Here is a 72,089-nt window from a genome sequence, read left to right on the forward strand (position 1 = left end):
CTTCAAGGGGACATCATCAGCCTGACTTCTTGTAGGTCACGGATTCCTTTTATAATCAACATCACACCTTACATACAATATCATTATCTAATCCATCGAGTTTGTTGATTCACAAATGAATCTCACTCATTGATGATTTAAATCAATGTACAATGCACGTAAGTGCCCATTATTGTATCAAGATTAAGAGGACAAGCATCCATAATAACAAAGGTGTTTGTTATCTTATATAGTCAGTATAAAGAGAAACAACCTCACTTGGTCATGTTCAATACACACAAAGTGTACTAGTGTAATCCTGTAGTCAAGATAGACTAATACCAGATTATACTACAACCGTACCAATGGTTTGTCCAAATCCATCTAGGTTGTGAACGTTTACTTATACTTTATAAGGTACTGATGATATGATCTTTTGTGTGTCACCACACACCATATTATCTACAACATAAAGTATTAGACGCATGCATATAACTAATAACATATATAATATGCATAACATTTGCCCATATGATTCTCATTCAAAATATAAAGAATAAGAGTTAATACAAAGGTAATGCTTTTAGTATATAACCCTATCACGAGTGATGCAGATGACGTGGGTAAAACTAATCCCAACGAGACTGTTGTTATCCCACCTTTCGATCTTGCAACATTTCAACTTGATTCCTCTACCTTAGAGGGAATCAATATGATTTCTGGTATCGACTTAGATCTTGAATCCAAATGCAACCTTAGTCAAAACGACAATTCCACCCCGAGATGAAATTTGGCTCTACTTGTAATATTGATACAATGATCTATCTTCTTTTCTTAAACTTGCTTCAATATATGAAATAGATCTCTTTTGCTCCTTTTGGCTTGTTTAATATATACAATATATCTGTTAGTAACTTTTATTTTTTGCACTAAAATTTGATTTTTAATACCACTCCAACTAAAATCAGTATCAATTGATACTTAGTGATATTTTGAAATTAAAAATTCCACTTTTGATACCACTCCAACAAAAGGCAGTATCAATTGATACTTAGTGATATTTTGAAATTAAAAATTCGACTTTCGATACCACTCCAACTAAAAGCAGTATCAATTGATACTTAGTGATATTTTAAAATTAAAAATTCGACTTTCGATAACACTCCAACTAAAAGCAGTATCAATTGATACTTAGTGATATTTTGAAATTAAAAATTCAACTTTCGATACCACTCCAACTAAAAGCAGTATCAATTGATACTTAGTGGTATTTTGAAATTAAAAATTCGACTTTTGATACCACTCCAACTAAAAGCAGTATCAATTGATACTTAAGGATATTTTGAAATTAAAAATTCGACTTTCGATACCACTCCAACTAAAAGCATCATCAATTGATACTTAGTAATATTTTGAAAATTTAACTTTCGATACCACTCTAACTAAAAGCAGTATCAATTGATGCTTAGTAATATTTTGAAATTAAAAATTCAATTTTCGATACCACTTCAACTAAAAGCAGTATCAATTAATACTTAGTAATATTTTGAAATTAAAATTTTGACTTTCGATACCACTCCAACTAAAAGCAATATCAATTGATACTTAGTAATATTTTGAAAAGAAAATTTAACTTTCGATGCCTTTGTTTTCAAACCTTAATTTTTAACCAAGTATCAAGATGAGAATCTACAGATCACCAGGATTTTTTGTTTGACCTAGAACAGAGACCATGATTCGAACTCGACATCTTACTTGAATTCAACTTTGGTAATGAACCTTGTATAATTTACTCAATGTAAACATTCATATTAACAATAAATAAATCCAACCAACTAGATCACAGCCCAACATGCATTTAAGCTTTATTATCATTTAAATCTAAAACTTTCCTGCTCCCAAGAACTACTTTTTCATTAACTTTTCTTGTTTTATGAATAATCATCATTAAATTCCCTCATTTTCTTGCTAATGAACATTAAATTACCTCATTTTCTTACTAATGAACATAAAATTCCCTTGTTTTTATAATTTTTACTACTATAAAAAGACCACCATTTGCATAATTCTAAACCATATTCTGCCAATTTTTTACTAAAAAAACTTAAAATAAAAAACAAAAAATGTCTCCCATCTCAAACATCCTAACTATTCTTGCTTTCTTTATGGTTCTCCCTAACTGGCCTCACTGGTCAGACTGTCCTACAATCGAACACTTAGACAATGAAGATGATAAAGAAGAAGAAAAATAAGAAAAATAAGAAGAAAAAGAGGAAAAGAAAAAAGAAAAAGAACGAGGAAGAAGATGAATATGAGGACGAATGGCTTCGAGACCCCTACTATTATGAAATAAATAAACACGGGTATTCTACTGATGGTAATGACGAGGATGATGGTGATGATGAAAATGAAGATGAAGATGACAATGAGGATGACAATGAAGATGAAGACTAATGCTTTCTCTATGTTTTTTAGTTTTATATCTGATGTGTAACAACCCTGTGCTGCTTATATTGTCTTTTTTTAAGAAATCATTATTGTCCTACTCTTGCTTTAATACCAAATTTTCCGTACAATTCTATGAAATGACATTCTCAATTATTCAAAAAGAACAAAATTGAATTTCAATACTATTCCCCTGATATATTTGGAACTGAAAAAATAAGAAAGAAAAGCATTTCTTAATATGACATACCTTAGGCGTCTGCCTCCTTTTACTTTGACCTGGTATCGAGCATACGATACCACATATGCAAAGATTTTCATCACGATCTTGACCTGATATCGACATCTTTGCCAACACCAGGATTTTCATCACGATTTTGACCTGATATTGACATCTCTGCCAATACTAGGAATTTTTTATCCGAACTTGACATTGTTGCCAAGAACTGGATTTTTTGACATGAACTTGACATTGCTACCAAGAGCTGGATTTTTTTACCCGAACTCAACATTTATGTCCAAGAACTTGATTTTTTTACCTGAACTCGACATTTCTACCAAGAACTAGATTTTTTTATCCGAACTCGATATTTCTACTAAGAACTTGATTTTTTTACCCGAACTTGACATTTCTGCCAAGAACTAGATGTTTTTAACCTGGTATCGAGATGAGGATCTACAGATCACCAAGGTTTAGGTTTTACTTGGTATCGAGATGAAGACCTACAGATCACCAGGGTTTTTGATTTACATCTTATCAATATATAATTCTAGAGATACCAGGATCTGTGATATTTGGATAGGTATTGCTTTTGAAAATAACAATCTCTTTATCGAATGTATAACTTCGAGAAAAAATACATGAAGATCCTCAGAATATTCTTTATTGATAAAATGCTTTTAAATTGATTATATTTTGAGGCTTTGGTAATATTACACCTTCAGCCATTTTTAAGTAATAAGCTCTATTGATTCCTACTTTGTGAATGATGTAAGGCCCATCCCAGCTTGCTGCTAGTTTGCCAGCCCCTTTCTCATTAGTTGCTTGAGTAACCACTTTCAAGACCAAATCACCTTCTTAAAAATGTCTCTCTCTCACTTTCTTGTTGGAAAGCTTTTCTGAGCTGCCAATGGTATGTGTCGAGCCTTAATCTTGCTTGATCTCTTGTTTCCTCGAGATTGAGGACTTCTGCTGCCATTACATCATTATTTTGGCCAGTCGTTAAGACTTTTGTTCTAGATGTCGATACCACCATTTCTGATAAGGTTACTGCTTCCATGCCATAAGCTAATGTAAAAGGAGATTCACCCGTGGTAGTTCGAGGTGTCGTACTATAAGCCCATAGAACGTTGTTTAATTCCTCCACCCAGAGACCTTTCTTGTCTTCTAGCTTTTTCTTGATATTATCCATAATGGTTTTATTTGTTGCTTCTGCTTGCCCGTTACCCTGAGCATAATATGGCACAGATGTGAAGTGTTTCACCTTGTATGATTCCAAAATAGCTTTTACCTTTCCTCCCTCGAACTGTGGCCCGTTATCCGATATAATGGCATATGGCAACCCATATCGACATATTACTCTTTTGAAAAGAAAATTTATCACGTCTTACTCCTTTATGTGCTTTAAGGCTATGGCCTCTACCCACTTGGTGAAATAGTCTGTGACGGTGAGCATGAATTGCCTTTTTCCTCTTCCAGGTGCTAGAGGTCCGACAATGTCCATTCCCCATACTACAAAAGGCCATGGGTTTGATATACAGTGCAACTCTTCAGCTGGAACGTGTATAAACTTTCCATGTATTTGGCATTACATACATTTTTTAGCATAACGAAGACAATCCCTTCGCATTTGAGGCCAAAAATATCCTTGCCTTGTGATTTTATTTGCCAATGACTTTCCAGCTGAATGATTCCCATACTCTCTTTCGTGTAATTCTGCAATGATTAAATGTGCCTCTTCAGGTGATATACATTTTAGATGTGGACCTCCAGGATTCTTTCGTTATAGCTTATTATCAATCAATACATATCTTTGTGCTCCAGATTTGATTCTTCTTGCCTCATTTTTGTCTTCAGGCACTTTTCCCTCAAATAAGTATGATAAATATGCTTCCATCCATGACGCCCCTAGTGTATCGATTTGCATAACCTTTGGTTTGTCGACATCGATGCTTGGCCTTTTCTGGACACTGATGTGCAAAGTGCGACCCTTGGTGTTTTCTAGCATCGCTACCACATAAGCTAGGGCGTCTGCATGCCTGTTTTCATTTCTATTGAGGTGCTAAAGCCTTATTTTTCCGAAGTCTTTCAACTTAGTTTTTATAAAACTCGAAGTAATCCACCATGTTATCACATTTTGACAAATATCCTCCATTAATCTGACTGACCACGAGCATCGAGTCACTAAAAATTGATAATTCTTTCACCTTAAGAGATTTGGCCATCTCCATTTGAAAAAGCATGCAACACATGTCATTGTTTGTGTTACGTATCTTTTGCAAATCTCACTTAGCCTATTAAATATTGATTAGTATAGTAGCTAGCAATGTATCAATCCTACTCTAAATAACTAGTTGATGATAATAGAAATTCCTAATCTAAATTACTCTAATGGATACAAGTAAAAGATGTAACTAAGTAATAATGACTATATGGTTGATTTGGTTTGAGATTTAAACTATGCATAAAATAAACTAAATTAAATATATGAATATGAATCAAGAGAGAGAATATCTTGGGAGAGATGAATCCACCAAAATCTTAGAATTAGTCTAATAGATCTACCTATCATGCTTAATATAAATCACCAATAGAAACTTACCATACCTACAAACCTTATGCTCATAACCATGATGATAATATGTGGCTTTCAACATGCTTTCTATCTTTCTATCAAATACTTCTTCAATCTCCAATGATATCTTCTATCTAACCAAATTGTGCTTTAAGTGGCATTCAATATACAACTCTAGGTGCCATGGAAAATCCACATGTGGAATTAACCATACAACTAATTGAGGTGCCATAAAGAATCTAATCATCACACTATAATACTAAAAACTAGAAGAAAAGAATCTAGGGTTTGTGGTATTTGGCTCTACACAATCATGAATTACACCTAAGACCTCCTAACCTCCACAAGAGCATTAGATCAATGGATGAATAAGAAGAAAATCAATGAGGGATTTAAACTAAAACATGATAGAAGAAGAACTGAACTAAAACATAAGAAAAAGGCTTCATCTCCCCTCCTAAGAGAAGGAGATTAGCTCCTCATACTATGCTATGAACACAATATGAAAAGGAATAATCTTTATAGATGGTAATGGTGAAAAAGGTCTGAACTTTCTTCTCTCTTAATTCTAGATCTAAGATGCAAACACTAAATTTCCTAGATGATGTAAACTGAGGTTTTTGTGCCTTATATATTGGCTTACATGCTCGTCTGGATAGAGATCCGAATCCTATGTTTATTTGGTGTCAAACCCTCTGGAATCTTTCTAGAAGAAATCCTGGAAAAGTTATATTCGGTTGGGCCAAAGTTACACGTGGCCCACTTTGCCCTGTAGGTTATTTCCCAAGCTGCAGCTTATGACAGCTTTCAGTTTCCTAATTCTTGTGAAACTCTGACTTCTTTTCCATGTTGATCTCATCTTCCTATGAAGTCGAATTTAAGGCTTTGAGATCAGATTGAAGACTCTTCTAACTCAATTATTATCCTCTTTTAGAGTCCCATTAGGTTTGCCACTTATGGAGACAAATATGACATTTTTGCCCTAGGCCTTTAGTTGTAATTCCCAATGACTCCTTTTTGACTTGTTTGACTTCTTTTCCCTCCATATTTCACATTTAGGTTCTTTGACCTGCAAAAACTCAAATTGCATCATATTAGAATATTTAAATATAAAATAGAGACTAACATACACATAATTGGGGTTATAAATCATTACTTTTGAGCACTTATCACCAGTATGGCAATTAAAGCTTCATACTCAGCCTCGTTGTTTGATGCATGGAAGCCTAACGTTACTTCTGTTTTGAGCCTTTGATTTTTGGGTGTAACTAATACAACCCCGATGCCAAATCCCTTACTCCCAGATGATCCATCTACAAACAATCTCCAACCATTTGTCCCAGCCCATGGATCGTCTGAATCGATAATATCCTCACGCTCTTGCAGCGTTGAGAACTCCTCCTTTTCCATGCCCCAACTAGCATCCTCACATGGAAAATCTGCCAAGAAATCAGCCAGTATCTGACTTTTCTCCAATACTCGATTTCGGTATTTGACACCAAATTCGTTTATTAGTATTGACCATTTTGACATTCTTCCTGATTTGGCTGTTTTCGCCAGAGTTTGCTTTAATGGGAGGTTCGTCATAATTATCATAGAATGTGACTGAAAATATGGCTTCAGCCTCTCAGATGAGAATAAAAGTGCCAAAGCATATTTCTCCAGTGTTGAATACCGTGTTTCCGGCTTGAGCATAGTTTTGCTTTGAAAATACACTGGCCTTTCAACCCCTTTTTCTACTTTCACCAAAACTGAACTTATAGCAAATTCTGACACAGCCAAATAGAGAAGCAAACTTTCCCCTTCATCTGGCTTGGTAAACGTCAGCATTTCTTGTAGATACTTCTTTAATTCAGAAAATACTTCTTCACATTCTTCATTCCAGCAAAATTTAGTATTCTTTTTAAGCAACTTAAAAAGTGGCTTACATCGATCTGAAGTTCTGGATATGAATCTGTTGAGCGCCGCTATTCTTCTCGTCAGTCTTTGTATCTGCTTTCTAGTCGTCAGTGATGGCATTTGCTGAAGCTCTCGTATCTGATCAGGATTAGCATCAATGCCTCTCTTTGTAACATTGTACCCCAAAAATTTGCCAAAGCTAACCCCGAAGGTACATTTTTCTGGGTTAAGCTTCATATTAAACTATCATAATATTCCGAATACAGTGTCGAGGTCCTTCATATGATCTTCAGCTTTCATAAACTTTATGACCATATCGTCGATATAGACCTCGACAATTCACTTGATGAGCTTTTTAAATATCTTTTCTACTAGCCTTTGATAAGTGGCTCAAGCATTTTTCAATCCAAACGGCATTCTGATGAAACAGTATATACCTCAATTAACGACGAACGCTATTTTTAGTTGGTCTATAATAACCAATAGAATATGAAAATCCCCCGAATATCCATCGCAAAAATTGATCAACTCGAAACTAGCTGTTTGATCCACCAACTCACCGATTCTTGGCATAGGATAATGATCTTTAGAACACTTCTTATTCACATCTGTAAAGTTGACACATAATCTGCTTTGGTTTTCCATGTTCTTTCAAGCATCTTTTTAACCACCGGAAAAGGGAGCCTTTGGTCAACAAAGAATCCAACTAACCTATCTGTCCACAATTCAATACTCTCTTCCAGTATATCATTTGGTACATTCACCACATCTACCGATGTGTCACTTTCAATCCATTCCAAGCTACCATCATCACTATCCGTAACATGGTTCCTAAACAAGGAGCTCCAAGTCATTGGAGTAACGGTACTCTCCCCCACATGAGTGGAGCGAATCGCCATCATAAACTGAAGAAGATTGATTACACTAAAGAACTTTCACTGTAGGCAGTGAAGGATTTTACCTTTAGTGGATCAAAAGGAGCAAAGCTTTGCTTACACTAACGAACTCCCACTGTGAACAGTGGAGGATTTTACTTATAGTGGAACAAACGGAGCGAATCTTTGCTTTCTCTAAAGAACTCCCACTGTGAACAGTGGAGGATTTTACCCAAAGAAGAAAGAAAAGATGCAGGATTAGGATAAGAAAACTATTCTATTTGGATATTTTCGTATATTAGGTAAGAAGAAAGGCACTAGATCAGGAAACACATTAAGTTATCTTACTCCCATTCTCCCCTAAGATTGTCCCCATATACTTTCTAGTATTAATATTTAAAGCTTTCTAGTATTAATATTAAAGCTTTTACAAGAGGTATTTTTCTAGTTCTCTTAAAATTTAATGCCATCAACTCCTATTAAAATGGGAATTCCTCTCCTATTGGAGAAAAAATTAATAAATCTAGCACTTCTAACTAAAACGGAAATCTTTATCCTATTAAAAAAGGAAATCACACTTCTAAATTAAAATGGTACCCCTCTCAAAATAAAAAAATAGGTTTTCAAAACTTAATTAAAACAATTTGTTGAGAAATTAAAATGGGTTTTTAAGACTTAATTATTAAAACAATTTGTTAGAAATTTAAAACGGGTTAGCGACAAAAACATGAATCATGATTTGTTAGAAAATTTATATATGTATAGTTATGATTGTTGAGATATTTTTTAAAAGAACTGGTGCATATGCACGTGTCTACTTTCTAGTTAATATTTGTAAAAGGGATTTCCCGTCAATAACTAAATGACATGTGGGTGGAAAATTACCTAGAGCTATAGATACCCAGAATGAGACGAGGACCATCGGATTAGTTCTGGAATAAGTAATATAATCTCGTGTTTATCACAAGTGTTTCATAAACATGTGCTAGTCAGGTGACAAGTCGCCTCTGAATATAACAGTTCTCTAAGTTGTTAGGAACTGATATGGACAATTCCTGAACAAAAGGAAACTGAAGAGGGCGGCCCTTGGTGATAAGGAAGGAATCAGAACGACATATCTTTAGGAGTTACCTTTTTAGCCTAATCTTCCCATATTCGATGGGATATTATAACCTAAAAGGAAGCTTACTTCTGATAAGATATGGTTTAGATTCAGACTTCCAAGAAGAGAGGATTCCTAATAGGAAAGTATAGTCCAAAGATGGAAGGGAACTCACAAGCGGTGAGGTTAACCCTAACCCTAGGATTCCCAAATCTCCTCCTATATAAGCAGTAGGAATTCGCTCTTAGGAACTATGTGAATAGGGTTTGATTCTTCTAAACAGACAAGGAGATACATAGGCAGCCATATAGCAGTTCAACCCTGATCATTAAATCATCTCATCCTTTCTCCATCATCATCCCAAAAGTTTTTCATCACAAGGCACAGAGGAGGATCGGAGGATACTCAAAATTGAAAATCCCCTACATCTTTTGGCGCCATTTGTGGGGACGCGAAGAAGGTAACATTCGGTTGGTCGACCAAGTTAATTTAAAAGGCTCTTAACGTTGTGATGGCAGGAACTAAGAAAACAAAAGGTGGCGCTACCACTCACAACATCACTGTCAGAGAAGAGGAACACAAGCTACCTAATGAAGGAGAGAATATCGAGCATTACGATGTGAATATTCCCCTTCAAGGGAAGGTAACTAGCACCGATGGACTAGTTGCCCCGGGTGTAGGCACTGAAAATGACACTCAAGGAGAACATCAGAATGGTGAGAATGCTACTCTTACCAATCTAGTATCTACTCAGGCAAGCCAGGCAGTATAGACTCTGGAACAGCAAAGACGAAACCTTGAGCGAGAAGTACAGCTGTTGAGGCAGTTGTATCAATCTGACACAGGGAAGGAACCGCACATCAATCTCGATGGTGACGGCCTTTCAAAGGACGGTAGAGTTAGGAACCCAAGAAGAAGGGATCCAGTTTGGCGTGAGCCATCAGAATCAGAGTACAGTAGTTCGGATGAACAATCAGACTCAGCTGAAAAGTCAGAGTCAACTGATCAGGAGCGCAACGTCAACCCTCAACACCAAAAAAGAACTCATAACAAAAGAGTTTCTAGCAAAGAAAGCGAATGGGAAACTGAGAAAAACAACCTTATCCATCAGATGCATAGGATGACAGGTAAAGGAAGAAAAATGCAAGACTCCCTTATTCAATCTGCTCTAATGGGGGTAAGCCAATCTCCATTCTTATCACGAGTGATGAGAAAGCCCTATCCCCGCGGTTACAGACAACCAAAGTTCAGTATCTTCAGTGGCAAGTCAGATCTTGTGGATCATGTGTTCAGGTATAGAGCCACCATGGGACAGTACGAAAGGTATGACCACGTCATGTGTTAAGAGTTCAAAGCTTCCCTATCTGGATCCACACTCCAGCAGTACGATAGATTGCTAGAGCGGTAGATCATGTCCTCAGAAGAGTTGTTTAGAACCTTCATTGATAGATACTCGTGCAACAACCACGAATTGAAACAGATCGATACCTTATTCAACATTGAGATCCTATATGTAGCGTTTTATGGAAATTTCAATACAAATAGAGTCCTGTGATGAACAGACTGCTATAATAGCTTTTAAACAAGGGTTGGATGAAAACAACTCCTTATTCAGGTCCCTCTCTAAAAAACCACTCCGTAATTTGGAGGAACTCCTAGACAGAGTTGAAGCTCATGCTGGGTAGGAGTAGGATGTTTTGAACAGGCTTCAGGAAGCAAAGAAGACCAATCGAACAACCCCCTCAGTCCCACGAGAGGGGCAGGGAAACTTTTTGCTTCTAAAACATAAGAAAGACCACCATCAGGGTCTCCAAAGGTCAGATTCACCATCAAAAGGGCGAATGCCAAGAGGGCAATACCATAATTTACCCAACAATGAAGATGGAAAACCACAGAAGAAACCATGGGTGAAAGGAGTTGAAGAAACTCTTTCCTTGATGGACATAATCTTTGCTCCACTAAACAAAATGTCGGACGAGATCTTGGACTCAATCAAGAACCAGAGCTACCTCAAATGGCCAGCTCCACTCAAGCTAGGTTCCTTGGGTACCAGAGATCAACGAATTTACTGCAAGTTCCACAAGAGTAAAGGCTACAACACCAGAGCCTGTAGGACCCTGAAAAATGAACTCCAGGATCTAATTGAGAGGGGGTACTTGAAACAATTTGTAGCACATGAACAGGCGAATGCAATGCAACCCGAGGAGATTAGCATATCCATTCAAGATCCCCCAAGAACTGGACCACTCAATGGTCATGTTCAGATCAACATGATCTCAGGAAAGGCAAGCAAATGAAGTGGACAGGTCACAAAGAAAGGTGTGAGATACCAAATGCGCATCGCAAAGCGAATGAGAATCATGAACAGTGTATTGATTCCAGATTCTCATTAGGTCAACACGTTGCCCCACAAAGATCCACCTATCTTATTCACTGAAGCCGACTGTCTCAGCATCCAGAGCCCACATGAAGAAGCATTGGTTTTCACACTCCCTTTTGGTGATTACGATTTGCATCGCATATTGGTTGATCCAGGAAGTTTGGCAGATGTGTTATACTATGACGCATTCAAGAAACTATAGATTCTTGACTCAGAGATGGTCACCACTCAATCAAACCTGTATGGGTTCAGCGGAGACAAAACCCTAACAGTTGGAGAGGTCCAGCTACCCGTAGTTACCGGTCCAGTAACCCTCATCATAAATGTTATTGTGGTAAAAGCTAATACACCTTATCACATGATCCTGGGCAGGACCTGGCTCTATAGACTCCACGCTGTCCCCAACAACTATCACTAATGTATAAAATTCCCACATAACGGAAAAATTGAGACAATCAGAGGAGATCAGGTGGCTGCCAAAACATGTTATGCCCTTGAGACAAAATAGTCCCTACTCCCTTCCAAACTAATGGATGTGGGGAAACCTATCAAATAGCAATTACAGTTGGATCCCCTATCCCAGACCTGGTCCCAAGAGAGAGGGAGGACCTCCCCTCACTGGAGCCCTTAAAGGAAGTGGAGATCATGGGAGGAATCACATCTAGAACCACTTTCATTGGCACCTTGTTGAGTTCTGAAGAGTGCCAGGCTCTAATACACTTCCTCCAAGAACACAAGGACATATTTGCATGGTCAATTGATTAAATGTCAAGAATTGACCCCCATGTGGCATGCCACCAGCTGAATGTCTGCAGTGATGCAATAATAACCGAGAAGAAGCCAAGAAAAATAGGTGCTGACAGATCTAAAGTAGTGAAAGCCAAGGTCGAAAAGCTGAAGGTAGCTAATTTTATCAGGGAAATCAACTTCCCCACATGGATTTCTAACATTGCCCCCATACGGAAGAAGAAAGGGTCATGGAGAATCTATATCGACTTTACAGACTTGAATCGTGTGTGTCCAAAAGACAGTTACCCTCTGCCATAAATTGACAAATTAGTGGACGCAACGGCTGGGCATGAATTGTTATCTTTCACAGATGGGTCATTCGGTTACAACCAGATCCCATTGTATGAAGAAGACCACATGCATATATACTAGTTTGACAACCAAGGATGGTATGTTCTGTTATCAGGTCATGCCATTCGGACTGAAAAATGCGGGCGCCACATACCAACATTTAGTGAACAAGATGTTCGAAGGACTGATAGGTGACATTGTGGAGGTGTATGTCGACGACCTCTTAATCAAGAGTCTAAGACGTGGAGACCATCTCTCCCATATGAAACAAGCATTTGATGTTCAACGAGAGTATCGTATGAAACTCAACCCAGCTAAATACGCTTTTGTTGTCTCATCAGGGAAGTTTTTAGGATATCTGGTTACTAAGCAAGGAATAGAGGCAAACCCAGATCAGATCCAAGCACTTATAGAAATTCCTTCGCCTAAAAACATGAAAGAGGTCCAGAAACTTACAGGCAGGTTGGCAGTTTTGAACAGGTTCATTTCTAAGAGTTTAGATAAGTGCAGGCTATTGCTCCAATTACTGCGAAAGAGCATCACGTTTGCTTGGGCGGAAGACTACCAAAAAGAATTCGACCAACTTAAGATCCACCTATGGTCAGCACCAATCATTTCCAAACCAGCAGATGGAGAGGTTTGGGTCTTTATCTCTCCTCCTCTGACCACGGTATCAGTTCTATATTTATACACATGGATGAAAAAAAGGTTGAAAAATCTATCTATTTCTTGAGTCGAACGCTTCTATTAGCAAAAACAAGGTATCCTAAACTCGAAAGAGTTGCGTTAGCTCTCGTTTTTGCGACAGAGAAATTATGACCATACTTCTAGTCTTATACTATCAGAGTGATCTCAGAATACCAGCTACGATCAATTCTGGAAAGACCAAATAAGTTAGGAAGGTTAGCTAAATGGTCAGTGCAATTGTCGGAGTATGATATAATCTACATCCCACGAATATCGAAGAAAGGTCAGGCTCTGGCAGAATTCTTGGGAGATTTCTCAATGATTTACACTGGTTACGATTCAACGCTCCCTAGTTCAAATTATAGTACCCTGCCGGAATCCCGAGTTGAGTGTCCAGACTCTTGGGAACCACGCTCCGGATGGCAACTATTTCTAGATAGATCTTCAAATGACAGAGGCGCAGGAATTGGAGCTATTTTAGTTACTCGTGACAACGTGCAACTGGAGAAATCCATTCGGCTAGGTTGGAATGCCTCTAACAACGAAGCAGAATATGAGGCGACCCTTGCAGGCCTCACAATGGCTCTTGACCTTGGCATAACACACTTAACAGTTTTTAGTGACTCCGAGCTATTTGTGTTTCAAGTTGATGGAGACTATGAGGCCAAAGATGAACAGATGGGAAAATACCTGGAACTAGTAAGGGGTCTTCAGAGTAAGTTTGAGAATATTCAATTTAATTAGCTACCACGCTCTAACAATTGACACGCAGATGCGCTGGCATATGTTGCCTCAATGTTGGGCAACAGTGAGTCTCGCTTCATACCTATAGAGTTCTAGGAACGACCAAGTATCCATGCATCCAATGATACAACAGTTTGTGTTATTCCAGGCACCATACCAAATTGGATGGATTAGTACATGTAGGTCTTAACTTCAGGACGGGGCATTTCCAGAAGATAAGAAGGTGATAAGGCGCTTGCTGGCAAAGGTGCCAAGATTCACCCTTATTGGGGATGATCTATATAAGAAGTCATTCTTGGGGCCTCACCTACGTTGCATCTCTCTCGACCTCGCTGAACATGTCATGCAAGAGGTACACGAAGGAGTTTGTGGCAACCACGCTAGGGGCAGAACTCTCGCTTTCAAGATTTTAAGGCAGGGATATTTTTGGTCGTACATACAAAAGGATGCCCAAGTTTTGGCCTGCAAATGTGATAAGTGTCAGCGACACGCTCCACTCATTCATGATCCCACAACAGAACTGCACCCATTGGCTAGCCCATTACCATTTGCACAGTAAGGAACTGACATTGTAGGACCCTTGCCACCCGCCCCTGGAAATGTTAGATTCCTACTAGTCGTGATAGACAACTTCACCAAGTGGATAGAAGTAGTTCCCCTCATCTTCATTCGAGAACAGGACATCCGAAAGTTCATTTGTAACAACATTGTATGCAAGTTTGGCATACCCAAGGTCATAGTCTCAGATAATAGGCAACCATTTGCTGGGGGATCAGTAGTCAAACTCTATGGAGAGTTACATATCACCCATCTTTTTTCCACCCCAAGGTATCCGCAAGGCAATGGCCAAGCTTAGGCCTCAAATAGAGTTATCCTGGATAACCTGAAGCGCAAGCTAGATGATGCAACTGGGTTGTGGGTCAAAGAATTACCTACGGTCCTGTGAGTGTACCGAACTACACCCAGGCGATCCACTGGTGAGTCTCCATTTTCACTAACCTACGGAACTGAGGCTGTCATACCTCTCGAACAAGTAGCTCCCACCCATAAGTCAAATGTGGTGCACACACTAGACAATAAGGAGTTGTTATGCAGAGAAATGGATCTCCTAGATGAAAAGTGGGAAGGTGACGCATTGCGTTCGGCTACCAACCAGCAAACTCTAAAAAGATCATACGACAAGAAAGTCCGAGATCGGGCATTTAAATCTGGAGACCTAGTCCTTCGTGAAATCCCGGAGCATAACGACAAACTTGACCCCAACTGGGAGGGACCCTACATCGTCGACAAGGTCGGGTGAACTGGATTTTACTATTTACACTCTATAGATGGATAAGTTCTTGTCAAACCATGGAACACAAAGCACCTCCGCAAGTATTATCTTTATTCCATGATTTATTATGATTAGTTATTTCCCTCCATTTATCAATAAAGTTCCTCGCTTTGCAATATATTCTTTTCCTTGCATAGTTCTTTATTTTATATCCACAATGGAGTTAGCCTTTAGGGAATTCAACAATCATTATCTATTCAAGTACATTGTATGCCAATTTGACTTGGAACCGGAGATACTGTGTTTGGGGGCACCGAACTGTATGCCAGTTCTCCTTCATTCCTAAAAAGCCTGAACTGTACACCGGTTCTTTAAGACTTTACAATCTCACCACTGAGATCATCCTCGATGGGTTAAGCTTTTAGGGAATATGACCACACTATATGTTCAGTAAATTGTATGCCAGTTTGACTTGGAACTAAAGATAGTGTTCTTAGGAACCTGAATTGTATGCCAGTTCTTTGCATTCCCATGACATCACTATCGAGGTTGCTGGGAAGATTTGGGTTGGATCTAGATCCTAGCACACAATCACTGGCCTGGAATTATGTCGGCATGATTGGGCTGAGAAAGATTCCCTTACTGTGGTTCTAGCGATAACCTATTAATTTTTTAAATAAACATGACCTTTCGTTATTGAACACAGTGGCGTGCTCAAGTTACCAAGTTACTCTCACATAAGACATTCGGCTCCTCTGAGATGTTGTTTCTCTTCTACGATTGTACTCCGTTACGGTTAAATATGAGTGGCTTCCATGATATCCTGATCAGATTCTGGTTATGCCTCTGTTTAACCTGTTTAGCCTATTAGGGCCACCTATTGTTGTTCCAAATGAACTTTGGGGGCATCAGGGGTAGAATATGCATAGTAGTTCATGTCATGATATGTTATATAACATAGAGTGTTTTAAATGCATGCGTAAATTAAAAGAGATGTAGAGCTCAATAAGTAAATAGTATGTGAGCAACATAGCTCAATAATACAAATCCATAGAAATATTGTTTCAAAATAAATGTTTTCTAATCATGAACTGAATAACTAAGTTTTTACTTAGCTTGTTGAGCAGGGGTAGAATCAAATTTCGGTTCAGTATCACTACTTGCAATTGCGCCAGCATCAAGAGATCCTAGGCCACTCTTAACTGGGACGGTTGAAGGTTGAATAGAACATTGACCTGAAATGGGCACAGGCAAAAAGGGAAGCTGCACAGCAAGCATGTCATCGTCGCTGTCCTCGTCAGAATATGAGGTAGCATTGGGCATGAGCTCATTCTGAATTGCTGAGATATTGGTAGACAGGTCAGGGAATAAGATGAAAGGATTAGTCACTCGCCCCTGATCATCCACCTGAGGAATGTATTGAGTAGCCTCAATAGCCTCAATAGCCTCAATAGCCTCATCAAACTTTACCTGTTTAGCCGTAGTAGAGGAGTCTTCAGAAACATTGAGAACTCTGAAGGCAAAGCGAACAGCATTGTTAGCAAACCTCCTCTTCACCTCTTTCACCACCTGGGAGTATAACTCAGAGGTCTTTGCCAAAAGATCATCAGCCTTCTTTATAGAACATAGACACTTCGTTATGAGATCCCTCTCATAACCTGCCATAGTTTCATTAACCTGAGTAATGGCCTAGCCAAGTGTCCTCATCTCGGCATTCCTACAGTCAAGCTCGCCTTGGACTTGGTCATTCTTTACTTGAAGAATGGTGAATTGGGAGCGCAGCTCCAAGAACTTCACTTTCCAAGAGGCAACATCGGCAGCTCCTTTTTGGGCCTTATCTAGAGAGTTTTGGAGGTTGGCAACCATCTCTCTCATGTTCCTGAAACCAGCATATGACTTCTTCTCTTTGGCCAAAAGATAGTCAACCTGGGTCTGCAGTTCCTCAGCAGCTTCCTTCGCCCAGTTTAGCTCACCAGTAGCCATGGCATCAATAGCTATACTGGCTGAGTTCGCAAAGATTGGCTCTTTCATGGCCAAGAAGTTATTCACTAACTGAAAATGAATATAGAGCGTATAAGCAACATAGTGAGATAAGTATGACATTGTACAGAGAAAGAAATCCTACCTTGGCAAGATAAACGGCAGATCTGTGGAATGACAGATCCAGACTACCAGTCGTACTGGCCTCAGCTTTATCAACTGGAAGTTGCACAACTTTTAGAACTCCAACCACAATGTCAACATCATTAATTGAGTGTTTATTCGTAACATGAAGCTCATCATGCCGGCCCGAATGCCTCATCTCTATGACCATCTCCCTTTCAGGAGAATCTGGGGATTGCGGTGAGAAGGGCATACCATCTCTCCTCCTCCTTCTATGTCCATCCCCAAATTGAGGAGGAGGGAGAGCAATAGTTATAGAGGTCGTTTCAATGACACCTTTCCCCTTTCGGTCATCGGGGAGGGAAAGGTTAATAGTCAATGGTACATGGTCACTAGCCTATTCAGAACCTGTGGGAGGGTCTGGAAGTATGGAACTGGTAGGGGTGCAACTACTTTCTCAAAATACTTACCATAACTGGGAATAGTCACAGGAACAGTCACAAGAACCTTGAAAGATGTTTCTTCATCCACAAATAGAGGGCAAAATTTAGTTCTCTTACTTAAAGGAGCAGCATCAAGAGCAAGATCAGAATCAGTTTTGATCTCTTCAAATTTGAATGGGTAGACGCGCATACTTCCCTTTAAAAATAACTAGCTACCAGAAGTTCGTGAGGCAGTTCAAGGCCCCTCCCACCAGTGATCACACAATCATCACCGACATCAGGCTCCTGAACTTTACCTAATGTGGTAGCATCACTAGAAGTCATGACAAAACCTTTCTATTTGCGGTTTCCTTTTCTTCTAGTACTGAGAGAAGATTCATCCTGAACTGGAGGAGGAAAAAGACCAGCATCCTGATCCATAGGAGGAGGGAGTACTGTGCGCCCAGAGTTCACAGTATTAATCCCAAAAGGAGAAAAGTCGGGGGCAAGTGCCTGCAGTTCCTCGACAGACATGTTGAAATACTCAAGGAGACGAGTGTGATCAGGAACTACCACCCAGGGCATTCTCTGATCCTTGGAGATCTTGTTGATGAAATCCACAGTAGCAGCATCAGTTGCAGTTAGTTCGTTCCAGGGGGAAGAGTCATATAAGGAGTAATAACAAAAGAACTCAGTCGAAAGCACTTACGGATGATTTATAAAATTCATGAGAAAATATACTTACTGGTTGGGGCATGAGTGTGTTTTCTGGGAACAGGAATCCCCACTGGCTCTACATCAACATCTTGAGGACGAATGTCCCACTCATCACCTAACACCTGAATGTGGTGATCAGCCCAACCGTCGTCACTATGTTTATCTTGAAAGAAGAAAATCGGAGCATTCTTGTCTCTGGTCATCAGGTAATAGTAAGATTGGTCCCGAATGTGGCGGACCTCATAAAAATACCCAAACACCCAGCGATTAAAAACGAATCCATGTTTCTTTGCTAGTATGCCAGAATACATGACAGTTCTGTAGAACATGGGTGCTGCTTGACCAAGGGCAAGATTGAAGTGAATCAGACACTCTCTCAATAATGGGTGGAGAGGAAGAGTGAGACCTGCCTTAAGTTAACCGATTGTGATGAATGTAACCTCCTTGTGGGCCAACTCATCAGATAATCGCCCCCTTTCAAGCCCGATGTTAGCAGGGATGTGAAATTTCTTTCTGATAAGATCTAAGGAAGAGAGATCCCCGAAGTTTATAAGTGAGCAATTTGGGTTCGTCATGATCAGAAAAGAGAAAAAGTTTGAATTTTTGGGAGAACGAAAGGTTCGGTATACAGAGAAGGCTAGCTGAAGAGATAATGAGGACTCTCTCACCAAACCCTTTCTATACAGATGGGATGGGCGGTTACGATTGTCCCAATCGTTGCATCTTCTCGAGATGGAACTGCCATCATTACCTTTTTTTGGGAAACGGTGTGTCTGCTCGAGCTGTCTTTTCATAGCCTTAATTAGGTAAGTCCATAAGCAGTTCCGACAACTGTTTATGAGAAAGATTCTCGTGCCAAAAGTTGTGTCGCTCCAAGCTCCCACGTGCTAGGTGGCACGAGAGGGGGCATCTGTAAGGAGGATTTCTCATCAATAACTAAATGACATGTGGGCGGGAAATGACCTAGAGCTATAGATACCCAGAATGAGACGTGGACCATCAGATTAGTTATGGGAATAAGTAATCTTGTGTTTCTCACAAGTGTTTCATAAACATATGCTAGTCACATGACAAGCTACCTCTGAACATAACAGTTCTCCAAGTCGTTAGGAACTGATATAGATAGTTCCTTAACAGAAGGAAAGTGAAGAGGGTGACCCTTGATGATAAGGAAGGAATCAGAAAGACATATCTTTAAGAGTTACCTTTTGAGCCTAATCTTCCCATATTCGATGGAATATTATGACCTAAAAGGAAGCTTACTTCTGATAAGATATGGTCCAGATTCAGACTTCCAAGAAGAGAGGATTTCTAATAGGAAGGTAGAGTCCAAAGATGGAAGGGAACTAACAAGCGGTGAGGTTAACCCTAACCTTAGGACTCCCGAATCTCCTCCTATGTAATTAATAGGAATTTGCTCTTAGGAACTATGTGAATAGGGTTTGATTATTCTAAACAGACAAGAAGATACGTAGGCAGCCGCATAGTGGTTCAACCCTGATCATTAAATCATCTCATCCTTTCTCCATCATCATCCCAAAAGTTCTTCATCATATCACAACGCACAGAGGAGGATGGGAGGATACTCAAAAAATCCCATACAATACTAAAGCTCCCATAAGAGGTATTTTTTCAGTTCTCTTAAAATTGCACGTCATCAACTCCTATTAAAATGGGAATTTTTCTCCTATTGAAAGAGAATTCTAACATTTCTAATTAAAACATAAATCTTTCTCCTATTATAATGGGAATTCCTCTCCTGTTGAAAAAGAAAAATCTAGTATTTCTAATTAAAACGGGAATCATTCTCCTATTAAAACCAAAAATCACACTTATAAATTAAAACAGGCCGGGATTCCTTCCCCAATTAAAAAACAGGGTTTTAAAACTTAATTAAAACAATTTGTTGATAAATTAAAACGGGTTTTTAAAACTTAATTAAAACAATTTGTCGAAAAATTAAAACGGGTTTTTAAGACTTGCATGATTAAAATAATTTGTTAAGAAATTAAAACGGATTAGCGACGAAAAAAAGAGTCAAAATTTGTTAGAAAGTTTCTATATTTATAGTTATGATTGTTGAACAAGTTTTTAAAAGAGTCAGTGCATATGCACGGGTATACTTTCTAATTAATATTAAAACTCTCACAAGGAGTATTTTTCTAGCTCTCTTAAAATTCAACGTCATCAACTCCTATTAAAATGAAAAAATTTCTCCTATTGAAAAGAGAAATTCTAACATTTCTAATTAAAACGGGAATCCTTCTCTTATTATAATTGGAATTTCTCCCCTATTAAAAAAGAAAAATATATCACTTCTAATTAAAAAGGGAATCACAATTCTAAATTAAAACGTAATCCCTCTCCAATTAAAAAATGGGTTTTTAAAACTTAATTAAAACAATTTGTTGAGAAATTAAAACCGATTTTTAAGACTTGACTAAAATAATTTGTTAGGAAATTAAAATGGGTTAGCGACGAAAACAGGAATCACAATTTGTTAGAAAACTTCTATATGTATAAATATGATTGTTAAACAAGTTTTTAAAAGAGTCAATACATATGCACGGGTCTACTTTCTAGTTAATATTAAAACTCTCACAAAGAGTATTTTATTCTTTTAATTTCACTTGACAGACAAACAAAATAATAAATTTAATGAGTCTAGGAGATAGATTCCAAGTGAAAGGCTTGATGTTTACGGAATAACTACCCAAGAGTTGGTACATAAGTAAGAGAAAAAAGGTAGATACCTTCGGTAATTACGACACATAAATAGGGGTAGTTAGATAAAGGTAGAATTTGTTCTCTGGTGTACGGTGTACCAAAGTTGTGAGTTTCGGACATTTGACTCTTTGGGACACATCACGTGGGTACAACTTTTAGTATGGAACTAGCATGTTTACCTATGCATTGCACAGGAATCGAAATATGGATCATGTTTGAAAAGTGAAGTTGTCAAGTGAAGACTGTATTATCTCATAGAAGAGTACAGTGAAACGAATACACCCTCAAGAAATCTCCAGCCTCAAGGAACCTCCAATACATACGAAAGTTATAAGCTGATAAAGTTTCTCCCTGAAAATCACTTGTTATTTTTTCTTTTTGGACAACCTGCATCAGAAGTCAGTTGAAACTATACTAAAACTCTATCTTAATTAAGTAGAAAGGATAGATTTTGTAATTAATTAGTTGATAAACTCCATGATTTAAAATCGAATATGTAAAACACTTAACAATGATTTTACATACAAGGAATGAGGTTGAGCCCCTTGGTTCTAAACCAGTTGAGTATAAACTCTCTCCCATCGGCTCATACCACATAACCTCCCTATTATTTAGGTCTCATTAAATAACCTCCCTATTTTCCAAAAAATAGATAAAATCCGGTCTGTTTTTTATTTCCCATTTTATCTTATTTCCTTTTTTACCCTTTTGAGATTGAAAATTTTCTGACACGAGACATAATATATGTAAATGTATTTTTATATAATCATATATATGTAAAACTATATTTACATAGTCATTGGAGCTATGAAAACTTAAATTTACATAGTAAATTTTGAGATTGAAAATTTTCCGACACCTGACAGAATATATGTAAATATAATTTTACATAGTCATATATATATATATATATATATATATATATATATATATATATATATATATATATATATATATAGTCGTTGGAGTTATGAAAACTTAAATTTACATAGTAATTTTTGGGATTAAAAATTTCCTGACACCTGACAGAATATATGTAAATGTATTTTTACATAGTCATATATATGTAAAACTATATTTACATAGTCATTGGAGCTATGAAAACTTAAATTTACATAGTAATTTTTGGGATTGAAAATTTCCTGACACCTGACAGAATATATGTAAATGTATTTTTACATAGTCAATATATGTAAAACTATATTTATATAGTCACTGGAGCTATGAAAATTTAAATTTACATAGTAACTTGATTTATGAAAATTTAAATTTAGAAGAGTGTGTTTACAAGTTTGCAAACAAATAAGAAACTATGCATGATAAATTATTTTCACATAGCATTTCTTTAAAATTAACCAATCTAACATCTGACAAAATAAACTCATGTAATTTTATACGACCAGTTAAAATGTATTTTTACGCAGTAGATTACTACAACTGATATCCGATAGAATTGATCTATATAAATTTAAATTTACAGAGTAACTTGACCTATGAAAAGTTATATTTTCATTGAGAAAACAGATAGATCATAACCTATGCAAAATTATTTTTACACGGTATATATTTCTTAAACAGAACAAACCCAACTATTTTACCAACAGAAAAGATAAAATAGATTTCCATTACATCATCTACCAACAACACATTAAGCCAAATCAACCTTTTTACATCCATAATTCTAATAGAAGTAGTTATTACATCAAAGATCTAACAAATCCACCAAGAGTTGATTAAACAAAAATCAACTCATCATTTCTTGCATTCTTATTTTGGATCATATGTTCTTTGTTGGGATATGATCAACTCTAAACCTTTTCTCAAAATCTGCCACAAAACCAAGCGTAGGTAATGTGGAAGCTCTAAAAGTCTTGTACGACTTATGCTCATTTATATTCTGTTACAATGAGAGAAAACCAATTAATAGCAAAGATTATCTATGCAAACTTTAAAATGCATAAATAAATTACCATGCAAATTTAAAAGTGCAGAGTAAAACTATTATGCAAATTTAATAATGCAGAGTAAAAATACTATACGTACTATACAAATCTAAGATTGCAGGGTAAAACTACAACACAAAAATGAAAATGCAAAGTAAAATTACTACGCAAATTTAAGAATGCATAGTAAAACTATTACACACAATTTAAAAGAATACAGAGTAAAACTATCACCACACATTACAATATTACATAAACATAAAAAAGCATAGTAAAAATACTACGCAAATTTACGAATGCAGAGTAAAAACTACTACGAAAATATAAAAATGCATACTAAAACTACTACATACACAAACATAAAAATGCATAATAAATCCAAACTTGAAATTACAAAATTATGAAAACTATAAAATACAGAGTAAAATCACTAAACAAATATAAATTCATATTTACAAACTAACTCACATATAAAAATTCATTTTAATTATTCATACAAATTTATAAAAATATGATTAAATGTTGAAGATTCTCACCAGATTTGGTTTGTTCACCGTAGTTTTTGGAGCAACCATCTTCTCAATTTCATCTCCATCTCTTCTAGAACTTAAAGGTTTGATTTTTTTTTTGTTTGGATTTTCAGCTTTTTCGAAATTGTAGATCGAGTTCTTTATTTTATCTGTTGTTGCTTTCATATTTTTTGTTGATGATTTGTCCACTTTATTCTCCTGTACTATGTGAATTTAGACTTGTAGGAGAAGGTATTTTAGATATAAAAAGCTAGAGAGAAAGAAGTGGGAAGGAAGAGAGAAAATAGAATGATTCACGGGTCTTAAGTGGGAGTATATTTGTCAGTTTTCTATTTTCTAAAAAGGAGGGAGGTTTTGTGAGTTGTTACGATTTGAAGGGGTTCTAATGGACCCGATTGTTAACCAAGGAGATTAAACTCAAATCCTGTTTTACATATACAGTAGAATGTTGTTTTCATAAATATCGCTTAAGTTTGCCCTATCAAATAATTAAAAGACATATAGGCCAAGCACAATTATTGTAATCATTTAATAGATACCGCGGAGCTTGTTTTAAGCCACTCTCTCAATTGTATCCATACAATTAATTCACTATTGTTTCATTCTGCTTTTGTTTGAATGCAACATAGTAAATTTGGCATAGGAAACTTGTTTTTAGTCACTCTATGAGTTATATCCAACACTGCACTCTATTCCCATTCCAATCTACTTTCTTATATCCATCTTAATGCAGTCAATTTCAGCCACTGACCACTACATTATACTCGTTCCATCCAACATAATCTAATTCCAGTAGTTGAATCATTATGTGTATTTAGCTGCAAATGAAAACATATCTATATGAGTGAACATGCACTCTAAGCAGTAGTAATTACTCAAATAAGTAGTAGTCAGTATGCAAATTCAAATTCATCACGACTGACATTAGGAATCAAGATCACTGCTAATGAATTATAGCTCTTGTTGCACTTTCCTTTTGCAGCCTTTCAGCCAATTCTTCTTCCATAAAATCAACTGTTAAATATGGATGGCACATATCAGAAGGAGTAGAAAATGATCATTGTTGCAAAGAGAAGCAGTCTAGATGATAATCATTATTTTTTTTCAAAATAGGGAATTTGGAGTAATTGTGAGAGTAAAATGAAATATGATAGCAAAGCATAGAATGAAAACAGTAAAGCAAAATCAAAATTTACCTTGGAAATCTCATTCAGTGAAGAGGTAAGTTTTAAACACTTGCATTCAATAAAGTAAGGAAACCATGCATGGTTGAATAAGTAGTAGTGATCACTCAAAAAAATTAACAAACATGCGTTCTAATTCACACTTCATATATCATCAACTTTTTAATATCATGTCTCGCAGGGATATTTTAGCAAACACATCAACCCAATATAATAGTAACTGCTAGTCAATACCATGAGTAATAAAACCCAGAAAAGAAGAAACAAATAAAGTTGGAAAAAAAAACAGGAAACCAGCTTTAGACCCAGGGAATTGTAATTCAATCTAAATAGTTTGAAAAAAAAAATCAAAACCCAAAGAAGAAAATCCAAACAGGTTTTTACTACAATAAACATCAACAAATGATAGCGACTACAACATTTAAGCAACTTTAACACACAATTGTTAACATTATGATCCCTTCCAATCATAATGCATACCTTACAACCATAAGTAAGGAAATTGGTTATGGCACTCAGATTATTTGATGAGTTGGTTAGAGAAATAAACTTATAACCTAAAAAGTAAATTAGTAAATACTACTTTACAAATTGTGCACAATTAAGATTATTTCTCTGAACTTCATGAAGTACAAAAATATTTATGCAGTCATTGATTAGCAAGAAAGAAGCAAACATGTCAAATGGTTGTTAAAGTAGCAAATTGCAACAAAAAAAGCAATTGAACTATAAGTCTATAACTATTTTACAGATTATGTGCTATTTTTCTTGATTCTAGTTGCATTGAAGTAATGAAATAACTACTATGCAATTGGTTTGAGTAGCAAGAAATTCTAAGAAGAAAATGTTGTTCATACCTCAACAAATGTTTACTCCTCCATTTCCCACCTCTTCTTTCATTCTTTATAATACGCTTATGATCACTGGATTAATTATGTGAAAGTTCAAAACCATAAAGCCAGCAACAATAATTAGTTCTTAAACAAATACAAATGTAATTACAGATCCAATGACAAAGCTTCACAGCTCAAAATGACCCACACAAAGACTGGTGAGTGCTCACATTATGTAATGCCCTATTAGTTTCATGAAAAGATTTTAGTCTAGAATTTGGAAGCAAAGAACAGAAACCACCTTTTAATCTACTTCATAATAAGGTTACAGTATTATTACTCTTAATTAGAAATTTGTGTTTATTTTATTGAAAATATTGTTAAGATAAATATGTGAATGATGATCGATTATGATGATGAGACACTTCATTCTTTGTTCCTCTTACATCTTCCTTATTTGGAAGATTAAAGTAATGCTTGAAGCAACACAATACAAAAAGAACTGATTAGTGTGACTAAGCGACATTCATTGTTAAATTTCTTGTTTATTAGAATGTTTTTCGAGACCAAAAAGAAACAATCTAAGCTACAGAGATATTACTTTGAATCAATAGCACTAGCAAATTTGGTAAACATTAATGGAATGGGACTCTATATGGTGGCACAACCACTTCTTATCAACTAAATGTAAGAAAATTGTTCCCCAGTCCTCCTTGGCTTATGCATAAAACAAAAAGATCACACATGTGAAAATTCTTCAAGTGAAAATTAGGCATAAATATAGAATACTACACAACACTAAATCATAGAAAATTCAAACTAACTTTATAACGTTTTCAGCTATTTCATTTTTTCTGCCTGTAATAAAGATTTGAGAAAAAAAAATAAAAAAGAATTTATGCATAGATGAAATTGTTATTCAAGGTAGTGTTCTTCCCCCTTAAGAAACAAAGAAATTTATATATGCGAATGGAAGATCAGCCTATTGAGAGTCGTTATTTGTTTTCTAATTTTTGCGCAAGGCTGGTGAAAAGTATGCGTCATTCATATTGTGATGAACTAAATGTAGCAAAGATAAGAGAAAGAGTTATCTTTCATTCAAGAAACAATAATTGGGAAAAAATGATGATTGTCCTAAATTAAATACAAACTAAACTTAAATACCTTATAATAGACTCAATCAACTCAACAAATGAGTGCCTAAAGCGAAAATGGCAGAGATGGTATTCTTATAGCACTAATATGTAGAGTATATTTGGAAGTACATGTATGTTGAAACCAGCAACCATCGTAACGACAATAATCAAAATAAAATTTTGAAACACCAATAAAATCAAGATGGAATAAAGATGAATTATAAAAAAGGGTTAAGTGATAGGAGATGTTTCGACCCCCACCTACGTGGCAAACGTCCATTAGTAGGGGTCTCCACTTTATTCGTTTGATCGATAAGGCTAAAGGCCAATTTGCAATATCATGGATCAATATACAAGCCCAGTAACTCATGTGTCTAGGGCTAAACCCTAGCCACATGGCTTGCCACTTACGTACATTAATTTATGTCTAGATTCATTTCATATCAAAGAGAAAATTTTCAATTAAGAGTCATGTTCAATTACAATTACTTGAGCTATAAGAAGTCTCTATTCGACACATATAAATACAAAACTATTTTTCATAAAAAACTATATTCTTGAGAGTTGATCCCATCGATAATTTGGGTATGTAGGCAACCAAAATGTATAGTCTCATCATTCTCTCGATCACCATCACTTTTCATACTACTTTTTTTTTACAAAATTCATCTCTTTCATCACCACTTAGTGTTCTGATCATATTTGATCGAAACATAATTGACACTGTCTGTGGGGATTATCCAAAACCCTCGATCACGTTCTACAACATTTGAAGATGCACTTACTGACGAACATCCCAAACATGATGTCCAAGGTTAACCTGGCAGCAACAGACAAAAAAAAATCCCTCTTACTCCTCTTCAGAGCCAAAATACACGCGACACTACTATTGTTCCACCAATGTGCGAAATAGTTCAGCACGAGAATATTGCCTCTAAAAATTATCCGCAATCTAATACTGATAATATAAGTTAAATATCTAGCGAATGAAGCACTTCTTCGATAGTGTAAGTGTGAACGGAAACAAAATAATTACTACAAGTATCGTCTAAAATGAACCATTCCTCTCAAAGATGATGTGAACTCTATTTCACCACAACATAACACACGCCAACGATATCATAGCGTGTAGGCTCGTTTATGTGGTGAGGATAAGAGTCCTGTTTTTCACAATGTACGGTCATCTACGAGTTCTCAAAAATGATGTTGTATCTGTCACACCACAACATAACACACGCCAACAACATAGTTGCGTGTGGGATCATTTACGTAGTGATAATTAGACTCTCGCTGTTCACAATGGTTACCCACGAGTTCAAGACAATAAATACAGACTTCCCAATGGTTACTTTTCACAAATCTCATAAAAACATTTCCAATTTATATTTGTCAATTGTCGTTTGATAGTGCCGATAGTCATCTCATATTCTATATTAGCAAGACTCTTATTTTAGCTGAATTGAGGCATTCTTGTATTGAGAAAATTGCATTGGCCTTGTTTCATGTTGATAGACGTCTTAAGCTTATTTCTAGGAAGGAATAATCAAAGTTTATACTGAATATTTGTTGCGCATGTTTTTTCACAATGTCTACAAATCGACTCGCAGAATGAAAAACTTACCTTAGCGCTTACAACATTGTCTCTGACACTCATACATTTAAATAGAGACAAACTTTGGTTTCGCTAATGGTTGATTTTCTTATTGATGATATTCCTATGTCGAACGCATTACTCGATGACAAAACGTCGATCCCTAATTATCATTACCTCCCGGAGGCGATGACTTGAAATACTTATCGGATATATCAGCTGATTGCTAGATTTACACCGATGGTTCACATAATAAGTTTGGTTCTGGTTTTGGTTTTGTCATCTTGAAACTAAATGAAGACTTAATTAAGAGGTCTCTACGTTTGGGTTTTGACGCTTCAAATAATATGGCCGGGTATGACATTGTCATTTGCGGTATGCACACAACTCTTCAATTAGGGGCGACTAAGTTACGATTAATTATTCTAAGTTAGTCGCTAGCCACTTTGAATGATAAAATGTGGCTCGCGATGATAGAATGGTTGTTTATCTTGACTTAATTCAACGAATTGCATGAAATTTTGCATCAATAAGTTTTGTGTAGTTTCCACGTTATGATGTAAGGCATCCTGATTCTATCGCATACTTATCCATGGAAATTCAAGTCGTCGTTATCACGACAACACTGGATCAACAACTTATGCTGTCAGATGATCCTAACGAGCTTGGCACTGATAATGTTTCGGTATTTACCATAGCTACCAACGACGATCATGTAGTTGACAATGCTCCAGAATTCCTAATGACCAAAAACTCTATCACAAAGGCACAAATCTCAATCATCTCCTTCGTTATTTGAGCAAAATGAATGATTTACTAGGCCTCAAAGATATTCGTTCAGGACTATGTGAGCACCACTCCTGGGGGTGAAGTTTCGCTCACAGAGAAATGACCCAATGGTATTGGTGGACATACATGCAACAGGATGTTAAGCGTCTGTCTGAAAAGTGTGTGCCTTGTCAAAAACATGATGATATAAGTCAAACTTCCCGCGATGAAGCGTCATCTAATCCATAACCATTAGTCATTTGCGAAATGGGTCCTTGACATTGTTGGTTTATTTCCGACAGCCCCTGGCAGTGTTCGTTTCTTACTCATCGTAACAAATTATTTTACTAAGTGAGCGGACAAAATAGACAAGTTGAACAAAAAACCAGACAAAAATTTGTTAGTTAGTTTCCAGTTCAATAGTTTCTTTTCCGTTATTATCTTTGCACTTTTCAAGATTTGGTGATCAATAAAGAAGTATTTCTTTCATTTCAGTTCTAATTGTATAAATTTGTTTCGATCACAACATTATTATTGATACGACAAAATCTGACGAACTTACCACGTTTAACTTCGTCAGTCTAAGTTTGAACGCTTTTACGCTCGCTTAGCTCGTTACTATCTCTACGACAAAATCTGATGAAGTTACCACGTTTAGCTTCGTCAATCTAAGTTTGAACGCTTTTACACTTGCTTAGTTCGTTACTATCACTATGACAAAATCTAACGAAGTTACCACATTTAGATCCGTCAGTCTAAGTTTGAACGCTTTTACGCTCGCTTAGTTCGTTACTATCGCTACGACAAAATCTGATGAGGTTAGCACATTTAGCTTCGTCATTCTAAGTTTGAACGCTTTTGCGCTCGCTTAGTTCATTACTATCGCTACGGAAAAATCTTACGAAGTTACTACATTTAGCTTCGTCAATCTAAGTTTGAATGCTTTTACGCTCGCTTAGTACGTTATTATCGCTACAACAAAATCTAACGAAGTTACCACGTTTAGTTCCATCAGTCTAAGTTTGAATGCTTTTATGCTCGCTTATTTTGTTACTATCGCTACGACAAAATCTGACGAAGTTACCACGTTTATCTACATTAGTCTAAATTTGAACACTTTTACGCTCGCTTTGTTCGTTACTATCGCTACGACAAATCTGACGAAATTACCACGTTTAGCTTCGTCAGTCTAAATTTGAACACTTTTACACTCGCTTTGTTCGTTACTAATGCTACGACAAATCTGACAAAGTTACCAAGTTTAGCTTCGTCAGTCTAAGTTTGACCGCTTTTACGCTCACTTAGTTCGTTACTTTCGCTACGACAATTACTACGTTTAGCTTCGTCAGTTTAAGTTTAAACGTTTTTACACTCACTTAGTACTTTACTATCGCTACGACAAAATATTTGTCAAGTTCAGTTAGCATTGGGAGCGTTTTTCTCTATATGGGGGTGTTTCATTCTATTTCATTTCATCTACATAACTCAACAACATTGTCAATTTTTCACAGGTATGTTATCTAACATCACATAGGCCTTCCTGAATTCTTCATACAATCTTCACTCTGCCTCTTCCGTCCGCTCGATTAAGTCTTTGTTTTCGTCTTCTAACTCTATATTGGTTCCGCTTAACGCTTTATTTATTTTTCCAATTTTCGGTTAAGTATCTTCACTTTCTTAATTTCTTCTAGGGCATTGACATCATTCGGAATGAAACTTTTCTTCGCGGCCTTTTCATGAATTTCTTTCGCCCGAAATACAGTCGTTTCTACATGCGGCACAAAGTACAAAACAAAAAACTAAAAAAACTTGATTTCCAATTCCTACATGTTAAGTGGGCTTTCCTTTAGTGTTGGGCTTTGTGTGGCAAGCCTTACTTTAGGGTATATTTTCTTTTTCAAACTATATGAGTCAGAATTAAAACTTTGGATCGATGAGTTGGCTCAGAGACAACTCATCGTCACCAACCTCAAGTTTGTACCAACAGTAATAGAAAACAAACCCTTTTCCATTGGCAACCTTATTGCCACCCATGAACGCCTACCACCAGATGATGCAAACACAAATCCAATTGTACATATATAATCTAGAGTGTAGTATAGGACCCACCAAATTTCAGCACAATCCAAAGATAGATTACAAATTTCCATGGATTTAAAGTCGATAAAAATTGTATTTTTAACCGGTTATTGGCAACGAATCATAGCGTATTGATCGAAATCCATCATCCACCTTATGAATATGATTCTTGGATAATGAACTTGCGACCATATGAAACCTTTTTACCGGAACAGATTTGGTGATTCGATAAAAATGAAAAATATTTCGCAAACCGCGTAACTTTAAAAATATATATATATATATATAAAAAAATATAAAAAAAAAAAAAACTCGATTTTACATGAAGTAATAAAATTAAACTGTCAGTTCTCTTCATGTTCATGATTAACATGTAGGCGACTTCATAATACTGACCTTTTCCTTTTCGTTGTCTGTGCATAAACGTCTCCACCGATTTGAAACTTGATTTCCAATTCCTCATAGCATGCTGCCTTGCCACGCCATATCACTCACCCTTGTATATCTTTCTCTACTTAGTTTTTTTTTTTTTTTTCTACTATTTTGCATATGGAGCTTAACCGGCACTTATATAATATTTCTTCGATCTAGTTTTACATTGCTGGTTGGATTCTTATCTATTCCGAATTCTTATCTAATCCAAAGTTGGATCCAGTTTTAGTCGCTCAAGTGTTCACCTTCAAATCCAATTCATATTTAACTTCCTTTTCTTCCTATGATTACTAAAGTGCATATACATTTAATTTTAACTATCTAATCCTAATATAAATCTTCCACTGGCATGAGTAGTCCAAATCAATTTTATTATTATTACATAATTATTTCGGTACAGTTTTTACCATCAATTTCTTTTGAAATTTTTTATGTGCCACCCATTTCAATTCTCACTTCAACCATCTTTCAGTTAATTACATTGCATCACATATAAGTTAGTTTGACATTATTTCGTTCACAATAATTCACGATTTTTTTTTCACACGACACTTTGTTATACATTCCACTCACTCTTTTCTTATTCCATTTTTTCCTTAATTTTTCTTCTCTTCTTTACCATATGAACTTTGTTCGCATGCCAAAGAGGGGGCGGTGTTTCGACCCCCACCTATGTGGCAAATACCCATTAGTAGGGGTCTCCACTTAATTCGTTTAATCGACAGGGCTAAAGCCCAATTTGCAATATCATGGATCAATGTACATGCCCATAACTCATGTGTCTAGGGTTGGCTTGCCACTTACATACATTAATTTATGTCTAGATTCGTTTCGTATCAAAGAGATAATCATCAATTAAGAGTCATGTTCAATTACAATTGCTTGAGCTACAAGAAGTCTCTATTCAACACATATAAATACAAAATTATTTTTCATAAAGAACTACGTTCTTAAGACTTGATCTCATCGATAATTTGTGTACGTAGGCAACCAAAATGTACAATCTCATCATTCTCTCTATTACCATCACTTTTCACACTACTTTTTTTTACAGAATTCATCTCTTTCATCACCACTTAGTGTTCTGATCATATTTGGTCTAAACATGATACACAACTAGTGTCTCTTGGAATGCAGGGTTTCCTTCAAATGATGTACATGATTTGATAAAAAAGCCAAGAGAGAGAACGATTCAATTTGTTATTACATAAGAAAAGCAATCATGCTTTTGTGCAATGAAGAAGGAAAAAAAAAAGAAAATTGTATTTAGGTAGTATGGGGTCCAAATTATTACCAAGCATCTACTCAGCTACACAAAATAATTTGGATTGGACTTGAAAAACTAAATTAATACATGCCACAGTGATAATAAAAAAAAAATTGCAACAATAAAATAAGAGTAGGAAAAAGAAATAATATAGTAAACAAACTCAAAAATTTCATACCAATACAAAAGCCAAAAGATCAATATCCTATCATTTGTTTCTTTTCATGGCCAAGTATCATATGGAAGACAAATATATAAATTCACCTATGATGATCAAGGTGGCCGACGGAAATAGTTTTGGCGGAAGGAAGATGATCAAGGTGAACAATCTAAGATGTATAAATACTTTCAAAGGCACAAGGATGCGATCATTAGTGTTGAATGTTACTACCAAGTATAAGAACCATCGCCTGCCATTGAAATATAAAATAGTAGGGCGTTAGTTCTTGTTCAATGGTAGGTGAAAACACTAAACCGTTTGTGTGTGTGTGTGTGTGTGTGTGTGTGTGTGTGTGTTTTTTTTTTTTTGTCTATATAAGAAAGGTAACAGTTGCGTTTTTTGAAAAATCACTTCAGAAGTACAGATTGAAGTTTAGAACTACAAAGAAAAATTAATGATAGAAAGAAGAGAAAACAATAGATTGCTTGTGGTGATAGGAAGAAACATATTTGTGCGCATCGTTTACTGAACAGACATGTCTTTTGACGGACTATTTTTGGAGCGTAGGGTTTGAAAATAAATTCCCGAATTTTTAGAATAACTGCCATTTTGACATGGAGCGCTCAAAAAGCACGAAAGGACAGCGCTTTAGTATAGTTAGAATAGATTATCTTTATGTCCCTGAAAACTATTAATGAAATAGTTTTTAATCAAGGGCTGAAAAGTAAATTTATGTATGTTGGACACCATGCTACATGGCTGGTTCCGCAAAGCCTCATTATATACGTAGTAAAGATAAAGATGTATAGGTACGGCTGTCAATGGATCAGTTTTGTTCGGATTTTGGAAAATCCAAAACTGAACTGATAAGATAATGAGTATCCAAAACCGAACCGATAATAATATATTTCATCTGAAACGAACCAAACCGATAAGATATATTACAAACTGAAATTGAATTGACCCGAAATGAAAACATAAAACCAATGAAATCCTAAATTAAATCGATTATTTTTAGCCACATAATTGATAAAATTTATACAAAATTAATTATAAATATTACTAAAATGTCATTGTATCGGTTTATATTGGTTTGGTGGAGAACAAACATGAAACCAAACCAATATTTTATCATAACTCAAAATTGAACCCATTATTTAACCAAAACCAAATTATCAAAATTGAAACCATTTTTTATCGGTTTGGTTCGGGTCGGTTTTCAAATTATCAAAACCCATTGACACAAGGCCGACTCTGAGATTGTAGGGCCTAGGCCAACTCTTTGATGGGCCTTTGTAAAACCATAAAAAGCTAGAAAAAAAATGATATGCATGTATGTGAAAATTAGTAAAATTTAAAATATCCATATCATTAGAAAGTGTGTGGCCCAGTGGTGTTAATGTTGAAATTCCATCCAATCCATCCCGGTTTGACTCCCCATTTGAGCTATTTTTGCATAAATTTAATAAATTGAACAAACTGGGCTATATAATAGCAAGAAATGGGGCTCAGCCCCTTGGGTTGAATCCGGATGAGTGTAAACCCCTTCTTATCGGCCCATACCACATAACCTCCCTATTTATCGGCCCATATCACAAAAAGTCCCTGCTTTCCAATAACAGCGAAATTCCATCCGATTTCTATTTCCAATTTTATTTTATTACCCTTTTTACCCTTTTTCCATATTCATCGTAATTTCTACCCAGAAGAACACCGATTCAGCTGCTTGGACAACGATTTGACCTCTTTTGTTTCTCAATTGAGAAAAACACCGATTCATCTGCTTGACGAAAACACGATTCTCAATTGACGAAAGAAGGTTAGATACTAAAAAGATTCATCTCTTTTCCATCTTCTTTGCGATGAATTTCTGAGTTAAATTGCTTGGATAACATGATTTGGCCATGAAAATTTAAAAGTTAAATTGCTGAACATACTGTTTCGGTGGTGATATTGACTATGTAAAAATACATTTACATATGTTCATCAATTTGATTTTGTTGTTTTTTGCAAATGCAGACATGTATGGGATTTTTGCTATTATGTATGAGAAGCAAATTATGAGTGTCCGTGTCGGGACTAACGGTATGATTTCTGATTTGAAGTGTACGATTTTTGAAAAGTGGCCAGACCTTACTCCATTGTCTATAGAACTGTCTTTTGTAAGAGATTCAAAGCGTATTGTGATAGATACTGACTCGGAGCTTCAATCCCTTGTTTGCTTCAATTTGGTTAAAAGTCTTGATACATTTTTGATAACAGCATCGTCAAGAGGATTTTTTGCTTTGTGTGACGCTGGTTCTAGTTCCAAAGTCTCTCTTCAGGCTTCTTCTTGTACTTCTAGTTCTTGGGTCTTCTGCTACATATGATGAAAAATATGTTAATGTCGCTTCTTTGCCTATTTTGACTGGTGTGGGACAAAAATTTCCTAGTGGTGCTGCCAATTTTCGTGTTGAGCTTTTACGCCATTGTCTTGTTAATAATTACAGAGTTCTTATTAAGAAGAATGATCCTGATAGAGTCACAGCTGAGTGTTATTTGAAGACTGAAACCGGGTGTTTATGGAGAGTTCACGCATCCAAGAAGTATAAGATGCCGAAGTTCTTTGAAATAAAGACAATGGAAGCAAAGCACACATGTGGAGCTGGATTCACTGACGTTAACAATCCCCCAGTGAATAGTAAACTTGTAAAGAGTATTGTTTTAGATATGGTGAGAGACAAGCCTTTGATTAAGCCAAGTGAAATCATTGACTATTTTCTAAGGGTATATGGTGTGAACTTGAATTATTACTTTGAGCATACCGGCATAGATCTTGCATTGAAGGAGATACATGGGGACTATGCTTTATCTTATCATCAGTTACATTGGTATGTTGGAAAGCTGAAAGAAACCAATCTAGGGAGTCATGTTGTTTTAGAAAAGGAATCAGGAACAGGAAAGTTCAAGAGATTATTTGTTGCATTTGGTGCTTGTATTCACGGCTTTAACTTCTGTCGTCCTATGCTTTGTTTGGATGAAACTTTCGTGAAAAAAAAATACAAAGGGTGTGTCTTGTCAGCTACTGCCAAAAATGCAAAAGGGGTATGTCTTTTTGAGTTTGTGAATTTTTACATAGTAGTTCATAGTAGTTTGTAAAACTGAACAAGCATAAACTATAAAAATTTACGTTCACATCAGATGTTTAGCCTATGCATTTTAATATTTACATAATAATTTAGCATATGAAAATTTATTTTTATATATATGAGTTAAGTTTTCATAATGAGTATGGTACGCAAAACCAAATCAATAATTGATGTTTAATTGTGTTCCAGGTATTTTTCCAGTAGCTATGGCGGTTGTACTTTTTGAAACTGATGATAATTGGGATTGGTTCTTGGAGCAACTTAGGTTGGTGGTCTCCAAAGATCGTAGGCTAACTTTTATATCTGACAGAAACCATGGTCTACTCGTGGGTGTCCCTCACGTTTTTCCTGATTCTCATAATGGTTATTGTTTGTGGCACCTTAAAAATAATCTTAATTCAGCTATACCCAGCAACCATTACTTCCGCTTGCATACCCTTGATCTTTTTTCAGACCTTGCCTATGCTAGGACGCACCATGAGTTTGAGAAAGTGATGGCTGTTTTTCGAGATGTTTGCGGCAGTCAAGTGAAAACATTTTTGTCCACCATAGGTTATGAGCATTGGTGTAATGCTTATTTTCAAGGAAATAGATATGGCGATATGTGTTCCAATATTGCGGAAAGCTTCAACTCTTGGATCCTACTAGAATGGCACTTGCCTATCACTGCAATGGTGGACAAGATCCGTGGAAAAATTATGAAAATGATGTCTGATCGGCGGGAGTTAGCTAGGAGCTAGACTACTATCTTATGTCTATCTATGGAAACTTTATTGGTTGAGAGGATTGAGGTGGGGAGAAGTTGGGTGGTTCTCAAGTCAAGGGAGGGTATTTTTGAGGTGCGTGCTACTCATACTCACTTGGTTAACTTATATAGAAGTCACTGCTCTTGTAATTGGTAGAGAATCGAAGGATTCTCTTGTGCACACGCACTGTGCTCCATTTTGGCTGATGGATTGAATGTGTATACCTACTGTGATAAATTCTTCTATTCTCAGACATTCCGTGATAGTTATTCAAGAGTTATAGTACCTGTGGAGAACAGTAAATTGCCTGCTAAGATACCAAGTGTGCCTGATTTACTACCTTCGGATCTGAAAAAGAAGATGGGGAGACCAGACAAGAAACAGAAACACAGCACGGGTGCTACAAGAGGTAGGAAGAAGAACAAGGGCCCTTGTTATGGCCATCTCAACCCAAGAGTGGGCTCCACTCCTACAACATGCTCTGTACCGGTTCAATGAATTTTTCATCTATTCTTTGATGTTGCTCGTATATGAAAAACAAGATGTCGATGAACTTGTTGGATTTTATATGTTATGTTTTTTAGTTAGAGAATGAAAAGATAGTTTTACATAGTAACTTTTGGGGATGAAATTAACCTGACACCTGACAACTTTATGTAAATGTACTTTTACATAGTCATTATATATGTAAATATATATTTACATAGTACCTTTTGGGATTGAAAAGTTCTAGAGAGACCAAATATATGTAAATCTAGATTTACATAGTCATTATATATGTAAATCTATATTTACATAGACACTAAAGCTTTGCTTTGCAATTTAGTAGATGTTTGAGCTAGCTTTGCTATCCAATTTAGTAGATGCTTGAGATGAAATGGTGATCAGTTGGATTCATATATACTAAATATGTCCACTCCAGGAGTTTAGGTTTGTCGTCTTCCCAATTTGCACAACCTTGGACGACAACAAAAGAGCAAAACTTGTGCATGCATGATAACTCTTGGCTTTAACATAAAGCGAACATATACAAAGGTAATAAATAATGAAATGAACAAGAGGCTGTTATATCGAAGGGAGGTTATGAACAAGAGCGAAGAGTGATTGAAGCTATACTACTCATTTTATCGAACCCAAGAGTGAGTGAAGCTATTCCTTTTGGGGTCAGCCCGATGTTTATGCAAAACTCCTCCGGTATGCAAATGTCAAGCATATAACAGGAGAGAATTTACTGGTAATTAGATTTTCTTTGTTAGGTCAAAAACTGAAAAATGTTACATTGTAACAGTTGCCTGAGCTGGATGAGTTTCATACAAGAATAAGCTTTCTACAAAAAACATAATTAACCTAAAGGCTCACCTGTCACCTACAATCCAAAATCACCTAACTAGTAATTTATAGCAAGCATGGTTCCAGAAACTTAATTTGCTGTTGTTAATGCTTTGTGCAGTTTGCTAAATGCATAACCTACTTTCAGTTGCACATTAAAAGATCAAGAAGCACATATTACATTTAAAAGAGCATAACGACCTAAAGAGTTGAAAAACATATTAAACAGAATTGACAGTAAATATAAATGCATAAAGAACCACATTATATATAAACGCAATCTGAAGCTAGTTGCAGAATATGCAGAACAATACTAAACAACTCCAACACATTAACAGTAACATTACATCATAATCGAACACTCCCGAGTTAGAATGGTTCCAATGTTTTAACACAAATAAACACAACGTAATCAACTAGAAATACGGAAAATCAGTTCTTCATTTCTTGCATTCTTCTTTTGGATCCCATTTTTCTTGTTGGCTTGATACGATCTCATATGTCAGGTTAACCCTCAATTGTTTCTCGGCTTCTAGCGTTATATCTTGGATAGCTTTTCCACATATTATAGCCTTCACAAACAAAATGACGAAGAAACCACAATCTGAATTGAAAATGCAAAAAAAGAAGTTTAAGATAAGAGATAAGAGATTAAAAAGACATTTAAGTTTGGGAAGTTATGTTCTTATGATTCTCCTTGTTGTGGGCATGCTCCAACTGTGATATCTTTCATCAAATCCACATCTGGCAACCTTAGCTCCTGACGCCTACATCTAATAGCTTCCACCACCCTCTCCTGCTGCATTAAATTGAACAAAAAATTACCAAAACTATGTAAATATATATGCAAATCTATATTTACATAGTAACTGACCTATGTAAACTTAAATTATCCATTGAACATTTGTCGTAAAGCTAGACCAATATTTTCTCTCAAGCTTAGATTTTCTAAAATGAGTATCTACAGTTAAGGTACGAAATATGCCAGACAAGTAAAGTGTCTTTTCTGACATTTTTGTATTATTTCAGTACTATAGAAAAATTGACATTGTGATTTGTGAAGGGTCGATTTCCCCCTTGTCGTGTTAAATATGTAAACAGCTGCTTCTTCAGTCCGTGCCCTCTGGTGATTAGAGGCTCTTAAACTCGATCTTAATACTAGAAACTAGAAAGAGTCAACAACAATAACTTGCAGCATGCACCTAAGTCAAACATCATGCATGTATGCAGTGCCTTTATATATGGAATGTACAGAGCACTCTGTCTGAAACAAACGAGACCACTACTAAAATTTCTAACAAAATTCCTAGGCCAGATAATCTCAAAACTACTCATTTTATCGAACCCAAGAGTGAGTGAAGCTAGTGAGTGAAGCAATTCCTTTGTCTGCCCGATGTCTATGCAAAACTCCTCCGGTATGCAAATGCCAAGCATATAACAGGAGAGAAATTACTGCTAATTAGATTTTCTTTGTTAGGTTAAAAATTGAAAAATGTTACATTGTAACTGTTGCCTGAGCTAGATGAGTTTTATACAAGAACAAGCTTCCTGCAAAAAACATCATTAACCCAAAGGCTCACCTCTCACCGACAATCCAAAATCACCTAACCAGTAATTTACATCAAACATGGTTCCAGAAACTTACTTTGTTGTTGTTAATGCTTCTGCAGATTGCTAAATGCATTACAATAGTCTCATTGTAAATATATTGTAAACTGACCTATGTAAATATAGATTTATATAGTAACTGACCTATGTAAATATAGATTTACATAGTAACTTAAAATAAAATTTTACTTACCAACATTTCAGCATCTTCTAACGGAATGTATTTCTTCTTCTCGTAGTTCCTTGCCCTTAAAGAGTCATAGTGCGTCCATTCCCAATTCAAAGTATCAACATAAAGCAAAGTCCAATGATAACCATTTTTGAATTTTCTTAATTTGGGACTATTTATGATGAAAAATAGATGAGCGACCTTATTGTCCAACTGTTTTAGGACATCTGTGACATAGACTTTCATGCCTTGTTTCTGGTTATCTCTTAAAGCCAGCTACAACAAATAAGAACAACAACATCTTCATGCCTTGTATGCATATTCAGTTGAATTTGCATATTCAGTTGAATTTACATATTCAACTTCAGTAATTAAATTACATGGAAGATGTTTACCCATGCAAATGATGAGAAATGGAGACACTTTGGTGGAGAAGATCTAATTAGCTTTTTCACTTCCTTAGAGAGTTGGAAGTGCACATACCAATCAATGATCTACCATAAACAGTACGACAAATTACTAAATTGCAAGTTTTTTCATTTCAAAAGATTTGAGTAATCAAAAGATTTACCTTGTCACTGATAAAGAAGTTCAACATCAGGTGGTTCACGTGTTCCCCCTGTATTTTCAAGTGCATTTGAATGTCCATCCACGCAATTGTATTGCAATATGCATACACGATCAAAACAATTTATGTAATTACATAGACGATAAGAAAAACTTACAAATATTTATGAAAAGTAAATTTTACTTCTGGTTTGCTTTTCTGAAAAAACTTTCCACCAACGGCAACTTCTTTTTATCAAGTAGACTCCACAGCTTGGTTGAATGTGGTTTTGACATAGGCTTTCCTACGGGCGGGGGTGGTGGAGTCTCGAAATCATCTGCATCAATCACTGATTCATCATCCAATTCAACAACGTTAATATTCCTTGTTTGCTTCTTAATATTTCTGAACTCATATATTATTGATGTTTTCTTCATCCGCTCCCTTTCTTTCACTTTCTTAACCATCAAGTTAGGTTTTCCCTCACCTTTTTCCTCCTCCTCCTCATCTGACTTTGTCTCGCTGATTTCCTCTTCTCCATCTAACTCGGATTCTTTCTTTTCAGCCAACTCAGCCAACTCTCCACATGTCTCTTTCTCAGACAACTCTTCCTTTTCAGCCAACTCTCCACATGTCTCTTTCTCAGACAACTCTTCCTTTTCAGCCAACTCTTTCTCGGATAACTCGGACTCTCTTTTGCCCTCCTTTTTCTCGGATTCTTCCTTTTCAACTAACTCTTTCTCGAATTCTTCATTTTCAGCCAAATCCACATCTCTGTTCTCTACCCCTTCAACCATATCTACATCTCTATGTTCGTGATTTTCAAACATATCTTCTAGACTCTCTTCACAAACTATTCTCGCCAGTCTACCAATTTCACCCCTTAAATCTTTACTAAGTTTCCTCAACTCTTCATTCTCCCTCTTCAACTCAGCATTTTCCCTCCTCAAGCTTTCAGCTTCACTTTGGTGGTGTTCATGGTATAATACCTCTTTCTCTTCCTCGGCCAGTTCTAATATTACTTTGATGTTGCAATTAGGAACATTTTCTAGCTTAAAAGTTTTTGGTACTTCATCCGTTAGTCGTTCCATCGACCACTTTGCAATCCGTGGGAAGCAAGTGTCGCGGACTGGCTCACAAAGTTTCACATGCTCACACAAAAAGTAATGCACATAACATGTGAATTTGTATTAGCAACATTTTCATATAATTCTTTTTCCAACATATGACATATGACATCTGCATTGGATATGTAAATTTCAATTTTCATATGCCAATATAGATTTTCATATGTAAATTTCTATTTTCATACACCTGACATATGTAAATATATTTTCATACACCTGACATATGTAAAAATGTTTTCATATTTTCATACACCTAATTGCAACTAGTAATGTGGTCGGTCATCCCTAACTAACTATCTAATTACTCGACTAACATGAATTCTGTCAAAAATAATGTTATGCTAAAAAGTAAAACTAGATCTCCACCAAAAACACTGATTGACTGATCAATGATAAGTTTATAACTGGCGTTGCACAAACTAGATTTTCAGGAATACAAACCCAGTTAGGTGACAAAATTTTTAGATTTGGACTGTACAGAGTCCTTCCCGTAAGCACCATGTGCCAATTAAAGCACTTCTTGCAATGACATTCTCTGTGCTACGATATACACCATGCAGTCTAACGTAACTTGAGCAGTTCAAGGGCCTGCCCAATAGTAATATAGAGAGTGTACTAAAATCCAACACTGACCTCAGGACTGCTATTTCATTAAGAAGCTAAAATATAGGACTAGTCTATAGTGAGTACTAAGGGCCACCAATGGGGCTGGATACGGGATTTCATCTACAAATTTGAAGGACCAATCCAGAAAACATCCCTCTAAGGTTGTGATATAGACTATGAAAACATGACTTTGCATATGTGAAAACAAAATTACATACGAAAACAGACATGTTATTATATTACCAACATATGACATCTGACATCTGACATATGCATATGCAAATGCATATTCTCTTTTATCATGTGAGGTGATATATGCTATGAAAATATAACTACGCATATGTCAGAAAACAAACTAAACTTACTAAAAGCTGAATAATGCATCCTGAAATTTTGAACGGACTACTACTATCCCACTTCTGAATTTTTTTCAATCAGTTCTGAGTGAACTGAGGCAGCCCATGACACACTCCACATAGCTTCCAAAGTCTCAACATGCTTTGGGAAGGACCAAGCTATTCCACTCGCACCACTACTTACAAATACTGTCATCACCAGAAAAATGACGAGTAGTCTCACCATATCTTCAATGTCCGTAGGGTCTGTTGAATCTATAATCTGGTTCAAGATTTCTTTTACAACCGTTGTTGTTATCTTGTTAACTCCGGAGAAACGTCTTAACAGGAATGGTGATCCAGAAATAGCTTCGTCTATTCTCATTCCTGACTGGAAAACAACAACTTTCCCCATCACCAGAAGCCCAAAAGTTACAGCCACATCAGATGGACATAAAGACACAAACTTACTTCCTATCTTAAACGTATGCCTCTCCTTGCACCAAATCGCTAACAACTTTATAATGATGTGGCTTGGTTTCTCTAACATTCTACTATCGACCTTTCCATTGACAAAAACCATAAACAGATGACCAAAAGGAGTTTCTTTCATCTTGGTGATATGAATATCCCTAATTCTTCCCTTCAAATCTTGTACAAGTTTTAGCATTAGCAATGCAGAATAACGAAATACCTTGTTAGAACTAGTAAATTTTACGTCTTGCTGCAATACAAATTTTGAATATGTAAATACAAATTTCGTATATGTAAATACAAATTCAAATATGTAAATACAAATTTCAAAAGATGACCAAAAGATGACCAAATACAAATTTCAAATATGCAAATACAAATTCACTTGTGAAAATACAAATTCATACACACACACACACACACACATATATATATATATGAAAATGCATATTTATATCATAAATTAAGCATTTTCACCTTAGATTTAGTTTATTTACAAACAAAATTGAAAAAAAAATATGATTTTTACCTTCGATTTGGTCTTTTTATCAGTAGTTGATTTTGATTTGGAAACTTTCAATTTTTTTTGTTTTGGTGGGTGTTTCTCTCTTATTTTTCGGTTGTTTTTTCATTTTTGCAGGATAATTAGGGTTTACAGGAATAGAGAAAGTGGCGAGAAGAAAGAGAGAAGATAAGTTTGAGATCTAGGGTTTTATGTGTGGCGGGTATTTTAGTCAATTTGGGTATTTTAAAAAAATAGGGGGTTTTTATGGGTTAGTACGTAATGAGGGGGTTTTTATACTGGTTATGTATCAACCAGAGAGATTAAACCCAAAATCTGTGTATAATAGTATAGTACTAGAATTTAACCCAGCTGTACCATCTCAACTTAAAAGTGGCCATGACGGCGTGACCATTAATTGTTGAAGAGGTTAATCCTCATTACTTTTGCAACTCGGCCATGCACCATGCTGACGAATGTGAGAGTCATTGTTAACTTAATATTATATTTGAATTTGGACTAAATGTGATTGGCATGTATAGATAAACATTGTACAAAATATCAGGATATAGGTATTTATCGATATTTAATTTCTGGATATGTATTGTGGATATCTCTCTCTCTTTGGGGATATTTGACATTGTTTCACACAAATATCGTGGATATATCCAAAATATCGACAAATATCGTGAATATTGTAGATATTTCTTGATATATCATGATACATTATTTATATTTATTTGAAATATAATGGTAAATATTAAATAAAATTATTATATACACAAAATATCTCCAAATATCTCCAAATATCACAAATATTGTCGAAATATCACCGATATTTGCAATCGTATATATCTCTGAACATATCGTGATATTTATATATCTTTTTCTTAAATCTGAATAGATATCCCCAAATATCGCGATATATCGGGATATTTTGTAATATGTAGATAAATATGCATAGAGATATCCATCTTCGTTCAAAAAATTAATATATGTAAGGAACTAACTGAACTAATAAATTAATGTAAAAAAAACTAAAAGCGTCGAATATTAATGTTTGGTTCCCTAACATATATAGTTGTTACAACTCGAACGTATTATCTCTTGGTTATCACGTCATTCTAACACACTGAAGGTCTCCGGTTCGAGCCCGGGGGAAGCAATTTATGAAGTCCCAATGTTTTAATACCTGAGCTAGAATGTCGGAAGTGTATAAATTTTTTGGGGTGGGAGATCGAGTCCCTGCCCAGTCTCCCATGCAAGATTTTCACAACTGGTACAATAGTTGTGGTTTGATGTTGGAAGTAAGTTTACTTGGTGCAACAATTAACATGGTGTGGGTAGAATGATATCTAGACTTGATAGAGTTTTCTACAGTAATGTCTGGTTACTGAAGTACCCAGGATGGAGATATAAGGTCGGTTCGAGAACAGGTTCTGATCACACGCCCCTCTCTTGGGCTATGCAACTAGCATTCCCAAGCCGCGTAATTGTCTTTTCAGATTTAACATAGCCTGGACATCCCACCAGAGTTTCAAAGATTTAATTCAAAGTCATTGGCCAGGCTTCTTGAGAGGATCATCGATATATAGGATCACCCAGAAACTAAAGATTCTCAAGCCAGTTCTGAAGGAATGGAATTGGAACACTTTTGGTGAATTAGAGCAAAAGGTAACAGAGGCTAAAGTTGTTTTGGAGGAGGCTCAGAGGTTATCAGACAAAGATCCTAATAACGCAATACGATATGGAAATCTGATGAATAAAGAAGCAATATTAGAGGAGGCTTTCACCATGAAAGACATTTTTTGGAAAGCGAAAAGTAAATCCGCATGGATGAAGAACAGTGAAAGGAACACAACCTACTACCACAGATTCTGTAAGATGAGACAGGCAAATTCTCTGATTACGGAATTGCAGACTGAAGGAAATGTTACGTTACAGTCACAAGAAGAGATAAAACCATGTGTGGTCCAGTATTACACAGAGAAATTCAAGTACAAGGTAGTCAGCATCAGTACAGAACTTCTCAATCTGATCCCTCAGAAAGTCTCTCAAGAAGTAAATGATTTCCTATGTGATGTTCCTTCACCTCTTGAGATTTGGGAAGCGGTAAAGGCCACGAACGCAAATAGCAGCCCGGGACCAAATGGTTATCAAGGTCAGTTCTATATATGCTGTTGGGAAATCATAAAGAAAGATGTCATTGATGTTGTAGTGTCTTTTTTTAGGGGAGGTATCATCCCACATGGTGCTAATGCATGTTTTATTTCTTTAATCCCGAAGGACAATAGCTCCGTGAAATTATCTCATTTCAGGCCTATACGTATGAGTAATTTTTTCATAAAAATTTTCTCGAAGGCAACTAAGACTCAACATCCATATTTCTAGAATGGTTTCCGGAGAACAAAGTGGATTTATTCAAGAAAGATCTTTTCAGACTAGTATTTGTCTTGCATCAGAAATGGTCAATGAACTCAACAAGAAACAGGAGGGTGGAAGTGTGGTGATTAAAGTGGATATCTCACAAGCTTATGACACCATGAGTTAGGAGTTCCTTCATGCAGTTTTGGACAGATTTGGTTTCTCACAAAAATGGATAAGTATGACAATGGCTATTCTCAAGTCTGCTAGACTATCCATCCTGGTGAATGGGGGTCCAGTACGTTTCAATCCAGTAGAGAGGGGCTTGGGAGAAGGGGATCCATTGTCACCATTTTTGTTTGCTCTAGTTGAAGATACTTTGAGTAAAGGAATTAATAAGATTCGGGATCTTGGGCTCTCAATGCCGCTCACCAAAGCTAAAGGAGTCCCCTGCCCTTCCTACCTACTATATGCAGACGATGTGATAATTTTCTCAAAAGGTGATGGGTACAGTATAAGAAACATTGTTAGTCTTTTGGAAATGTATCAACTATCCTCAGGCCAAATTATGAACAAAGACAAAAGCAAACTCCTAGTAGGAGGCATGCATTGGACAAGGAAACGGGAGTTACAAGAGTTACTGGGTATTCAAGCCCGGTGCGATACCAGAAAACTATTTGGGGGGTTCCTTTGTTTCAAGGGAGAGTAACCAAAACTGCAGTCAGTCCTCTTAGAGACAAAATCAAGAAAAGAATTACTGCATAGAAAGGCAAGCTTCTCTCATTTCAAGGTAGATGCATCTTAGTGAAGTTAGTATTTTCAAGCATTGTAGTGTATAACATGGGAGTTTATAAGTGGCCAGCAAGCTCCGTCACTGAAGCGGAGAGAATCATACGAAACTTTTTGTGGACTGAAAATCCCACCACCAAGAAGTTAGTCACGGTAGCGTGGAACAAGGTATGTAAGCCCCGTGTTGAAGGAGGTTTGAGGATCAGAAAATTGAAAGAGAAGAATTTATCTCTGTTGTTAAAGCTAGTGTGGCATATGCTTAACAAAGAGGATGAATTTTCCATTTTCATGAGAAGTAAGTACTTTACAAGAGATGGACCCGATTGAGTACTACACAAAATCTACCATCTGGCCAGGTTTAAGAAAGGCAATGAAGGAAGTAAAGTCAAGACATCAATGGGTGATTAGGGATGGCTCTAATATATACTTGTGGCGTGACAATTGGTGGGGGCCCAAGTCTATTAAATCTTCTCTAAACCTTACCTGCAAGCAGCTGAAAGGATGCAGAGCAAGGTTGTGCCAGGTCATATCAAATGGTGAGTGGAATGTGCCTACACAACTGTTAGAAATTCTCCAAGAAGTAGGTATGCCCCATTTGCCCAAGATCAACTCGGCCGCTACGGACTATAGGGTTTGGTTGCCCGATCGAAAGGGCAAATTTTCAGTTAAATCAGCGAGGAACTCAAAAAGAAATCTTTGAAGGTTTGGCAGAGCAAATTACATATGGAATGATTACATTAACCCAAAAATAGCGGGAATAACATAGAAACTCCTACAAAATTGTACGGCTACAGAAATAAGTCTGAAAGAGAGGGGATTTCGGTTTGCTTCAAAATGTTAGTTGGGGTGTCACAGTGAAGAAGATTTACAACATGTTCTTTGGGAGTGTAGATTCTCAAAGGAGATCAAATATGGGATTGGTTGTCTGAAACTTTCAAGTGTAAGAAGGGATTTAACAATTTCAAGGAAGCCATGAAGATGAACAAGAAGCAAAGCTCCATTATCAAACATATGTGGCATGCCGTAGTGGTCGCGGGAATGGTAACCATATGGATGCATAGAAATGATATAGTGTTTGATGCGAAGAAAGAAAACTTGACAGATTGCAAGCGGCTATATATAAGAAGACAAGTTCATTATACATACACTTTGTCGAAAGGTACTTCAAAACCTTCCGATAATGCAATCCTTCAAGGATGGGGTCTTTCTCTCAAGCCTGATCGAGCGCCAAAATTTCGAGATTGTATATGGGAACCACCAGACAAAGAGATAATCAAGATTAACACAGATGGTACATCACAAGGTAATCCAGGAGCAGGTGGTTATGGGTCAGTGTATAGAAATAGTGATTGTGAGGCCCTCTTAGTGCTTTGCAAAAACTTGGGTGAGAATTCTGAAGTTATGGCAATTCTAGAAAGTGCAAAACTGGCGATAGATAAGGGATGGGAAAGTATTTGGATAGAATCAGACTCTAAAGCAGCTGTCACTTCCTTTGGAACTTCAGAACTGCCATGGGAAATAAGACCCGATGGGAATACGCAAAAAAGTTATCTTATGTTTTGATCTCAAGTGTGTGGCGTGAAGTGAACTTCGTAGCTGACCAAGCTGCAAAGCATAGTCTACAATTTCCCCCCAAGAATAGGTGGTATATCTAGGAAAGCCTCAATGGCTTACTAGGTGGGAGTCTCCTGATGTAATTTATTTCCAGTTTGATTGAGGTTAATTGGGAAATATAATCCCAATTAAGCCAACCTTTTCGTAACATTTTTCATCTGAATACATTGCTAACTTAGAAAAAAAATATATACCGATAGGTCATACCTGCACAATGAAAAACTCTTGAGTAGAAAAAAGGGTACTTCTAGGAGACCCATTAAGTCCTTCTACACTTCCTCGCACCAGTACATACATTAATGTTTCATTGTGAAAAAAAAGTAGTGCGTGGATTGACTAAGAAGGGTCGTAAGAAGATGAAGAAACAGATATTTTTTAAATTAAAAGAAGAATAGAAAGATACAAAGTTGCACTAATGAATTTTGATGTTATTAACTATTTGGCCTAGGAATGTTAACGTCAAAATGAATGCAGACATGGACAATAGACATGATCATGCATCCCCTACATGTAGCATCATCAAATATAATGCAAACATAGCATCATCAATCATAATGCAAACTAAACGTTTGTCATACATATAAAAGCTAGTTTGTTTTGAGTATTAAAAATTTTAAAAGAATTATTAATATAAATGATTTTCAGTAAAAAAATGGAGAGAAACTTGTATTGGTTATAGAGAGAGGGAGGATACTAAAGAGGGGAAGGCATACTAGTTTCTTGAAGAAGTGGTAGTGCTTTTTAGTTAGAAACCTCGAAGAAGCTGCTTGTTTCAATCCTTTGTGTTCCTATGCTGTTAGCACCATCAATTTAAACTTTTGAGTTTATGAAGTATCAAGATTAATACTCAGAGATTTTGCATGGCGTACTTTGAAATAAAAAACGGTTTAACTTTACCTCGAGCCATACATTATTTAGGCCAGAACATATGTCTTCAATCTTCATATGAACTTACCACTTCCATCCACGTTAGTCAAACGTTGTATGCCTAAACATTTCTTAATGTTGATAATTAAAAGAAATATTATAAGGACTTAGGATATGTAGCTACATTATTCTCAATCAAGAATTAAGGCGATCACCAAAACCAGAGAAGATGAGTTTTAAGGATAAACACATAAATCCATACCTACTTGGCTATTTACATCGTCCAAATATAGAACAGTTCCTACATCTTAGTGGTCTGTACTAATAACTAATGTTTCTAAATATTCCATTTTGTGTTAGGAGTTAGGACAAACGGAATTATGAGGCTTTCACCTTATAGCTATGGAATCATCCATATAAAGTACAATGTTTTCGAAAGCTTAGGTAGCCTTTTAATGTGCATAGTCTAAATTGGTAACTAAAAATATAAAAACCAAAGGATGATCAAAATTGATAATTGAAGCCCAAAATGCAGTTGTACCTGAATCAGTAGTTGATTTAAGGCATAGTGAAACAGTAGTTGACTGAGATACTCGCTACTATGATCAATGGAAAGGTGATCATCTATCGTTTTATGGAAACCAATTAAGAATTAAAAGATTCAAATAAAATGTGTAGTAGAATTCAATTTCACTCTAAAACACTAATACAAATAGAGAAAAAAAATATGCATACTCTAAAATTGATATTCACCTATTGCTTTTAAATTATGTGCTCTACTCAGTCATAATCATTAAAGAACAAAGAGGGTACCTGTTATCTCTACTGTTTGAAGAAGGTTACTGAAGAAGAGTTGAACTTGGCGTGAAGAAAAAGAAGAATAGGGTGAAGTGAACTTGCGAAAGTTTTTCTTTTTATGTTTTTTTGGTGGTGTAATCAATTTTTTTTTATATTTATTTTTTACGAAATTGAAGTTTTTTTGTTTGTTTTTGGTTAAAATTACCCCATAATTAAAGGAAAGGGGAAGTTCAACTCTTTTTGGTTAAAATTCTAACCTTTAACCCGTGGCTATGTCACTTGACACTTGAGTCATAATGGGTTGCCTTTCTGTTGAGGCAGAATTGCTTGAAGAGCGTGTCAGGATTCTTTCAAAGACGCGCCAGAATTTTTAGAGCGTGCCAGGTAAGAAAATCTTACCAATTTCTTTTAGATTTCACCAATTTAGGCGATAGCCGATTAATGGATTCTTAATTTGCCTCAATCAAGAGGACTTTTGATATGAATAAAAAATGAGAATCAAGAACAAATATTTCTTACTTAACAATTATTATTAAATCGATCGAAACTAAATTAAAGACTATGAAATCAGTGTAAATAAATTCAATTGAAAGTGATGAACAAGGACAATAAACTAACCTTCAATGGCTTCAACATCACTCTTGAATTATTTTATTCTAACTCTAAGTTTTACTTCTAAATTACAGAGAGCATGAATGAAAGACAATAGTTTGAAGAATGGTTTTAAGTGTGAATGATGTCCTCCGCATTCTCCTGCATGCCTTCTTTTTATACTTAAAGGCTTGCAACTGCTTCTAACTTCTTGCTATATATAACTGCTTGTAAGTTCCCAACCAATCAGTGTAGCCCAAAGTGATTTTCATCAATGGGGACGATTTTAGGGGAGACTGGGAGTGAGATAACTTAAGTTGTTTTCTAATCCAGTGCCCTATTTTTTTTTTACCAAGAATAGGAAAATATCCATCTCGATCAGAATTCTTATCCTCATCCTTCATATTTTATTTCCACTATTAGTAAAATCCTCCACTATCTACAGTGAGAGTTCTTTAGTGAAAGCAAACCTTCAACTAATCTCCTCCATTTCTCAACATTAACCTTCAACCATGGCCCCTGTCCCTCTCGGGTTGGGAATGGACCGACACCATGTTAGTTTTTCAAATCGAAATGGAGCAAAGACATCTAGACAAGGAACCCACGAAAACTGTTATGTTGCCTTTACAAATACGGTGTCTTACGGTGACAAAGCTCGAGGAAGAATGAAACAAACTGTTGACACTTCATCCTTTCCTTTACCAACACGCAAATGTGACAATCCAGCAATCAAAATCCCTCTGGCTTCAGTAGAGAGAGGAATAGAACTTGCAAGTTTGCATTGATTGCTAGAATGGATTATGAAACACTCAACTTGATACCATCAGATCAGTAGTCAGCACTGAATGGGGTCTAACTGAACCAGTAAAGCTATTGCCTTTGGGGAAAGGTTACAATCATTGCAAGATTGTTGGACATATTGTCTCTGAGTGTAGATAAATTAATAAGGAGAAGGAAGCAACTACGCAAAATAACACGGTAGAAAGATCACAGACAAATAACAGAGGGAATGAACCAATGGAACAGGGAGTGCAAGAAGATGGTAGGAGATTGTCCAAGAGCCAAAAAAGGAAACTAAAACAAAGAAGGAACCATGACAAAGAATGGAGACCTAGAGTTGAGCAAGTCAGAATAAAAGAGGAAGTAGGGCCAAGTAATGTACAAGAGAATCTACAGGATACTCAAGAGGGTACAACTAATGGATTAGTCGAGCAATATGTGAATACCAGAGCGATGGGGACAGAAGAATTAACACCCAAGGCAAACACTAGTAAATGAACAAATGAGTTTGAAGAGACACAAGCTATTGTCATTCATATGAACGACAACATTGAGCCTCTAAACGTGTTGATGGAAGAAGAGGATTTCATGAGGTTTAACATGGAAACAGGCAAATTTCATTTGTTGACAGATATATCTGAAATAGGAGAGGCTTCAGATTGTGAGACATTAGACAGAGAAGTTGAACATTCCCATGATTAAATCAGGAATATTACTTCTATTGAACCTGTGAGGCTAGGTGATAAGAGCCCAAAACTGTAATTTTAACCTTGTAACAGTCATACTTTTAGACCAATTATGTGAGTAATAATTAAGAGTTAACACTGATTACGTATTTTTATGCATTTCAAGCTTCAAAGTCCATTATGTGCAGAAATGTGCCACTTTAGCGAGATAAAGAAGCAAAGGTCGGTTGCTAAGAAGTTCTATAATTAAAGGCCAAGATTGAAGAAGACAAAGCCTTTCTAAAGCCCGGTCAAAAGCTGAAAAGTCAACGCGGGTAGAAACAAGACACAAAGTCAGCAGAACTTCCGAAGGCCGTATCTTTGGACTCAGATCTCGGAATTGGGCCTACCTTATGTCAAAACGACCGGCTCGGAAAGAGCTTTCCAATGGTCCAAGCCTTGACCCAATCAAAGGAGCAAAAGTGGACGAAAAGTCTATTGAAGCCAACTGCAGCTGAAGAGGCCTTTTGGACTGAAAGAATTGGGTTTTGGGCCTGATTCTCTGGCCCAAAACATGGCTCCAAGCCCATGCACGATTTTTGGATCTGAAGGTATAAAAACCAAAGCTTCACTCTTAGTTAATGGTAGATAGGGGTAGATAGGGTAGATAGTTAATGGTAGATAGGGGTAGATAGGGTAGATAGTTAATGGTAGCTAGTTAGACCTAAAAATATATAGAATTCTAGATCTAGTTTTCAGTAGATTAATTAAGTTTAGTTCCATTTCAATTCTTGTTTTAGATTAAACTCTTAGAATCATTATTCTTGATTGATTAGATAAATAAAATAGTTATTTTGTCAATTTCGATTCTTGTCATTTACATTGTGTTAGACCCGATTTCATTTATTACTTGTTATTCAATTCTTAGTTATTAATTAGATTTTAATTATTGTTTAATTTAGATTAGTAAATTTCAATTCTTTATAGTATGTTTAGTTTTAATTTAATCGGAAATGATTGCGTAATGATTCTCAGCTAAACCTCCATTGAGGGGGTTGAGAAGCCTTGATGAAAGCTTGACTCCGATTATCGTAGAGTCGTCGTAATTTCCTTTCCAATCTAGAAACGATTAGTTCACCATGAGAATGGGTTTAATCGTTCACATGCTAGTTATGAATTGGTAGAAATGCCATGTGTAATTAGGGATTAGGAGAAACCATATTGTTCTGCGAAGTAGTTCAAATTCGGATTACGACGATTCGTCGTTAATAGGATTAAGTCAAGTTAAGGTGGAATCAATCCCCCCTCTAACTCCTTATCATAGAATCAACGTAGCATTCCCATAGTTGTTCAGATAATCGACTAGTTGCATCTTGTGGATAGTTGCATCGTAGTCTAGTTGCCACTTCGTAAATCTCTCATTAGACTTTAGAGTGAAGAGTACTTATATGTAGAGAACACAGCATGCGGAAGGACTAGGAGTGGAACAAATCACTCAACTCCACTATATCTCATAGGATTGAGAGTAGAAATCTTTGATAAAATATAGGCACATAAAAGTAGTTTTAGTTTACTTACGTTTTGAGTTCATCGTTCATTTCGTAGGTAAACTATTCATTTTATGTTTTATCAAATGGCACCGCTGCCATCTTAGTTGCACTTTAGCATTGTTTTCATTGTAGAATAAGTCATTTTTAAGTCCCATTAAACCCACCCACCATTGTTTGATTCATACTGTGATTTTTTGTTTCATCGTTGAAAAGTCCCGCGAGAAATTACACTGAGTGCACCCGCGCTCAGACGGAGCGCACCTGCGCCCATAAGCCTGAAACACTGAGCGCGACCCGCCCCCATGTGGAGCGCGACCCGCCCTAAATCACTGTAACTTGAAGTTACATGGAGTGCGACCGCGCCCTATGCGAGCGCACCCGCGCCCTAAGCTAGATTTTTCCGGATTTCTACAGTTTTGATTTCAAACTTTGATTTTTCAAGTTTTTCAGTGTTCTAACTTGTTATATACACTGAACGCGCATAAACAAGACGCTATTCATAAGCGAAGCAAGGGCCTTAATCAGGTATTCCTTTCTTCCACACCTCGCATCTCTGTTAGAGGTTTATACTAGTATATCAAAATTGTTTGGAGTGTTGATGTGTTTAGCTAAGGTTGGTTTTAGCCTTGTATGAGATTAAGGTCTGGCTGAATAAAAACACCGAACGTAATTACACAACAACGTCAACAAACAAGTCTATCTAGTATACCACCCACTACACCTCTAGCTACTATTTCACACACACCACACGACCACAATGCCCGAAGGAGAAACTCCTCTCTCGGACTTTTATAAAGCCTTGGCGATAGCCCCAAATCTTGCATCGTTCTAGCGGACCGTGGGGATTTCGAATCCCCAAATATTTTTAATTTGTTACCCGTTTTTCATGGATTAGACCATGAAAAACCTTATCAGCACATGCGTAGGATTGAACAAGTCCTAACAACATTCCACCATCCTACGGTTGGTGCGGAACAAATTAAACTAAGGGTATTCCTTTTCACCTTAGCCGATAAGGCGGCGTCTTGGTTAACTGCCCAAGCGCCTAATTCTGTGGACTCGTGGGCTAAACTTGTTCAGCTGTTTATGGAACATTTTTACCCACCCCTAAAAACGGATGAAATGCTTTCCAAGATTCATTTCTTTCGACAAAATCCTCATGAATCATTTTCAAAGGCTTGGAATCGTTTCACCGATTTCCTTATAGAGTGCCCACATCATAACTTAGCGAAAGACACATTAGTTCGTGCCTTTTTCAAAGGACTTCTACACCACCATAAAGAAGTCCTAGACATAATGAATGGGGGTAGTTTCTTAAGCAAAGGAGCCTCGGAGGCTTATAAATTTTTAGAGGATCAAACTAAGCGAAATAACAACTGGGGGGGTAGTGACGATATCCACCGCTCCGCTAGTTCTTCTAATACAGTTAAGGCCGCCGGTATGTTTGAAATTAAACACGATCCGAGCTTAAAACTCTAATTGAATCACTCACTAAAAAGGTAGAGGCCATTTCGATTCAACAAAAGCATATCCCCATCATGAATGTAAATTCAAATCCATGTAGTTTCTGTTGGAGCCCTGAGCATCCCGACTTCCACTGTCCTATAGCCTATGAACAGGCTTGTTCCATTAATAGTGAACCTAACGCCCCTTGGAGACAAAATCCCAACTTCGGTTGGAGAAATAACCAACACGTCACACCTCCAGGGTACAATAATCAATATGTTAGGCCAACACAAAGTTTTAACCAAGCTCCACCACGACAAGGACAGGGTCAGGGTAATTTTATTAATTATAACAACCAAGTGCAACCTCGACAAGGTCAAGGTAGTTATAATAATTATAATGCTAATAGAGGTATCGTTCAGGTAAATAATAACTATCAAAATCCACCCATAAATAATTCACGTGAAATAGTTCCAGTCACACCATCTGTGACTACTACGCCCACACAACCGGATCATCTTGCCACCTTCATACAAGTAAGCCAAAAACTTTTCCAAACCATGGCTCAATCTAACCAACAGCTTCTACAATCCGTTAATAATTTAACCCAACAGTTGGCTCAAGATAAAGCCCAACCCAAAGGTGTGTTTCCAGGTCACAAAATACCTAATCCTAAAACAACAAGTACAGCCTTTGAGGTAACCGATAATACTAGTAATGAATATGAAAATGTAGGTGAGTTAAAGGCCATCACCACTCGGATTACGGCAGAGTGGTTGATAACAAAGTAACTATGCCTATAGGTACCCCCCAAGAGTAGCCCTACACCGCTATTTTACTAGATATCGAAATAGAAACCGAGGAGCCTACCATTTGTAGAGGTACCGATTACAACACAACCTAAGAAACGAAAGCCACGGTTAAACATCCGGGTGATACTATTGCTAAATATAGAAAGAAACCACCGTTTCCACAAAAATTAGCCGTGTTAACTAGGGATACTAATTATGAGGAGATTAGGGACGTTTTCAAGAATCTAACTATAAACCTTCCTTTCCTCGAAGCTATTAAAAAGCTACCACACCATGCTAAGTTTCTTAAGGAGTTGTGTACTACTAGGCGTAAGACCAATATACCAAAAGGCGCCTTTTTTAACGGAACAATTCCCAACTCTATCGAACATAATGGAATTGTTAAGTACAAGGACCCCGGGTAGATCTTATTGTACAATGCACCTTAGGAGATTCTTATACGACGACCGCGTTATTAGACTTGGAGGCTAGTGTTAACTTACTCCCGTTTTATTTGTATAGACAAATAGGTCTAGACGAGATGCAACCCACTAAAATGACGTTGCAATTAGCTGATCGGTCTATTAAGTATCCTAAGGGTGTCGCCAAAAAATGTTCGTAAAAGTTCAGGGATTTTTACTATCCGGCTGATTTTGTCATCCTCGATACAGAAGTCGTTAACGACTCTGTCCCGATCATCTTAGGGCGTCCTTTCCTGGCAACTGCCAATGCGCTCATTAATTGCCGCGATGGTTCAATGTCCATGTCTTTTGGCCATCTTGCTGTTAAAGTCAATGTTTTTAAAACAAAGACACAGTTACCCGATTCGTCTATGGATGGAGAGGTTAGCATGATCGAGAGCTTTGCTCGAGATTATTTCAACAACACGTTCCATGATAATCATATGTCCAAATTTCTTTTCTTTGGAAGTTCAGACTCCAACATTTCCATCCCTACACTAGTCGATACACATATTACGGATGAGGATGAGATAGATGACTTTCTCAAAGATGTAGAGGACTATCATAGTAACGAGGATATGACCAATCTAGATGAGAAATTTGATAAGTTTCTTAGAGCAGGTGATGAATCACCCTATCAAGAACTACTTTGCACAACATACACCTCGACTTCCCTCCTTCCACCCTTTCAAAGGAATCTCGAGTTTGCACTCGATCCTTTTGTTTCTTCTCGTGTTAGCCGAATTTTTTTAAATCCACCTAGTAAACAAATAATTCAGAAGACAAAAGCATTTGACACCTTCATTTTCAGACTTGAAACAGTCCCTACACACACCATGAATGAGTTTTGTGCTAAACCCACATCCTCATTGTTTACATGCTGTCCTTTTACAGCTTATCCATATCCACCATATTCTCCACAACCATTCACTTTTCCACACTTAATTACTAGAACACCCACTCGTTCAAAAATGAAAAAGAAGGTGTATGCTAGGTTACGTAATAGGGTTATCCGACTTCGCTTTCATTTCACTAGGTTGCGTCATAGGAAATCTTGGTGCTTGATTGTGTTTGGATATGTTTTCTGTGATATTTATTTATGGAATGATCCACAACTATTTAGGTTGTTGATATATGATAAACCTGCATGTTCATACATATGTTTAGATAAAGTCTCGAAAGTATCGACTATAAGCGACTCAACTTTTGTGTTTGGTGTATTTCCTTTCATTTCCATATATTGGTGAGTGTACCATTAAGGTAACCGGGCCCTCCCTACGGAGTGTGTGGCTGTAAGTACCGGATCCTAAGTCCACGTTTGACATAATTCACATTTTCCACTCTTGCATGTTTTCTCGGATTTTTGAGTCATGTTTCTCTATGGGGTGAATTATGTCTTTCTTGTTTATTGTTTTTTTTTTTTTTTTTTAAAAAAAAAGTAACAATATATATATATATATATCAAAAATAAATAAACATAGAAATCTAGGAAGTCTCGGAAATCTGACTTTAAAAAGACCCATTGCTAAAAAACAAATTTTCTAAGATTTGTTGTAAAAAATTTGTTTGGGGGTGGGGTGTTCGTGTTTCCGTCCTAAAATGTTTTATGTCCCATTAGAGTTGCTTAGGCCGTTTAATCGTATTTCGATTCGGGTTGACAAACTCTATGAATTTAGAGATCATTCGTTCGCATAACGTACATCATGCACGCACTTCGAGGCATTTTCCACTATCTAATATGTCATCCACGGTCGGAATAGAGTGTTTTATGGATCATTGGATTGGAAATTCTCTCCTAATCATTTCCATATCTCATTCGCAAAAATCGGACCGGTAACGAAGCGGCAATTGTGATTTGAAGTTTCGCGAAAAATCGAAAATTCAAAATTTCGAATTGGGCTTGGGCCAACCAGCCACCCACCGACACCCGCACCAGCCTTTACCTTAAGCCAACCGATCGCGTTCATCTTCTCAAAACCGCCATTAATGCCCACCAAAGCTCCAAAACCTAAAAATAAAAAAATAAAAGAAAACCAAATTAACCCAGCCACGGTTCAAATCTACTTCCAATCTAATCTAAAAGCTTTCCACCACCACCTCCACCAAATTAAATAACCAAAACCACCGAAAATTTCAAATTTTTTGAATCGGCGCCACCGCGCCACCACCACCACAGTTTGTTTAAGTCCGTCGATTCAAATTCCAACACCACATCCCATTTAAACCCCCACTACATTCCAAACACTAAAATGGCTCAACAACGCGTCGATTTTTTTGCGGGCAAGCTTTTATTGGCGACCACTTCGGCGCCGCTTTTACGGTGATTTGAAATGATCGGTAGAGACTGGAATAGCTTGTGGTACTTTCGACTGAAGCCTTTTACCACGAAGACTTAGTCCGACGGTTTTACAACACGAAGGAGGTGGAGGGGACTAGAATTTTTGTAATGGTGGCGAAGAGAAGAAAGGAAGTAAATATTGGGTTGTTGGCGAAGATTCTAGGCATTCCAACTAGAATCCATCTGGATGTCACGTTGCAGGAGTCCCAATATAATGGGGTAGAGACACTGATGAACGTGATAGTTACCGAAGGGAACTACAATGCGAGATCGCATTGTGTTCGCCAGGCATCCCTAAGAACCAACCAGCTAGCTGCAGCTAAGTGGATTGGATCGGGCTAATCTGGGGAAGGGAGAAGGTCGGCGACATCGATCCGAAGCTGCCTCCACATTTTATGGATACTCGGGGAGCAGAAATACGAAGTTCTCGTATCTTGGAGTTTTTGCTTAGCATGATTAGGGGAGTAGGGAAGTCCTGTTGCACCTCTCCCCTCGTGTTGATTACCAAGATCATCTTTGAAGTTGAGGCGGCAGCGCCGTCGATAGGTCTTACATCACCCTGCACCGAAATCCTCGCATTTATAAGGAGTGTGTCCAACGAGTTTGGCGGTTGCCTGAGGATAGGATAGAGGACGAGGAGGATGGTGGAAACGAGAACGCCAAGGAGGATGGGGGAAATGAGAATGCCTCGGAGGATGAGGAGGACTTGACTTGTTTTGATGTGGATGCCCTGGAGAGGTGTTGGTCAGATGCAGAACGCATGGTCGTAATTCATCGTGGCATGCGTTCGCTCAACACTATTTGCGAAGACCTCCGGACTCGACAGGCAACTATCCATCATAACTTCGAGATCCGTACCCAGAGAGAGGACGAGCGGTGGGAACAGAGATGAGGGCGAGCTAGAAGCTCGGCGTCGGTTCGGCCGACATGCTTGAATGATTCCCACCTCACGGGGATTCTCCTTCGAGGACACACCATCGAGGCACGGCGCCGCCGCCGAAAAGAGCGAATGGTGCTGGCCCATCGGAGCTCGGGGAGCCATCCCGGACCGTGTGCCCTTCGCTACCGATGCGGAGTGATTAGGGATAGTATCGTTTGATGTTTCTATTTTTATTTGTAGTTTCATTATTGCCATTTATTTTAATGTAAGTTTTATTTCCGTAATTTGAATTTTGTAGTGAAATGTACTTCGAATGAAAATTTTAATATAATGCGGTTATTTTCATTATGCGTGGTTGTTTAATATTGATCCCACCTTCCCAAATTGTTTGGGGGTGGTTTTATCTATTCCAGCATGATTTTTATATGACCCTCGTCTTAGAATTTATGGCGGAGTCAAGGTGAAAATATGGCCGTTTAGGCATATCTATGAATAAGTATCATGGTAGGATGAAATCTCGATTAAATAGGTAGATTCTATCATAAATTCAACCTAAAAGATACTAGGTTTGTTTTAGAATCAAGAAAATGAGTTGTTTCCGTTTTCGGGTTTGGAAAATTTGGTATTTCCGGAAACTGCCGTAAAAACCTTTTGGCAACTTCCCAATCCGGTTTAGCAACTTGAAACCTATATAAACTTCATACATTCTACACTCACAACTCACACTACACCTAACCTCCATCACTCACCTTTCACTCCCACGATTCCCACGTTTCGTCTCATTTTCCGAGTTTCAAGCAACTCGAAAGACTTCAAGGCCCTAGAGGAGCTTTTTTCGCTCTACAATTTTTTTTAGATTTTTGTCGGGCCTTTTTCGCTTCAAGGTGGCGCGACCCGCTCAAAAACTGGAATTCAAATCTTCAGGAGCTTTTCACCGACTTCGTGGACTGAAAATTCCGTTTTTCTGCGGGTAGTTTTCGGATCATTCGCAGCTATTCCGGGCGTAATTTTGAGATGACATCTCCAACATTGATACCGGAACAATCTTTCGAAGATTTGTTCCAAAGCACTACTTACGGTGCTTGGTTTCGCGAAGCGATCACATATGTAGGCTGGGAACCGCTTATGGTAAGACCTGATGCACTTTATTTTCCAACACTAGCATCTTATTTTTACGATAACTGTATTTTCTTTGAAAGACCAGATGGAGAACAAGTGTTCTCCATCAACATTGATAATGAACCAATGGAAATTACCAGGTTCTTGCTAGCATTTGTTCTTGGACTTGCTATGCCCGTTGAAATACAAGACCCATGGTGCTATTGGGTAGATAATATGTATATCTACACTTACGAGTTTTTGCATGAGTCGTATGGCGCGGGCATTTTCGATATCGAGGACCAAAGGGAATATAACGTCGCCTTTGGTAGCCTGTCCATGAACATAGGAACTGTTATGTTTTGGATCACGCTAAACATTTTAGGGGAATGGCGTTTTTCTTCTGTGAATGATACCACTTGCAGCGTCTTCCTTGCTTTAGCCACGGGACGTATGTGTCATGACCTTCCCCGAACCTTGATGTCTAGTTTAGCTCGATCCCATAGCATGAGGCATAAGTACCTTATTATGCCTGTTCTAATTTCCCGTATTATGCTATGTTTCTTTCCTGTCTTTTGTACACGTTTCACGGATTGGATTACAGTCGACACTGTACAACCCACCAATAGTATTATTCGATCTTTCTGTGCAATGACTTGGCAAGGGTGGAGGATACAACCTCATTAGGTTACACCCTACACCCCGTCAGACCAAGTGGCTCTTAATAGGTTAGCAATAATAGATGATAAATGGCGGGAAGCCTGGCAAATTATCATGGCATGGCAGGACGCGAAGGAACCTCACTTCTTTATGGAAGAAGAGGATGAGGAAGATGATGAGTAATGCCGGAGATAAGGTAAGTTTTCATTCTATTTAGTGTCTGCTTCTGTCCCAAGCAATTTCATTCTTGTTAACCCCATAATGGGTAGAACTCTTATAGAGTTGAGTCAATTTTTATTTCCTATATTAGTACGTTCTAACTTTGTTTTGCAGATGTTCCTAAATTTCACGCGCTTCAATGGTAATTTTCCTACCCTTTTTATTTATATGCTTTGAGGACAAAGCATTCTTCTTGTTTGGGGGGGCATGGAAACACGTGTAATTAAGGCATCTGTTAGGATATAGATATGTATAATATGCATTTGTTTTCTAGTTAAAATTTCAAAAATTCAAAAATATAAATAAATAAGTTATGCTATACACTTAGGAATAGTGGTATTGTTTTCCTTCTCTATGCTCTTAATAATCTAGAAGTCTCGCGTAGCTTTTGCATTAGAATAATTTTTAGAAACTTAGGTTAATATGTAGGTAATAATCTTTGCATCTATCTATAAATATATTACATGAGTATCTATGATTGTTAGCAGTAAGTTTCTAAACTCTAGGCTAGAGTACTTATTCTACAAATCTTGTGAGAATATAGCCTAAAGCCTTATATGAGCGAAACATTTGAGAAATGACACAAGGGAGAAGTAAAATCCGGATAGAGAAATCACACGTCCACTTGCTTGATCACTATGCCATATCCTAAGCGAGAATTTAGGCCCTCTTTGGATCGATATAGCCATAAATTCAAACCTATGAATTATTTTCCGCTAGTCGCCCCTCTGAGCCTTTCTTTAGCCTTTCATAAACCACAAATCCTTTACCCTGTTAGAAAACAAAACAAAATAAAAAATTCAACCTACCCAATTTAGATAAGTCTGAAAATAGAATGAGGAAGAAAGAAGAAGAGAAAAACTTGTGTAAACAAAGTTAGTTAATGGCTTCAGAAAATTAAGAAAAGAAGTTTCCATCCAAAGAAAAGAAAAAATAAAAATAGAATTAAAATAAAAACTCCAAAAATAGAATAAAAGGGAGTCAAAAGCCAAAGAAAAGAAAAAGAAAAAGAAAAAAAAAATATATGGCTAAGGATGGAAACAAAGTGTAGAAGCAAAAGTAAATAACAAGGTTTTCTCTAGTTACATAATCTGAAGACTCTATTATCTCAGACTTGTCCTTTTTGAATATCCATTTCCTTCCTTCTTTAACCATCTGCTAATCCCCGCAACACCTAATAAAGACCTCTAGCTCAATTAGGAATAGGTTAGTGTGATAGTAAGTGGCAGATGTGTTTGATCGACTCCGGCTTCCTTGTTGTCATTGAGATTGTAAGGTAAAGTGTGCCCACTGCACACTGGAGTAGCAAAACTTGAGTGGAAAAATCAGAGTGTTGTATCTTGACTATTATTGTGAGAACCTACTTAAGGACGCTATCCCGAGTTTCAGAAACAAACCTGCTAGGCATTTCATAGTATTACTTATTGTATATATGTTTATTGTAGATGATTGATTATTATGCATATATTAGCTTAAGTTTCGACTTGATTACTCTATATGTATTGCTAGTGAGAGGAATAGTTAATTTAGAGCATGAATAAAGAAACAATAGTTTTATTTCTTAGTCGTTGTAGTATAGATGAAGTTTGTGAGTACCTTCACTGGAAAACTCTCACGAGGCTATAACTCGTCCACTAGGGAATTCCTAGTGGTTTAAGGCCTTGTTGCATATGGTCAATGCAATCGCACACAGCGAAACGAGAGTAGTTAGAACTCCATTTTTGGTCACTTATTCTAATTTCTCATCTTTGCGTGAGGACAAGCAAAATGCTGTTTGGGGGTGGTTTGATAAGAGCCCAAAACTGTAATTTTAACCCTGTAACAGTCATACTTTTAGACCAATTATGTGAGTAATAATTAAGAGTTAACACTGATTACGTGTTTTTATGCATTTCAGGCTTTAAAGTCCATTATGTGCAGAAATGTGCCACTTTAGTGAGATAAAGAAGCAAAGGTCGGTTGCTAAGGAGTTCTATAATTAAAGGCCAAGATTGAAGAAGACAAAGCCTTTCTAAAGCCCGGTCAAAAGCTGAAAAGTCGACGCGGGCAGAAACAACACACAAAGTCAGCAGAACTTCCGAAGGCCTTATCTTTGGACTCAGACCTCGGAATCGGGCCTACCTTATGTCAAAACGACCGGCTCGGAAAGAGATTTCCAATGGTCCAAGTCTTGACCCAATCAGAGGAGCAAAAGTGGAGGAAAAGTCTATTGAAGCCAACTGCAGCTGAAGAGGCCTTTTGGACTGAAAGAATTGGGTTTTGGGCCTGATTCTCTGGCCCAAAACATGGCTCCAAGCCCATGCACGATTTTTGGATCTGAATGTATAAAAACCAAAGCTTCACTCTTGGTTAATGGTAGATAGGGTAGATAGGGGTAGATAGGGTAGATAGTTAATGGTAGCTAGTTAGACCTAAAAATATATAGAATTCTAGATCTAGTTTTCAGTAGATTAATTAAGTTTAGTTCCATTTCAATTCTTGTTTTAGATTAAACTCTTAGAATCATTATTCTTGATTGATTAGATAAATAAAATAGTTATTTTGTCAATTTCGATTCTTGTCATTTACATTGTGTTAGACCCGATTTCATTTATTACTTGTTATTCAATTCTTAGTTATTAATTAGATTTTAATTATTGTTTAATTTAGATTAGTAAATTTCAATTCTTTATAGTATGTTTAGTTTTAATTTAATCGGAAATGATTGCGTAATGATTCTCGGCTAAACCTCCATTGAGGGGGTTGAGAAGCCTTGATGAAAGCTTGACTCCGATTATCATAGAGTCGTCGTAATTTCCTTTCCAATCTAGAAACGATTAGTTCACCATGAGAATGGGTTTAATCGTTCACATGCTAGTTATGAATTGGTAGAAATGCCATGTGTAATTAGGGATTAGGAACCATATTGTTCTACGAAGCAGTTCAAATTCAGATTACGACGATTCATCATTAATAGGATTAAGTCGAGTGAAGGTGGAATCAATCCCCCCTCTAACTCCTTATCATAGAATCAACGTAGCATTCCCATAGTTGTTCTGATAATCGACTAGTTGCATCTTGTGGGTAGTTGCATCGTAGTCTAGTTGCCACTTCATAAATCTCTCATTAGACTTTAGAGTGAAGAGTACTTATACGTAGAGAACACAGCATGCGGAAGGACTAGGAGTGGAACGAATCACTCTACTCCACTATATCTCATAGGATTGAGAGTAGAAATCTTTGATAAAATATAGGCACATAAAAGTAGTTTTAGTTTACTTACGTTTTGAGTTCATCGTTCATTTCGTAGGTAAACTATTTAATTTTTTGTTTTATCAAATGGAGGTATGGTAACTAGATCGGGAAAGCAGTGTGGAGGGGGAAACAGTACGCATCAAAGCAAGCAGAAAGATTCTTCAGCAAAGAGTCATAACAGTGGCAAGAAGGCAAGGGGCTGACCAAGTGGATCTTAAAACCAAACTCACTGATGATTACATCTATATGTTTTTGGAATGTTAGAGGTACTAATGAGGTGGAAAAAGCAAAAGAAATCAACAAGGTTTGTGTGGAGAAGAAATTGAGCGTTTTCAGTATCCTAGAAACCAAGGTTAGACAAAATAAGTATGACCTTATAAGAAACATTTGTTTCCCTTCATGGGAACACATTAACAACTATGTTAAAGATCCAACAGGTAGAATCTGGATATGTTGGGATCCTTATCAGTTGGATATCATCAAGCTACAGGAATCTTGACCAATGGATTCACTATAAAGTCAAATTGAAGCCTACCAATGATGAATTTCTCCTTACTGTGGTATATGCAAGGAACTTCAAAGTTCTCAGACTTAATTTATGGAAAGATATTCTTTCAATTCAAGGTTCAGTAGCTATGCCTTGGACAGTAGTAGGTGATTTAACAATATCACCAAAGCAGAGGAAAGGTTTGTGATAAGAGCCCAAAACTGTAGTTTTAACCCTGTAACAGACATACCTTTAGACCAATTATGTGAGTAATAATTAAGAGTTAATACTGATTACGTGTTTTTATGCATTTCAGGCTTCAAAGTCCATTATGTGCAGAAATGTGCCACTTTAGCGAGATAAAGGAGCAAAGGTCGGTTGCTAAGGAGTTCTGCGATTAAAGGCCAATTTTCAAGAAGACAAAGCCTCTGTAAAACCCGGTCAGAAGATGAAAAGTCAAAGTCCACGCAGGCAGAAACAGTGCACAAAGTCAACAGAACTTCCGAAGACCATATCTTTGGACTCAGACCTCGGAATGAGGCCTATCTTATGTCAAAACGACTGGCTCAGAAAGACCTTTCCAATGGTCTAAGCCTTGATCCAATCAGAGGAGCAGAAGTGGACGAAAAGTCTATTGAAGCCAACTGCAGCTGAAGAGGCCTTTTTCTACTGAAAGAATTGGGTTTTGGGCCTGATTCTCTGGCCCAAAACATGGCTCCAAGCCCATGCACGATTTTTGGATCTGGATGTATAAAAACAAAAGCTTAGCTCTTTGTTAATGGGAGATCTTTTAGTAGAGAATAGTAGATTTTTAGGTTAGAAAATAAAGTAGCTTAGAATAGAAAGTAGCCATTAAAATAGCTTCTAGATCTAGTTTTATTTAATTGTTTTTGATTAAGTGTAGTTTCAAATCCAATTATTGTATTAGATTAAATCTTGGAATCTTGTTCTTCATTTTGATTAGGTCAATAAAGTAGTATTTCTATCAACTTCAATTTTTGTCATTTCCATTTCTAGATCCAATTTCAATTCCTATCCTTATTGCATTTTAGTCATTAAATTAGATTTCATTATTGTTTAATTAAGTAAATTTCAATTCTTTATATCATGTTTAGTTTAAATTTAATCGAAAATGATTGCGTAATGATTCTCGGCTAAACCTCCATTAGAGGGGTTGAGAAGCCTTGATGAAAGCTTGATTCCGATTAACGTAGATTCGTCGTAATTTCCTTTCCACTCTAGAAACGTTTAGTTCACCATGACAATGGGTTTAATCGTTCACATGCTAGTTATTAATTGGTAGAAATGCCATGTGTAATTAGGGATTAGGAAGAACCAAATTGTTACTGGGCGATTCAATTCGGATTACGACGATTTGTAGTTAATGGGATTAAGTCGAGTTAAGGTGGAATCAATTCCCCTCTAACTCCTTATCATCGAATCAACGTAGCATTCCCTTAGTTATTTCCATCGTCGACTAGTTGCATTTCGTGGGTAGTTGCATCGTAGTCTAGTTGCCTCATTCGTAAATCTCTCATTGACTTTAAGTAGAGTACTTACACTTGAGAACATAGCATACGGAAGGACTAGGAGTGGAACGAATCACTCTACTCCACTATATCTCATAGGATTGAGAGTAGAATCTTTGATAAATATAAGCATCACTAAATTAGTTTTAGTTTACTTACGTTTTGAGTTTTATCATTCATTTCGTAGGTAAACTATTCAATTTTATCTTTTATCAAATGGCACCGCTGCCGTCTTAGTTTCACTTTCGTATTGTTTTCGTAGTATTAGTACTGTTCTTAAAGTCCCATTTCACCCACCCACCCTTGTTTGATTCATACTGTGGTTGTCCATTTCAGAGTTGAAAAATTCGGGTAAAAATTATTACAGCGAAGCGACCGCCCTAACTCATCGACAGCTGGACATGAAGCGACCACCGCCATTATGTGGAGCGACCAGCGCTAAAACAACTGTAATTTGAAAATAACTTCGAGGCCCATCCCTATGTTAAATTTTTGGATTTCGACGGTTTTATTTCGAACTTTGCTCTTTCATATTTTTCAGTGTTCTAACCTGCTATATACACGAACAAGCGTAAACAAGGCGCTATTCATAAAGCGAAAGCAAGGACCGAAATCAGGTATTCTTTTCTTTCCACACCTCTCTCTGTTAGAGGTTTATACTAGTATATCAGAATTGTTTGGAGTGTTGATGTGTTTAGCTAAGTTTGGTTTTAGCTTTGTATGATTAAGGTCGGCGAACAAAACACCGAGCGTAATTACACAACAACGTCAACAAACAAGTCTATCTAGTATACCACCCACTACACCTCTAGCTACTATTTCACAAACATCACCTGACACAATGCCCGACGAAGAAGAGAGGCCTCTCTCTAACTTCTACAAAGCCTTGAGCGATAGCCTCAAATCTTGCATCGTTCTAGCGGACCAGTGAGGATTTCGAATCCCTCCAAATATTTTTAATTTGTTACCCGTTTTTCATGGATTAGACCATGAAAAACCCTATCGGCATGTCGTAGGATTGAACAAGTCTTAACAACATTCCATCATCCTACGGTTGGTGCGGAACAAATTAAATTAAGGGTATTCCCTTTCACCTTAGATATAAGGATAAAGGCGTCTTGGTTAAGCGCCCAAGCGCCCTAATTACGTGGACTCGTGGGCTAAACTTGTTGTTTGTTTATGGAACATTTTTACCCACCCCTAAAGACGGATGAGATGCTTTCCAAGATTCATTTCTTTTCGACAAAATCCTCATGAATCATTTTCAGAGGCTTGGAATCGTTTCACCGATCTCCTTATAGAGTGTCCACATCATAACTTAGCTTAAAGACCCGTTAGTTCGTGCCTTTTCAAAGGACTTCTACACCACCATAAACAAGTCCTTGACATAATGAATGGGGTAGTTTTTAAGCAAAGGAGCCTCGGAGGCTTATAAATTTTAGAGGACCAAACTAAAAGCGAAATAACAACTGGGGGTAGTGACGATTACTCCCCGCTCCGCTAGTTCTTCTTCATTAAAGGCTACCCGGTATGTTTGAGGTTAAATCAGATCGAGCTTAAAATTCTAATTGAATCCCTCACAAAAAGGTAGAGGCCATTTCAGTACAACAAAAGCCAATCCCCTGTCATGAATGTAAATACAAATCCATGTAGTTTCTATTGGAGCCGAGCATCGACTCTTTGTCTATTGCCTATGAACGGGCTTGTTCCATTAATAATAGTGAACCTAACGCCCTTGGAGACAAAATCCCAACCGGTTGGAGAAATAACCAAAGCGTCACACCTCAAGGGTACAATAATCAATATGTTAGGCCTACACACGGCTTTAACCAAGCCCCACTTCTACGACAAGGCGAGTGGTCGGGGAATTTTAATAATTACAACAACCAAGTACAACCTCGACAAGGTCAAGCACAAGGTCAAAGTAGTTATAATAATTTTAATGCTAATAGAGGTATCGTTAGGTAAATAATAACTACCAAAATCCACCCATAAATAATTCCGTGAAATAGTTCGGTCCACCACCGTGACTACTACACCCCACAACGGATCGTCTTGACACCTTCATACAAGTGAGCCAAAACTTTTCCAAACCATGGCTCAATCTAACCAACAGCTTCTTCTACAATCCGTTAATAATTTAACCAAGCGGTTGGCTCAATATAAAGCCCAACCCAAAGGTGTGTTTCAAGGTAGCGAAATACCTAATCCTAAAACAACAAATACAGCCTTTGAGGTAACCGATAATACTAGTAATGAGTATGAAAATGTAGGTGAGCTAAAGGCCATCACCACCCTCCATTTACGGTAGAGTGGTTGATAACAAAGTAACTATGCCTATAGTTACCACACCGATGAGTCCCTACACCGCTATATTACTAGATACCCGAAGAAACTGAAGAGCCTACCATTGTAGAGGTACCCGGTTACAACACAACCTAAGAGCGGGGAGGCCACGGTTAAACATCCGGGTAATACCATTGCTAAATATAGCCGAAACCACCGTTTCCACAAAAATTAGCCATGTTAACTAGGGATACAAATTACGAGGAGATTAGGGATGTTTTCAAGAATCTAACTATAAACCTTCCCTTCCTCGAAGCTATAAAAAGCTACCACACCATGCTAAGTTTCTTAAGGAATTGTGTACTACTAGGCGTAAGACCAATATACCAAAGGCGCTTTTTAACAGGAACAATTCCCAACTCTATCGAACATAATGGAATTGTTAAGTACAAGGACCACCGGTAGATCCCCATGTACAATGCACCTTAGGAGATTCTTATCTGACGACAGCGTTATTAGACTTGGGGGCTTGTGTCAACTTACTCCCATTTTATTTGTATAGACAAATAGGTCTAGGCGAGATGCAACCCACTAGAATGGCGTTGCAATTAGCTGATCGGTCTATTAAGTATCCTAAGGGTGTCGTTGAAAATGTTACGGTAAAAATTCAGGATTTTTACTATCCGGCTGATTTTGTCATCCTCGACACAGAAGTCGTTAACGACTCTGTCCCGATCATCTTAGGGCATCCTTTTCCGGCAACCGCCAATGCGGCTCATTAATTGCGCGATGGTTCAATGTCCATGTCTTTTGGCCATCTTTGTTTGAAGTCAATGTTTTAAAACAAAGACGAGTTACCCGATTCGATCTATGGATGGAGAGGTTAGCATGATCGAGAGCTTTGCTCGAGATTATTTCAACAACACGTTCCTTCATAATCATATGCCCAAATTTCTTTCCTTTGGAAGTTCAGACTCCAACATTTCCATCCCTACACTAGTCGATACACATATTACGGATGAGGAGGAGATAGATGACTTTCTCAAAGATGTAGAGGACTATCATAGTAACGAGGATATGACCAATCTAGATGAGCAATTCGATGAGTTTCTTCGAGAAGGTGATGAATCACCCTATCAAGAACTACTTTGCACAACATCCACCTCGATTCCCCTCCTTCCACCCTTTCAAAGGAATCCCGAGTTTGCACTGGATCCTGTTGTTTCTTCTATGCTTCATAATTTTTTAAATCCACCTAGTAAACAAATACTACAGAAGGACAAACCATTTGACATCTTCATTTTCAGAATTGAGACAGTCCCTACACACACAATGAATGAGTTTTGTGCTAAAACCACATCCTCATTGTTTACAGGCTGTCTTTCTACAACTTATCCATATCCACCATATTCTCCACAACCATTCACTTTTCCACAATTATTTACTAGAACACCCACTCATTCAAAAATGAAAAATAAGTTGCATGATAGGTTACATAATAGGGTTATCCGACGTCGCTTCCATTTCACTAGGTTGAGTCATAGGAAATCTTGGTGCTTGATTGTGTTTGGATATGTTTTTTGTGATATTTATTTATGGAATGATCCACAATTATTTCGGTTGTTGATATATGATAAACTGCATGTTCATACATACGCCTAGATAAAGTCTCGAGTATCCGACTATAAACGACTCAACTTTTGTGTTGGTGCATTTCCTTTCATTTCCATATATTGGTGAGTGCACCATTAAGGTAACCGGCCCTCCCTATGGAGTGTGTGGCTGTAAATCTTGGATCCTAAGTCCACGGTTAAACATAATTCACGTTTTCCACTCTTGCATGTTTTCTCGGATTTTTGAGTTATGTTTCTCTATAGGGTGAATTATGTCTTTATTGTTTATAGTTTTTCTTTTTAAAATTAAATATATATATATAAAGCATAGTAACCTAGGAAGTCTCGGGAATCTGACTTTAAAAGACCCACTGCTAAAAACAAATTTTCTAAGCTTCGTTGTAAAAATTTGTTTGGGGGTGGGGTGTTCGTGTTTCCGTATTAAATATTTATGTCCCATTAGAGTTGCTTAGGCCGTTTTATTGTATTACGATTCGGGTTGACATAATCCATGAATTTGGATTTCAATTGTTCGCATAACGTACGTCATGCACGCACTTCGAGGTATTTTCCACTATCTTATATGTCATCCACGGTCGGAATGGAGTGTTTTATGGATCATTGGATTGGAAATTCTCTCCTGATCATTTCCATATCTCATTCACAAAAATCGGACCGGTAACAAAGCGCCAATTTTGATTTGAAGTTCGCAAAAAATCGGAAAAAAATACACAAAAATTCGATTTTGGGCTTGGGCCCAACCCGCGCCCACGGACAGCGCGCACGCGCCCTTACCTCCACCAACAGTCGCGTTTCTTCTTCCTCCATTCCGCCATTAACGCCCAAAAGCTTGAAACAAATAAAAAAAATATAATAAAAAGAAAACCTAAATTAACCCACGCCCCCAAATCAAATCCCAACCTAAATCAATTCCAAACACCACCGACCACCACCACTACCGATTTCCATCACTAAAAACCACCCAAAATTCAAAATTTTATTGTTGCCGCGCCACCACTCGACCACCACCACCATTTGCATCAACCGGTCTATTAAAATCCTACCACCACATCACATTCAAACCCCCACTACATTCCAAACTTCCAATGGCTCAACAATGCCGAATTTTGCCGGAGCAAGCTTTTACCGTCGACCACTTCGCGCCGTTTTACAGTGACGAGATGATCACTCGAGACTGGAGTAGCTTGTGGTACTCGACTGAGGTCTATTACCACGAGGACTTAGTCCGACGGTTCTACGATACGAGGGAGTTGGAAGGGACTAGGATTTTTGTAGTTGTGGCGAAG

The 72,089-nt window shown here is 37.0% G+C and overlaps 4 protein-coding genes and 1 pseudogene across 5 annotated transcripts; 3 read left to right on the forward strand and 2 right to left on the reverse strand.

The window, feature by feature from the left end:
• Nucleotides 1-12,817: 12,817 nt before the first annotated feature.
• Nucleotides 12,818-13,986, forward strand: LOC147504482 (uncharacterized). Its single transcript, XM_086605237.1, has 2 exons — nucleotides 12,818-13,017; nucleotides 13,401-13,986. Exons 1-2 carry the CDS (start codon nucleotides 12,818-12,820, stop codon nucleotides 13,984-13,986), a joined length of 786 nt encoding a protein of 261 aa, XP_086461363.1.
• A 5,747-nt stretch (nucleotides 13,987-19,733) lies between these two features.
• LOC147504483 (uncharacterized) lies at nucleotides 19,734-37,019 on the forward strand. Its single transcript, XM_086605238.1, has 4 exons — nucleotides 19,734-19,857; nucleotides 35,171-35,313; nucleotides 35,414-36,125; nucleotides 36,469-37,019. The coding sequence occupies exons 1-4, from the start codon at nucleotides 19,734-19,736 to the stop codon at nucleotides 37,017-37,019; spliced, it is 1,530 nt and encodes a 509-aa protein (XP_086461364.1).
• Nucleotides 37,020-38,613: 1,594 nt separating this feature from the next.
• Nucleotides 38,614-51,029, reverse strand: LOC147504484 (uncharacterized). 2 transcript variants are annotated; one of them, XM_086604064.1, is made up of 5 exons: nucleotides 50,773-51,029; nucleotides 40,703-43,470; nucleotides 40,527-40,625; nucleotides 40,156-40,407; nucleotides 38,614-39,153 (listed from the first exon to the last, which is right to left on the reverse strand). In XM_086604064.1, the coding sequence occupies exon 2, from the start codon at nucleotides 41,767-41,769 to the stop codon at nucleotides 40,879-40,881; it is 891 nt and encodes a 296-aa protein (XP_086460190.1). In that variant the 5' UTR covers nucleotides 41,770-43,470; nucleotides 50,773-51,029; the 3' UTR covers nucleotides 38,614-39,153; nucleotides 40,156-40,407; nucleotides 40,527-40,625; nucleotides 40,703-40,878. The 2 variants fall into 2 exon arrangements, with proteins under 2 accessions (XP_086460190.1, XP_086460189.1); XM_086604063.1 differs by having other exon boundaries at nucleotides 38,614-40,407.
• On the forward strand, nucleotides 45,071-46,273 carry LOC147504485 (uncharacterized). Its single transcript, XM_086605239.1, has 3 exons — nucleotides 45,071-45,142; nucleotides 45,256-45,883; nucleotides 46,185-46,273. Exons 1-3 carry the CDS (start codon nucleotides 45,071-45,073, stop codon nucleotides 46,271-46,273), a joined length of 789 nt encoding a protein of 262 aa, XP_086461365.1.
• Nucleotides 51,030-68,108: 17,079 nt separating the features above from the next.
• Nucleotides 68,109-68,203, reverse strand: LOC147504486 (small nucleolar RNA R71; annotated as a pseudogene).
• Nucleotides 68,204-72,089: the final 3,886 nt, after the last annotated feature.

The sequence above is a fragment of the Coptis chinensis genome, chromosome 4 (genome assembly GCF_015680905.1).
Source record: "Coptis chinensis isolate HL-2020 chromosome 4, ASM1568090v1, whole genome shotgun sequence".
Lineage (NCBI taxonomy): Eukaryota > Viridiplantae > Streptophyta > Magnoliopsida > Ranunculales > Ranunculaceae > Coptis > Coptis chinensis.

Bases quoted from the DNA above. Each gene is read 5' to 3' on its own strand.
- LOC147504484 (XM_086604064.1), bottom strand. From the start codon at position 41,769: ATGGAACGACTAACGGATGAAGTACCAAAAACTTTTAAGCTAGAAAAT.
- LOC147504483 (XM_086605238.1), top strand. From the start codon at position 19,734: ATGGAATATTATGACCTAAAAGGAAGCTTACTTCTGATAAGATATGGT. The intron at 19,858-35,170 runs GTGAGGTTAACC...TTGCAAATGCAG, and splicing joins TGGAAGGGAACTAACAAGCG to ACATGTATGGGATTTTTGCT. The intron at 36,126-36,468 runs GTATTCACGGCT...ATTGTGTTCCAG, and splicing joins ATTTGTTGCATTTGGTGCTT to GTATTTTTCCAGTAGCTATG.
- LOC147504485 (XM_086605239.1), top strand. From the start codon at position 45,071: ATGATATCTAGACTTGATAGAGTTTTCTACAGTAATGTCTGGTTACTG. The intron at 45,143-45,255 runs GTCGGTTCGAGA...ACATCCCACCAG, and splicing joins ACCCAGGATGGAGATATAAG to AGTTTCAAAGATTTAATTCA. The intron at 45,884-46,184 runs GTCAGTTCTATA...GTCTTGCATCAG, and splicing joins GGGACCAAATGGTTATCAAG to AAATGGTCAATGAACTCAAC.
- LOC147504482 (XM_086605237.1), top strand. From the start codon at position 12,818: ATGAAACAAGCATTTGATGTTCAACGAGAGTATCGTATGAAACTCAAC. The intron at 13,018-13,400 runs GTTGGCAGTTTT...TTATACTATCAG, and splicing joins GTCCAGAAACTTACAGGCAG to AGTGATCTCAGAATACCAGC.